Genomic DNA, 60,948 nt, shown 5'->3' with positions numbered 1-60,948 from the left:
GGGAGGGGATAGCTCACATGCTGTGGGGAGGGGTGTACTGTTGTAAATCTGCCCCATCTGCTACTGTTCATTTCAGCTTTGCAGCCTCAGTTGTAAAAGTTTACGGTCCTTGGGCTTTTCCTTCTTGCCTCCTCCCTTTTGTCCCTTAACCTTTCCAGCCCACGTTTCAGCCCTGAGCCTGGGGAGAGAATTGGGAAGCAGACTATAGTCTGCTAACATCAAAGGCTTATTTCAGAGAAGTGTGGTGGGACTGTTGTGAGTAGTATGTGTGCCCCACATGTACTAGTCACCAGCTCAGCAAGAGTGGAAAAGGTTAGATTTCATGGGCTGGGGACCCCAAAGAGCTATATAGCCAGTCTTGTCTTTGTAGCTGTCCATACTGAGCAACCTTTATTGGCACTAGGGCATCAGACCTGTAAGGATCATCTCTTAACGTGTATCTAACTTATTCCATGCAAAGTTCACTCCAGAAACTTGGTTGAGACCTGAAATTGAGGCAAGTCCTGAGATGCACAGTGATCTTGAGGGAGATTGGATTGCCTGCCAGGTGTATGGCATATTTTCTCCTTGGCAGATGCCCTGGCAGGGGCCGGGGTCCATGTTATCGCAGCAGCCTTTCTGCTTGGACTTCTCTTGCTGCTCTGTAGGAAGACCCTATCTGGCCACTTCTGCAAGTCCTGCCCCTTCTCAAGCACTCAGTAATTGGTGGTGTTGGCCCATCAGGAGATAAGGGGATGCCTGAGGCCTAAGCTTCCAGGATATTAGAAACACCCATATGTGCAGTAGGATAAAGCTAAAGGCACTAGAGCAGACTCTTAGAATGACAGGTGAGTTCTAAATGAGCGCAGATCAAACAAGGGACTCAATTCATCAACTTCGCTGCCAGTTGTGACTTTGACACAAGTTGTGTTGCTTTGAGCTTCTAGCAGAGCTAGTCCTGCCTCCTGTGTATTTCTGTCCTTCGTCCTCTACTCCAAGACTTTTGCAAAGCACCGTTTAAATGGGGGGTTGGGTCACAGCCCATCTCTAAGGAACTGATTGCTCTTGAGCCAAGAACACTGGGGCAAGATCCGGGAAAGATGGGGTCTCCTTGTGGAAGAGCAGCTCATCTGAACAAAGCCTAGAGGCCACAGACCGTAGACCAAAGGCCTTTATGGGACAGGCCCAGAGTCATCCTGAGGGAGCAGTACCATTTCGTTTGATGATCTTGCCATCAAAGGGCTTCCTGAGCAGTTCTTGGTGCCACTTGGCACTGGCCCCTTTCCTTCTGAGTTAGGGCTCTGTGAAGGGCATGGCTCCAATAAGCTGAGGTATCTGGTGTGTGGGCAGCAGCCGGAAGTGTGCAGTGATGGCCTCAAATGAGGTTGTTCCTGAGACGCTGCTCCTGCTCCAGGGAGAGCTCTGCATTAGCTCGGTAAGAATCTCCTGTGGACCGAAGAAGAACAGGTAAGTAGCCAACCCTACCGTGCTCTCATCCCCTCCCTAACAGCTTCACTCACTCACTCACTCACTCACTCACACACACACACACACCTTCTGCCCTGCTCACCCTTTACATTAGGTCACTCATGGGCACAAACACCAGTCCATTTTGTAGAAAGAGACCATGACGTGTACTTTCATGGACATAAGAAAGAATAGGCTACTGAGTGGAAAGGGTTGTGCTGGTTATTCTTTTTTGCCCGTCCTCCATCCCCAGATTCCTTCTCTACCCTTTTTGTATTTTTTTGTGCTCTACAGAATTGGCCCCTGGAAACTGCCTCACCCTGGTCCCCTGAGCCTCTGATCTCTGATTTAGGTCAGTGGGGAGCAAGAGCAGGAGATCAGCAGATGGCAGGTGGGAGAGGCTGGGGTATTTCTTCTCTGTTCTGTGGTGATGGCCTCATCAGCTCCCCCTGACCCCAAGCTCGAGCTTTCTCCTGGCTCCTTCTGGTGCCCCTTCAAGCCAAAAGGTGTTAACAGTTTTCCACTGTTGCTATCCTCTCATTTCCTTAGTCCTATTCACATCTAATTCTTTCGTCCTATTCACACACTATATAAATAGTCCTTTCATGAAATACCTTTGTACTCTTACCTGGTTTGCCCTCGCTTTCTACAGGGACCCTCACAGTGGCCAGAACAGCACTATTTTTCTTTCCTCCCTTACCGCCTGGACCCTCAGCAGCCTGCTCTCCACTGTGCAGTCTGAGGTTCCAGTTCCGATGTCTCTCACGTCCCTGTCTCCTTTAATGGCAGCAAAATCGACCCAGTCACACAATTTCAAATACTTGGACTATTTCCTCTTACTGTCTTCCATCTGTTGCTAGACTCACCTTTTGAAAACATAAATCTGATCTTTTTGCTCCCCTTGACTGAAATTTGTCAGTGGTTCCCAGAAGCCCACAGGATAGTCGTTCTCTTAGCAAGAACCATCATAACCCTGCCCGCAAAGAGCTTTAGCGGGTTTGAAGTATATAGCTCCATTTTAAAACAAAGAAAACGTTTTTGTGGTTGAGATTTTCCTTCAGTCTTACAGCTCTACAGAAAGTGGTGGACTTAGACTTAATTTTTTTAATGTTTATTCAGTTTTGAAAGAGACAGAGCACAAGCAGGGGTGGGGGGGGGGCACAGAATTTGAAGCAGGCTCCAGGCTCTGAGCTGTCAGCACAGAGCCCGACGCAGGGCTTGAACTCACAAACCGCGAGATCATGACCTGAGCCAAAGTCGGGCGCTCAACCGACTGAGCCACTCAGGCGCCCCTGGACTTGGATTTAGATCCCAATGAAGCCTTGTCCCCAAATCCAATGAGGCCAAATCCTATGCTCTTTCTCCAGTTCTTCCTTTCTTCCCTGACTTCTGCCCCTCCTTTTGAAACCCAGCTCAAATGTCACTTTCTCTGGGAAAACTTGTTCACCCCCAGGTCGGTGCTTTCTCTCCATGCTTGCTCAGCATTGGTTCATACTGATTTGGAGTACTCCGTATTAGGGTTATCCATTTGCATGCCTGCTTACCCTGTTCACCACTGAGCTCCACGTTTTACTTCTATTTATTTTCCTAGTGCCTGGCATAGTGTTCAACACAGAAGTGGGTCTTAAATGTTTGCTGACTGAATAAACCAGTCTTGCCCCACCTTACCCCATATGTGCAAAGGTGTGAATGCAAACACCCCATAGCAAATATAGGTATTTCATAACTTGAAGATGGATTGCTACTTTCCTTTACAGACCAGGGGAGCAACCACCTCCTCACTCTGTCCCCCACTGAATCATTGCATCTTCCTCTGTCCAATTCTACCAAACCTGCAAGTGTGCTGAGCCCTGTTCCCTGTGGCCTGTGCTGTGCTCACAGCTGGGGACAGCAACCCAGCTGGCGGACTTCCACTTTTGCCCGTGAGGCATTCAGCTTAAGGTGGGGACAGCTAAGAAAGACCATGTGAATGGGGGAGTGAACAATAACGGGCCTGGCAAAGAGAAATCTTGACTTGAAGTAAGAGAAAAGACCTCCGGATAGATGGGGGACGGAGTTTATAATCCACGCCACCTTAAGGACAAAGAGGGACACAGAAGTAGTTACTGGGTGAGGCTGCCGGTGGGACCAGCTGGATCTAGAAATTTACCTGGGAAGACATCAAAGGAAACTCCTCTCTGTTCCATCCCTGACCTTCTGCACGCCCAGTCCAGTCACACACAGACATGCACACAGCCTCCCCCGGCTCCCTGAGCCCACAGATACCGGCCCCACACAGGCTCGCACTTACCTGTGTGGCAGTTGTGCAGCCAGACCCGGTGCCCGTCATACTTGCAGCGGCACCGCATCATGTTGTTAGAGAAATCAGACTCTGCCACCTCGTATTTGGGGTTCACAACCACCTGGAGTGAGAGGGGGACAGTTGAAAGCAGGTGATGTGGCTTCTGAAGTTGGCAGTGGCTGGAATAATCCTTTATATTTCCTGTCATCTCACAAAGGGTATTTCTGTTCTTCACTTCATCCGTCCTTACAGTCACCCAGAAGGCCGGCACTCTTGTTCCTATTTGACATTGTCCATTAAATCAAGACTCAAACCTAGGATCCTCTGGATCCTCATTCAGTGTTCTTTCCCCATAGCAGAGCTCCTTCAAGTGCCAGGCCTGTCGGAGGCCCTATTTGTGAGACTCTCTTCCTTCATTTGACCTCAGGAAACTTCTGGAATACGTGCAGGAAATGGAGCTCCTGTGGGGAGTCCCCAAACCCCCTTACCTGGAAGATATAATTCCCAGGGCCCACATCTGTGATGTCCACCCACTGGCAATCAATGTCATGCCGGTAGGTGTCCCAGCAGCCGACAGTCACTCCCTGCTCCCCAAAGTTGGCACACGCATAGCGCTTCTGCAGTCCTGTGAGGAATGGCGCTGACGGTTAGTGAGGCAGTGGTAGGTGCTCAGGACCAAGCATTCTGCTCAAGTTACTGTTTAATCCTCACGCCATTCGTACCATTCAAGTGGAATCAGATTAGGGACCTGCGATTCCGTTACATAACTTGCATGACTATCAGAGCCAGATTTCCTACTAACCAAGAACCCAGCTCTAGCAAACCTCCATCTATGGCAGATTATTTCTTTGGATGCTCTAGTGGAAATTCCTGTTGGCTGTTGGCCTAGGAAATACGGTTGGAAGGTTCCAGCCCTACATGCTAAGGATACATCGTCCAACCCTTTGAAGAGCCAGGGTTTGCCATGCTGTCCTTAAGGGCTGGGAACTGTGGGTATGCAAGTAGGAATCTGACGATCTGTGCCCTCAAAGAACTTAGCCCAAGTGAAATAGCCCTGCAACTACTATCCAAAATAGTGTTAAGTATTTCGAAGTGGTACGAAGTGCGTTGGGAATGCAGAGGCAGTGGACCTTCCACCTAAGATGTCAGAAGGTAAGAAACCGATCTTTCTGAATTGCCTGGAGTGCTGACTGTTGCCAGGCCAGAGTCTCCAGGTGTCTGAGGTGGCTTCATCTGAGGGCAGAAGGGAGCCTCACCCTGAAGGGGCTGAGGAGTAGAACACAAGGAGGAGATGCTGACAGGAAACCATATACCTGTGGGGCAATTTGTGTCCTCCAGGCAGAAGCTGGCCTTGTGCCCCTCAGCCACCTTGGAGCCATTGAGAGTGAGTAGGTCATAGTGGGTGAAGACCTCAATGCTGTGGTAGTGCCTGCGGAAGGGAAAGAGCTGTGAGCTTGAGAACAAGAGGAGAGGGTCCTCTCTGGAGGAGCTGGCAGGTCAGTGCCCTTCTCCCTTTCCAATCCAAGATTAGTGGGACCCAGGGTCTACTTTCCCGTCATCCCCACCAGGCAGCAAGGCACAGCTGCCCCCACCCTCTAGGGCGTTAACCCAGGTGAGGGGGGTAAGTGCTGCCCTGGTAGCCTCCGGGAGGCTGGTGCCTGGCTACCAGGCCTGATCGGAGGCGGCAGGAAGGGACACTTCGAGGGACCAGCCTAGGAGCCCAGCCGCTGAGGAGCGGGGCTCACTCTCCTCCCTGTGAGCCTGGGACCAAATTGCTACCATTGTTTCCAATCCAGTTCTAATGACAACTGTGTTCATGCTGCAGAGAAAGGTGCTCATTATCTCAGCAAGGCCAAGTCCCAAAGTCGCTGCCCCTTCCACTCAGCTTTCCCCACCCTGCTGTGTCCTGAACAAGAAAATACCATTTTTCCATTCTGCCTTTGTTACAGGCATCGTCTGTCCTGTGTGGGCTGGAGACTCCTGACAGGAAAGAATGCCCATTGTCTCCTTTTAGTACAGTGTTCACACTTTTCTTTGGGGGCCTTGCTCTGCTGTAGCAGAAACCAGCAAACTTTTTCTGCAGAGCTAGCATCCTGGATGGGATGTCTATTTTGGGTCTCCAGGTTCCTAGGAGTCCCCACCTTAATGTGGTTTTCAAAGACAAGGCCCAAAGTCCAACGTAGAGAAATTATCCAATATTCCAACAGAGACCAGCTCAGCCGGCAATGACTGCTCCCCTGGCCGTTCCTGGGGAAACGCACCCTTTGAGCGCCATCAACTGGGGTACATCCAGGACAGGCAAGGGAGTGACCGGCTGGCAGGGCCAGTCGATGCTCCTGGGGCTCCCTAGTGGCTCCTGGAGGCGAAGCCAGTAAGGTGTCTAGGAAGGAAGGCTCTTAACCCAGAGCGCACACCCCTCCGGGAAAGTGAGTGGGGTCAGGGAAAGACCAGACTGGTTTGGTTCCTGGACTCTGCTTTTTGTCCCTCCAGAGCCAAGGCAGGAGCAGGCGCTAACCTGTGGCACTGGTGCCAAATCCAGCTGTGGCGACCTGTCTTGGGACGGAAGTCAGCCCGGCCCAGGTTGTAGATCTGTGAGGAGAAGCGCAAGAGGCGCCGGTGCCCGTAGGGCCAGTCCATGAGGTCGGCAGACTGGGACAGGCAGTTCTCTTCGTGGGCACAGTACAGCTGGCTGAGCGGGCGGTCCTCCAAGTAAGCCGTCTCCTGCACCAGCTGGGCATTCATCACAAGGTCCGGAGCACCTGGGGCCACAGGAGGCACAACGCCGTGCAAAAGGTAGGAAGGCGGCCAATTTGCTCTTGGGCATAGGGAGACAGGCATGCCCCCAAACCAAGCTCTTGGAGGAGCTACCAGAAAAGTGGAGCTCTACCCAGAAGAGTAGGGAGGTTTAGGAGTTAAGACTGGGGAGTTCTAGCAATAGAGGAACGATCTATTGCCTTGGCCTGGGAAGCAGGTACAGTGTCACTGTTAAGCATGATGGCTTTGGAGCCAGGCTGCCTGGGTTCAAATCCTGCTTAATTTCTGACTGCACCATTAAGTAGCTCTGTGACTTGCTTCACCTTTTGTCTCTCATCTTGCTCATCCATGAGAGAGGGATAATAATAACGCCAATCGTGCCAGTACCTGGAATGTGCTTAGGTCATTGTCGGGTAAGCACGCAGTGGATGTAAGCTAGTCTTTCTTTTGTCAGGTGCTTCTCAGCTCCCGGGGGCCTTTGTGTAGCCTGGCTCACAGTCCCTCCTCAGCCCCGCTGCCTCCAGCTTGGCGTCCTCAGCTCAGTCACTCCCTCTGGGTCTCAGTTCCTTCAAGGAACTGGCAGGGAGGGTCAGAAAGGTTCATCTCTGGGCCTGCTCCTGAGCTCTGCCATTCTGGTCCATTCCGCTGAAGTTCTAGGCCTGTGCCTCCTCCAGAGCTCCTGTTCTAACAGGATTGCTATCCTGGCTATTCATACCAGGCCATCCCGTGCTCTCTCCTCGGAGGCATCGTGGACATTTCTGGTGCTTCTCTGTGCATAAAAGTCCCTGTTGCTGGAAAGGCTGCTCAGTGCCTCTCCTGTTCCCTTCCTGTCACAGGGGCTCTTACCTACCCCACCCCCCGCCCTTGGAAACCACATGTTCCCTGTACAGAAATGTGGAGAGCTGCAGCTTTTACCATATAACATCAAGAGAGAAAAGTTGCTCATTCTCAATGCTTGCTCTTGCAAAAGCTGGGTTACAGTTTAGATTTTTGGTAGAGGCTTCCCCTGGCGGAGCCTAGGTGCTGAGGCTGGTGAGACCGGGCTGCTGGTTTATTTCAGTGGGGGGGGGGGGGGGGGGGGACGGAGGGTGACAGCAGGAACTGGCTGGGTTGCCAGATGATGCCTGTACTGTCACTAAATGCTCCTGAAATTCCTGTGGTGTGTTTTGGAGAAAGCCAGGCTATGCCCACTGACAGACCCTCGTGCTCCTGAGGGAAAGAAGGAGAGCTTTCAGAGAGACCGAGAAGGAGAGAGGGTAAAGGGAAAAAAGGAGTGAGAAAAACCACGGAGGAGAGATAGGGATGGTCCCACAGGCAGCAGGCCACCTGTCTGTGCTCAGCTGTTGTGAAGTGTCCAAAGCATTCATCAGGCAGTAGACCAGGGAGGGGGTGCAGGGTTCCCAAGATGGGGAGATACTGGGAAGCAGGCCCCCAACGTGCTGTGAGCCTTAGTGCCGGGATGGCCCACTCTGGTGCCACATGATTGCAGGCGAGGGTGCACTGGACAGAGAGGAAGCCCCAGGGCTCACTGACAAAGGTCAAGGCTGTCTTGGCATGCAAGTTTGGCCGGGAAGAAAGTCAAGTAGTTGCACGTGTTGGTGCCAGCTTGAGCCTTTGGACTGGCCACAGTTATCTTGGCATCGGCCTGGTTGGCAGATGTCAAACAGACGCTGCCGCCCCGAGAATCTGGGTGTGGGGGGTGGACCGATGCCTCAGAACAGGCTTGGGCCTGTTGGGCCAACCCCACTGCTCCGGGGGAGGACACACAGCAGAGCCTTAGGCCGTGCACGCTCCTCACAGTTGCATTCCCCGTACAACAGCTTTCAGACTCTTCTTATTACAAGCTGCACTACGAAATACATTTTACGCCGTGGCCCAGCGCACACGTACATAATCCCAGGATGACTGCCCTTACTAAGTGTGACACATTCTCTCGTTTTCTATCCTGTTTCATTTTTTTTTTAACGGTCACGACAGGAAAATTGAAAATCACTGTTGGGTATCCTGGGGTTTTCTCATATTCTCTGTTTTAATCCTCACAATAACTCCACGAGCTGGGCAGGGCAGGGCTGGATCCTCACGTGACAGGGGACTTGGCCACACACAGCCGGTAATGGCAGAGCCGGTGCTCCAAGTCCCGCCCTCCTACCCCCCACCCTTCCAGGGTTGGGGCTGGGACCAGCTCTCGGGCCCTCCCCGAGAATGGGAGGTGCGGGCTCACCAAACTGTCCCACCGGCGCTGTAGACTTTACTCACTGTCTGTGCAGGAAACTCCGGCCGAGAAGCGCCCCGTGCCGTGGGAGCAGTGCACCGGCCCGTGCCGCGAGCACTGCTGCAGGGCAAGCTCTGTGCCTGAGCAGCGCACACCACTCATCACCACCTCTCCGGCCCCCGGCGTCCCCTGCCAGTACCAGGTGTCCTGAGAAAACAGCCAGCAGCCCCTGGTTCAGGCCGAGGGGTGCTTTGGAAGCCTCTCCTCTGATGCTCGTGCTCTAGAGCCCTGTCGGACCACCCCTGCCCAGCTGTGTCCGGCCTCGGCTCAGAAGTCTTCAGGGATGGGACGCTCCCTGCTACTGTGCGCCCCTCCAAGAGCAGAAGTTTCTTCCGTTGCACTGAGGCAGGAAGATTCTTCCGCCACTGGCCTTGCCCCCACCCTGTTCCACAGGGCTGCCCTTAGCTATTGGAGAGGGGGCCCTGTCCCCTGTCCCACTCAGGTGGCCTGCCCCGTTTCTCCAACTGTGCCTCGTGTCGCCCTGGGCGGACGGCTGTGGGTAGGGTTGGCCCCAGTTCTCTAAGTGAGGAATACCCGGCAGCCCCACCGGCCAGGCGTGCCCAATGGAGGACGAGGTAGCATCGCAGCCGCGCCCCGGCCTCGTGATTTTCTTTCCTTGGTGCCTCTCGAATCTCTCTGAATTTCCCCCAGGACGGCCACTAGCCTGGGCCACACCAGTGTGACTTCTCGGCTGGGCTATTGCCATGTTAGGTTTCCTGTATCCATGCTGATCTCCACCCCAACCGTGTGCCACACAGCACAGAAGAGATTTTCGAGAAACGTGCACTGCAGACTTCACGGTTTGCCTGCCACCTCCCTCACATACCACACCACTGGCCCTTGATAGCCCCACTCCGGCCCTGGTCCCTGATTTCCCCAATGGGGGCAAGCCTCCATGGGCCACAGGGTCTCTGCGTGGGCTGTTTATCCCCACCCCACCTTCTCCCGGTAACTTCCAGTCATCTTTCCTACAGACAACATACAAAAGTATGTGTCTGTTATGTGAATGTTTTCCGGTGACTGCCTTCCTCACTTTACTGACTGTCCCATGAAGCAGGGGCCACGTCTTGTTCTCCACACTGTCCCTGGTGCCCAGCATTCTATCGGCCCCCCAGTTTCACTCAAAAATTCATCACTGAATGAATGCAAGAAGGGTTAGCACTTGTAGCACAGGACGTTGGGAAGCACAACAGGAACCTACCTTGATCGCGTGGCTGGCAAAACCCAGGCCGAGTTGTCGGCAGGCCACCATGGCTTCGCTGAGCCCCCAGTGATCGCTGCACACGGCCCCCCAGCGCTGGACTCCGTTCACCTCTACCTGCACCTCCACCACACCCTCCTCAGGGCTGCGCCCACCGGCCAGGCGCACCTGCAAGGGTCACAGGTGTGTGAGGAGTACAGTGGCCTCGGGAGGAGAGGGCTCAGGACAGCCAGCCTGGATCTGCCCGGCCTAGCTCGCTGTGCAGCCCTGGGCACGACACTCCTCTGGGTTCATCTCCTCTGTTCCTTGGGGACGTTTTGCTAGTGTCTGATGTCCCTGCCCACAAGGGACACCTGACTCCAGGTGCCTCACCTGCTCTGGTTTTTGTGCTCCTCTTACCTGAAATTCTACCATTAATGATGGCTTTGCCAATGGCAAAGGGCTTTCATATCTATTGTCCCATTCACAATAACCCTGTGAGATAATTAACCCCAATTTACAGAAGAAAGCCATGATCAGAGACACGAGTGAGCGACTTGTCCACCATCCACGTCTGCAGGGCCCTTGAACTCTGACCTTCCCACGCAGCCTTGCCAGTGCCTCTCCCAGCACTGATAGTCCTGCGGCCCTCTGTCCTAGCCACCTTCGTTCGCAGCCTCACGGGGGGCCTGAGAGGCTGTGGTGGGACAACGTATCTGCCTCAAGGGTGCCCGCCACCATTGGACATCTCTGAGGGGATGTGGGCCAGGCCAGGGGACTTCAAGGAGAGGGCTTTACAGACTGGCTCTGAGAAAGTGCCCACTGGTTTGATGTATCCTGGGGCTCTCTCTCAGGGCTTCCCAGCCCCCCAGCCTGAGGTCATGCCCAAGTCTGAGCTCACCTGATTCTGGAAGCCCATGTTAGGGATGTTGCACCTGACGGCGGCATCATTCTCATGTTGACAACCATTCTGGGACCCTTCCAGGGAGGGGCAGTCACTGAGGGTCCGCTCATACCCCCTGCAGCGCACCTCACTCAGGTGGATGGGCCCCAGTCCTACGGGGGAGAGGGAGAGGTGCTGTGCAAGGCCCCATCTCTGTAACCCCACACCTTGGTTTCCCCTCCATAGACAGGGAGACCTTCCTGTCCTGGGCCCTGGACACCAAGGGATGGAGCCACGGCACATCCAAATCCTCCTGCCCACCCCAGGCCTCCTCACCTACCTTGGCCCAGCTGCGCCCCAAAGAGGGCCTCCCGAGCAGAGCCAAAGCCAAGCTGACGACACACAATGCTGGCGGAGATGAGGTTCCATCCGTGGTCACAGACGGTACCCCACTGGTGGTTCCTGAGCACCTCCACCCGGCCTTCACCCACCTGGGCCCCAGAGCGGAGGCGCACCTTCGGCTCCTGCTGTGAGAAAACTTGCTTCAGGGCAGGCTGAGGAGGGGGCAGCAGGCAGGGGCTGAGCCATGGCAGGGGGCCTGGGCCAGGCCCCTTCAAGCTGGGTGAGCCCATGACAGGGAGTTCCAGTCCCACCTCTGACAGCTCAGAGATATTACCTCCAATAAGCCAGTTTTCTCAAGTGCTCTTTCTTCATGACAAAGAACCACCACACTGGCGGTAGTAGTAACAAGGCAACCATAGGAGTTGGGGTTCTTGGGCTTCTCAAGCCTTCCTGATCTCTGGGGGGGGGGGGGGGGGGGGCGGGGAGGGTGTTCCTTCCTTTTGTCCAGCCCTGGCTTCTTCCCTGTTCTTTGGGGCTGAACTAGATCGATGCTTGCCAAAGGGGTGTATGAGATGATTTGAGAGCTGCGCAGGGGCATGGCATTAATTAAGCTGACTCACACAGTGGGGAAGTTACTCCTCCGGTCCCTCCTGTTTCATGGAGGAGGCCATCCCACTGTGGGGCCGCCATGTCTGTAACACCTCACCGGCACTTAGGCGTTGCTTTTTATAACAAAGGGCCAGGCTCAGGTTCAATACCTTCGGGCCTCAAATGGGTGTTAGCTACGATGTAATTACTGTTTTTATGGTTGCCTTCTATTCATGACAAGTGATGTCAGCTTTCCATTTATGGTCGGGATATAAATGGTTCCTTTTAAATAAATCCCAAGTTTCTACCATGCTGTGTCCTCCTCCCAGTCTGCACCAATGCCTCCTCGGTGGGGGCGGGCCTCCCCTCCCCTCCCCTCCCCTCCCCTCCCCTCCAGCCTGTCCTGGAGAGCCCCTCCCCACCGGTTCCTGCTCAGACCCAGCCCAACCCACCTCTGCCCAGGATTCCTTGCGCCCAGGCTTTGCCTTCGCAGGGCGGAAGCGGGGCCCTGCCACACAGCTGACCACAGCGTGCATGCCACCCGGGCAGGCTGGCCGCAGCTTGCCCCGTGCCGGAGCCACCTGCACCTGGCAGTTGGCCATGTGGGGCTCTGTCCCCAGGCAGTTGACCTGGTGGATCCAGAAGGAATTCTTCTGTGTCAGGCTCTTCAGCCTGGAAGACAAGGGAGACTGAGGGTGGGGAGGGGTTGAGGGAGCTCAGGAGTCAGGGAGGCCAAGGCACTGCGGAGGAAAGGGACACGCCCTCCCCTTCATGCCACACCCCTCTGCACCCTCCCCTAAGGATGCTGCTCCTCACCTAGACTTGGGGTCCTTCATCTTCAAATTCCAGACTTTCCTAGGTGGGAGAAAACAGGTGGGGATGGAGTGGGTGCAGGAGACCCCCTGGGCCCTGGCTCCTCAGAACTGTTCTTGAGTTTGCACTGGAACTCTGTCTGTAAACTTGGCCGCATTATGTCAATGCTGAGCTTGAGCCCTGGCACGGGGTCTCTGCGCAGACACCGATGATCTCCATTTCCCAGGGAGAAAAGCGGGACCCAGCAAGGTACCTCGACTAGTCCCCAACGGGGGTTTCTTCGGCACTGGACCGCCCCTGAGGTGGGCAGCCCCCAGCTCGCCCTCTCCCCACATGCAGATGAAGGGGAGTCTTGAGGGAGCGCCCTGAGAAAAGGGGAGAGGTCCTGGGGGGCGGGTGCAAGCTGGAGACCTTGGTGGTGGGGGCTGCCCACTCAGAGGCTATAATCAGGGCTGCCCTCCTCCTCATGGGTGCTGGGCCAGTCAGCCAGGCCCAGAGGTGCAATTACCAGGCAGTAGGGAGTCAGGGGCCCTCATCCCAGTCATCCCCAGGGACGGAGCCACGCGCGCCTGGTCTTTGGGAGCGGGCCCAGGTAAGACAGAGACACAGGACAGAGCCACCAAACCAACTGGGGGTGTGCAAGGGGGCGACCACTCGGATGCAGGGTGGGGGCTTTTGCCCTTGACGAGAAACACATCTAGTTTTCACTAGCACAGAGCTGGTACCATTTAGAGGCTGATGCAATCTTGTGACAGTTCTGTCACGTTTTTGACAGAGTATTTTTATGTTTCCTCTCCCAAATGCTGCCCCACCCCATGTCCTGCTCACACGCAAAGCAGTCAAAGCCTGGCTCAGATCAGAGTGGAGGAAATTCCCTGCGGATTGGCTCATCGAGGCCCCGGGGGCCCTACAGAGGGCCCACAGCGTGGAGTTGGCAGAGCGGAGACCAGAGCTCAGGCTGTGTGTACTTGTGGGCACCACCGTAAGTATCTTCAGTCAAGCCCAGTTTTTAAGCAGGGACACAGGTTTGCGTTCAGTTGTTTTCATCTGGGAAGCTTTCTGTACTACGGTCAATTCTTTTCATATGATTAGCAAGTAGAGTGTTTTTCTGTTTCGAGGTTCTTCCCAGGGTCTCCAAGTTCATCCTCACACTCCCTCTCATTATTCTGAGAGGCCCAGAAGTCCAGCTGGGACTGTTTCCCTCCCAGCCCCACACCCACGGCCATGTCCTGCCACAGACGCCACCCTGCCCAACTCCCTGAACTCTGCAAGGTCCCACATGTCACAGTCACGCACACGTACTCATACGTGTCTCACTCATGCACAGACGCACACACATATGCTCACACATGGGTGCACGCACTCGGCCACTGCCCCACAGCCCCCTGAACCCCGCAGCTCTCCGTCCAACTGTCCTCCTACCTGTAGTAGTGACTGTTGACAGGTGCCTCGCTGGGGAAGCCCAGCATCCCACACACCACCTTGCTGTTGTTCCTGGTCCAGCCCTGGTCACACACCTGCCGCCAATGTCCCTCGTACCTCACCTCCACTGCTCCCTCGGTCACCAGGCTATGCCGCTTGGTGCTGGCGAGAATGGGCTTGAGCCGCACCTCCTCCAGCCGCCGGCCCTGCAGGGTACAGAGTCACTGTGGGCCCCAGGATTTCTGCGCCCACTGAGCCTGCTACAAGGTCTTCACATGGGAGAGCCGGGGCTCAGAGCACTTAGAGATCACTCCATCCAGGCTCTCAATGGACAGACCAGGAAACAGAGGCCCAGAGATGAGGTCATCTGTCGAAGCCACATAGCACAAGAGAACCTTGGTTTATCTACGGTCCTCTCCTCAACTCCAGAGAGAACCAGGCAGGTCTGTGCTCCCCCTGGGATCAGGGTCAGGCCCCTTGGAGTTTGGGAGGCTTCCGCTGGGCACAGAGGGGCCTTCTCTGTGTTACCCTGGGGAGAGCTGAGGATGGGCATGGACCAGCTGTTTGAGACTCCCAGCAGGATCTTTGGCCCATGGGACCCCTGCCCTGGCCCTGGGGTGACTCAGACCATGGGGACCACCCCACCCTGGCCTGCTGCATTTGTGGGCCAGGGCCAGCTGTCCTTACACTGGGGCTGCCTGGCAGTTGGAGGGTAGGAGCCAGGACCTGCCCTGCCTGCTCCTGTTGTTTGGCTTGAGCTGTTTTTAGCTCGAGGTTGTTTGTGCCGGGAAGAGGCAGCAATTGTGGCCGGGCCTTGTGTGTGAGGCAGCCCCTCACCCCTGCTGCCTCCCTTGTGGGGAGTAGCTTCAGCGATCCCCAACAGGCCCAGCCTGAACCCCCAGCCTGCCCTGCTGTAAGCTGGGCTCTCTGTCTATGCACCTGTTCTGGGCCGCCAACATGACGTGGGGCTCCAGGGACGCTTGTCAGCCCACTCTGCTGCTTTTCCCTTCCTTCTTCCTCCAGGTTCATCACCCGTCCCGTGACCCAACACTTGGCTCCAGCCAGGGCCTGAACAGCCTCCTCACCTGGGGTCCAAGGGCATTGGAGACCCTCTCAGAAAGATAGCCACGCTGGCGCTGGGGGTGACACACCACCCCAATGTCCTCCGAGTGACTGCAGTCACTGACACCCCAGCCATTGGACATGCACTGGTCCAGGGAGCTCTCTGTGCCCATACAGCGCACATTGTCCAGCCAGATGGGTCCTGTGGGCAGGAGACGGGTGATGCTTAGGGACAGAGAAGCAAGTCACGGGTTGTGCCTCCTTCATAGGACCCCACAGTTATCAACTGTCTTCTTCCAGAGCCTGAGTAGAAGTGGGGGAGGGGAGTTGGTTCTCCTGGGATCTTGGTATCTACAACCCTACTTGCTGCCTCCTTTTGGCAGCAGGTCCTGTAGAATCTGTTTTTGGAAAATGCCAGGTAGGTTTAGTGATTAGATCTGTCCACCCATTCATCCATCCATTTGTTCACTCAACAACATTTGCTGAGCACCTACTGTGTGCCAATCACTCTGTAAGAATGGAGTAGGGTGGTGGTGGTGGTGACCTCACTGTAGGTGAGAGTGGGAGGGTCGGAGCAAGGGTCTCGTGCAGCCAGGCACTCAGGAAATACCTCATGGGCGAGGTCATTTGAGCTGGGTATTAAAGGATGGGCAGGAGTCTGTTGAAGCCTCAGGATGCTCAGCCTTTGAGAGAAACCCACTATCATCTCCTTGTCTTCCTGCTGGGCAGCACCAGGCACTCACCCTCCCCTTGGCCATACTTGGCACTGTGGGCCCAGGTCAAGGCTGTTTCAAAGCCCAGTTGGCGGCAGGCCACCGTGGCCTCCTGGAGAGCGAAGTCATCGTCACACACAGTGCCCCACTGGCCCTGGTACAGCACCTCCAGGCGGCCCTCCTCTGGCCTGCTCCCTGGGCCCACCAGCCGTAGCTTCGGGGTGCCCAGTGACTGTAGCCTGCAAGGAGGGGCCTGGAGCAGGAGCAGGAGCAGCATGAGCAGGGAGAGGGCAGCTGGTAGGGACCACATCGTGGTGACTTCAAGGGCAGCTGGGGCCAAGGCACCTGAGGAATGAGTAAACGTGACAGTGATCACCACCTCTACCCCTGACAGTGATCACCACCTCTACCCCTGACCTAGGCCTCTTCTGCTGGCTGTCAGGGACAAAAGACGGCAGGGCCCCTCCAAGTGTGTGTGCGCATATGTACATGTGTGTGTTGTGGCATCGGTGGAGTCTGGGCTCTGATATTAGGCAACTTGGTCTAAACCCACTGTTCACTGTCCATGTGACCTTGAGGAAGTTTAACCTTACTGAGTCTCAATTTCCTCATCTGTAAAGTGGGGATAATAATCCTTGTCTCAGTGTTGAGAGTGTTAAACACTGTAGGTAAAGTGCTTGGCACAAACCTACCACACAGCACTCAGTAACTAGCTGTTCTCGATACAGTCCTATATGTTGGTAGAAGGGGTGGCCTACCCTTTGAGTCATAGGGGAGTCCCCAGGGTGCCCTCAGGTCCAGAATAGCTACCCCAGGGGCACGACTCTTGCACCCTGGCCACCCTCACCATGGAAGGCACATGGAATGCTAGAGGGGAAACAGTCATGTGAGGGGGATCCAGGCCTCTACCACTCATTTGCTGTATGGCTTGAGCAGGTGTCTCAAATTCTCCAGGTCCTAATTCCTTATTACTAAAGTGACAAAACTAAGCCAAAAATTGTCTAATACTTCCTCTAGCTAAAATAGTCTATGATATCCTCAAGCTCTGGGTCCATCTAGACACGTGATTCACTGATTCAACAAACATTTTTGGAATACTTGCCTCAGGCCAATTATTAGGCCAGATGCCAGGACACAGAAGAGAAGACATCAAACACTTACGCCCTGCTCTCATGAAGCTCAGAGAAGGGGAAGCAGGGAAGGCTCTCAGAGAGGGGATACTTAATCAGGGCCTTGTTGGCTGAATAAGAGTTCTCCCTCTGTGGGGAAAGGGGTATTGCAGGTAGACAGAAGAGGGGGTAAAAGAGGAAAGAGGGCAAGAGCAGAAAGCGTCCTCTCTTTCCCCGGTACTGTAGTATTGGAGGCCTGGAGGGGGCAAGAGTGGAGGCACAGGCTGGGGCCAGATAAGCAAGGGCCTTGGGCACCACGAGAGGGTTCCTCTTCATTCTGTAGGAAGTGAAGGGCCACGGGAGGGTTTGAGGCAGTGAGCACACACCAGAGACAGGGTTCCTGTAGTCACATCAGGTGCTCTTTGGGTCCCTAGAGGGGGCTGAGGTTAAGGGCTGGCCTCCCCCTCATACATTAGCAGCCTGGGTCCCGGGAACAGGGTAGGGGAGGAGCAAAGGGGAAAGCGTAGAGCTGGTTAGGGCTGCCTGAGTGTCCACAGCCACCAGTGCTGAGGCTCCTCCACCGCCAGGCTCTGCAGCTGGTGAGGAGTTGAGGCTGGCCTGGAACAGGGTGGAGAACGTTGGGTCCTTGACTCCCTGTTCAGTGCTTGAGTCTTGAGAGAGCTCGTTCTGGGGAGACCCCCTCTTCCACGGCCACCGCTGCCACTAGGAGACTGCATAGCCGGTCAGTCTCAGCAGGGAGGGCCTCACAGGGCCCGCGCCACTCCTGTCCCTACAGACTGGTAGTCTGGCTGGGAGTCAGCCCTTGCTCCTTCCTGCACACAACCCCTCCCCCTTCAGCCACTGATCCTCCTGCTTTGGTGAGCCCAGAGCTGGGTGGAGGGGGCTCCTAGGAGTGTACTAGATGGGCTCAGGAAGGATGCTCCGTGGGGACGGTGCCCCCAGTGCCCAGATAAGTGCCAGCTATGTATGTAGGTGACACCAGGAAATATCACGGCCGCATGGATGACACTGCACAGCGTGTACACGTACAGACCAGGAGTCAGACCACCTGGGTTCACATTCCACTTCCAACAATTAGTTTCTGGGTCGTCTCGGGCAAGTGATTTAATTTCTCAGTGCCACAGTTTTGCTTCTGTAAAATGGGGATCGTAAATAGCACCTACCTCGTAAATAGCACCTTCTGTAAAATGGGGATCGTAAATAGCACCTACCTTGTACAGATTAAATGAATGATAAATACATGTTAAACCCTCAGAAGAGAAGCTCTCTATTGACAGGTAACTATTATCAACAGTAACTGTAACAGCCACTATAGAACCATTGGTCTGGCTTGGTCGCAGCCCCTCTTGGATAAAGGAATGGAGGCTACACACTAAGTCATCAGCAAGTTCCCGGTACCCTTCTTTGTGACATTCTCCAGATGTGCCCCTTTTCCCTCGGAGCCCAGGTTCTCCTTGCTCCCCTCCCTGAGGCGGGGTATTATCTCCTCTCCATCTTCACCACTAAGTCTCTTCCCACCGGGATCCCTCCTGCACTTCCTTTCCAGACTTAAACACTGTTTTCTTCATGTGACTCCTCACTCTGGGGCCTGTGGGGCTCCCGACCCACTGTCACCATGAGCAGCCTGCTCTCTGCTGCTTGGGGTGTGCCATTGCCTCCTCTGAGCACCCCTAAGGAGGAGGTGGACAGCTAGGGACTGAGCCAAAACCAAGTCACTGTGGGTAGGGACCTTCCACAGGTGGTGAGAGGGTGAGAAGGACTGGGTTCAGGGCCCTCCAGCTGTTAGGACCCACTGGGGTGGACCTGAGAGATGACCCCGCCCCCTGCCCTTGCCCCCATCCCCTGGGAGCCCTCACTCTGCCACCAAATGGCTATGTGACTTGAGTTAGGGGCTTCCCTCTCTCTGGGACTCAGATGCAACACCTATAAAATGAGGGTGTAGCACCAGGGGTCCCACTAGTGATGGGCCAATGGGTGGGCCAGGCAGGTCTGCTGTGTGGCTTGTGGCTGATGTCCCACAGCACCATGGAGAGCTTACTGGAGGCTGAGCATAGTCCAGGGCCGGTAGGCTCCCTCCTCACCAAGGGGCCTGCCTGGAGGCGGGGACAGGTTTCTGCTGCAGGACCCAGGGATGGGGGTGGGGTGAGGCTTGCTGCCAGGAGAGCTCCCAGGGGGGTAGATGGGGCCGAAGCAGGAACTGAGAGTCCCTCCTCCCAGCCTTCCCGCCACTGCAGGGCCCCCTGTAGTTTCTGCTCACCCCAAACTTGCCTTCTCACCATTCTCCAAACATACGCTTCCATTCTCTGCTTCCACATCCCAAGCCTCTGCTCTCACTGCCCCTTCTATTTGGAATACCCTTTCCTCTGTCCCTGATTGTTCAGTTCCAACACCCAGCTCAAATGCTGCCCCTCCATGGAGCCCTCCCGGGCCCTCACCTTCCTAGCACTCTAGGTGTTTGCTCCCTATCTCCACAGCCAGCCTCCACAGTGTCTCCCCGGAACTCTTCCTCCAGTGCCCAGCATAGGGAACACGACCAGGCTGGGAAGCCTCCCTCAGAGAAGGAAACAGCCTCAAAAGTGGCAGTTCTTTTCGCAAGCGAAGGAGAAGGGCACAGGGTAGGAAGGCGGTGGTAGTGGTGGCGCGAGGTTAATAATAATAATTAATTATTAGAGTACATTTAAAACTATCCATGGAATACTTGTCTCTACTTTATAGATGCGAAGCTGAGGCCCAGAGAAGCTAAATAACTTGCTCAGCTGGGATTCAAACCCAGGAAGCCAGGCTCCAGAAGCCAGGCTCTCAGCCACCAGAGAGATGGATGCCGGAGGAGGAGGGGAAGGAGGAAGGGAGGCAGGGAGATGAATGAAATTCCACCCTGGTGCTGGCTGATTGATGGCCCAGCCGTGGTGTGAGGGCACTGGGGTTGGTGCCAGCACTGAGTGCAACCAAGTGACAGATCCAGGACCTTGCCAGCTTGAAGCTTGAAGCGGAAAGGCACCTGCTCCAGGTGCTACCAGGGGACTCTGGCACCTGGCCTGACCTGGCCCCTCTAGGATGGGCTGGAAATGCTCAAGGGTGTTCTGGAGAGAGCATGGGGTGGGTGCTGCCCTCATGGGCACCAGCCTCAGGGTCACTTGAAGCCCTTCTCTCTGGCTTTTGGGGATGGGGTCCCTCCCTGGGATCACTGATTACGGTGACCTGAAGCAGTGCCAGCAAATGGCTCTGAGCTCTACCATCCAGGCCCAGGGCGTGTGGCAGTCAAAGCCCTCTGCCCACCCTCATCCTCTGCCTCCCCACCCCCTAGCATAGCCAGCTCTGGTTTATTTAGTTGAAGAGATTTGCTCCACCCTGCCTCTTTGTCCCCCAAGTCACAGGAATGACATGGGAACCCACCTTGCCCCTTCCCCTGCCTCCTTCCTGGGTGAGAGGGCAGAGAAATGGTTACACTCAGCGTGTTCACAAACAAGACACGCAAGCACCCCAGGCCAGGGCGCACCACCCCGGGCGGGCCTTGGGCCAAGCTCCCTAATTTGGTCACTTCCACTGGAAGCAGGTTGGTGAGCTACCAGGGGACTAGGCCAACTGTCCATGGGACCCCTATCCCTCCCAGACCCCAGCCTTCAGGAACCCTCAGAAGCTTGAAGCCCCACAGAGAGACAGAAGTGGGACAGACAGGACGGCAAGAGACAGACCCGGGGCCAGGGGCCAGGCGCAGGGTGGGGGAACGGGGGGGGGGGGGGCTCACCAGCTGGAGCACGGACGGTCGAGCTGGGGCTGGGGCTGGGGCCGGACTCCGCGGCCGAGCAGCGCTTACGGGCCTCCCTGGGCGCCCTGGGGCCTTTTTATCCGGCTGCTGCCCGCGGGCGCCCCCCACCCGGCCGCCCGCGGAGGAGGCCCCACAGGCCCCGCCCCCGGGCGGCCCTGTCGACGCGGGAGCCCGGCCCTGTCGGCCCCTTGGCCCTGCGCCCCCCGCCCCCCGCCGGGCCGCGAGCCAGCGCGCAGCGGGCGTTCACACGCCTCTGGCCCGGGAAGTCCTGGGGTCATGAAATTGCAGGGGGCAGCGGGGCGGGGGGCCGGGAGGGCTCAACTGTTTCCCCTGGAGGAAGCTGGCGCGCTGCAGCAGGAGAGACTGTGGGAGGATCAGAGTCCCCGCGAGAGACCGGTGGCGCGGCACCAGCGCGCTGCGTTTGCCTGGGGGTGCCTGTGGCCTCGGGAGCCCCTGTCCCAGGCGCAGTTTCCTCCTCTGCAAAGCCGAGTGACATGCCTGCCCCCCAGAATTCCCCCATTTAGTGAGTCGCGGGAGGTGTCAGTGCCCAGAGCACAGTATCCTTCACAAGGGAGTGCCTCACTGTCATAGGGACCACTAGACTCCCTTGGTGGGGCGCGGCCAGCGAGGGAGAGGGGCGCTCAGTTCAAGGGAGCTCCGGATGGTGTGGTGTCTGGAGTAACAGGTCCACTCCTTTGCCCTGGTCCCTTTAGATTTATTGAGTATTTCGTGGACACTAGGTCTCTGTTCTGCCCATTGTACAGTTGTGAACGCTGAGCCCCAAGAGACACGACCTGCTCCCCCCAGTTATAAACAGTAATTGTGAGAACTTAAATCCTCCTCTACAACTCCTTACAGAATTGAATGAGGCAAGTCCTGGCCCTTGACAGGGTAAGTTGTGTGTGTGTGTGTGTGTGTGTGTGTGTGTGCTTGACAGGGTAAGTAGCTGGAGGGTAAGTGGTGTGTGTGTGTGTGTGTGTGTGTGCGCGCGCGCGCGCGCGCGCGCGCGCCCCATGGGGAGCAGGAAACTATAGAATAAGACAAAAGTAAAAAAGGCTGAAAGAGGGGAGTTCCATCACCTTAACTGAGCTCCCAGGCACCTGAATCCCAGCCTCTTTCCTCCAAATTCTTTCCCTTAGTCCTGGTCCCTCCCAGTGCCTCAGTGCCACCATCTATAAAATGGGCAGAGTTCCAGCCTCCTAGCTTCCTCCCTAGGTCCAGATCAGTACAGCCTGGTACCCCCCCTTCCCCCAACCTTGTCTGAGTGTCCTTCCAAAGCCTCATTCAGCAGATCTTTATCGATTTTCTCCTCCTTGCTAGACAGGGTGCTGGGGTGCTAGACACTGCTGGGGTGGGAGGGGGCTTCCCCGTCTGGTAGGGGAGGCAGACCTGTAAACAAACACGACCACAAGGCAGAATGTGATAAGGGCTAGGATAGCAAGGTGGACCTTTCTCATCCCTGGGTGACAGCCAGGTCACACTGACCTGGCTGCTAGAGGACTACTGTCCACCCCTGGCCGCCCACGTCCCAGATGTCCCCCCAGTGCCCCTGCCCCGCCCCAACAGGGCCCAAAGCATTCCCTGCATGAATCAACAGGAAAGAATGCTCCCAGCTTTGGGTCAGTGGCAGCAGCAGCCCAGCCCCACCCCTGGGGACAATGAGGCAGCTGTGGGCTGGGGTGCCAGGTATGCCTCAGCCCCCTCCTCATGCCCAGCCACCTCTCATGCCGAGCCAGGAACAACACAGAGGGATCGGAAAACGTGGGCTCCACCTGCTGCCAATCACCCGCCCAGGCCTGGCTGCCCAGAACTAAAAATACCCTGGAGGCCCCGCGGCTGGCCCGGGCTAGAGCCCAGGGAGTGAATGGATGTGTTGCCCGGAAGTCCGTTGACCTACAAGACTCTGGGCAGAAGCTGAGGCTAGGGAGCAGTAAAAGGAGGAATCTCCCAGGGGGGGTCACTGTGAGGCTCTCTTATTGACAAGTAACAGGTTTGGTCCCAGGCCCAGCCCTATGGCTTACTGGTGGTGGGATTTTCACAGCTGAGTGGCTATCTCCTCTCCCTTAAATTCGATTGCTGTGGGGGTCAAATGGGACAATTCAGTTCATCTCAATAAACTTTGACTTGATGGAGACTGCCTGCTTCCTCCTTCGTGCCTGACTGTACTCACAGCCTCAGCCAGAGCCAAGAACCTCTTGATATACAGGTCTGTGTCTGCCTCAACTCTGGGGGCCCTGGAGTTTCTTATATATCTCTAAACCTAGATTCTGTCACATGGCTCAGTGCATAGCAAGCACTCACTATATGCTGGCAGATTGAGTAAGTGGGCCTGCCTCGTGCTGGTCCTTGAGCTAGACTGGTCAGTGTGTGTGTGGGCGGGGGCACAAACAAGCAGATATGATCCCTGTCCTCACGGAATTTGCAGGGTGGGGGTGGGGGGAGACAATCAATCAACAGATGAGGCATTGTCATCATCAGAACAACTAACAGGTGCAGAGCAGTTACTCTATCATCTCACTGAATCCTCTTAAAATCTCTATGGACAACACTTTCATCACCCTCCTTTACAGATGATGAAACTGGGCACAGAGAGGTTAAGTGATTTGGCCAGAACCACACAGTCCTTATCTGCAGAGGGTAGCAAGTGATAAATTGTAGCAGACATACAGTTAGCTCTGTGCCCTGGGTACCAAGTGGGGAAGTTTGAGGATTGAAGGCTTCATGGAAGAAGTGCCTTGGCTGATTGTGGGTCTGTCTCTATCACTCTGCAAATTCACTAAGTAGAGAGGTAGGAAAGTGGGATAGTCATGAGTAAAGCTTTGGAAGCCATGGAGCACTGGATGTCAGAAGTTACCCCATCTGCCCTCCCCCAGGCCCCCAGAGCCCAGGGCATAAGCATCACCATCTGCCCGCCCCTCCCAGGGTGAGGAGCTGAGAGGCTGAACAGTAGCTAAGAGGAGTCTCTTCCCCACGGGGTATTCCTCAAACCCACCAAAATAAGGCCTGTGCTTTCCTGCCAAATGGGAAGGCCAAAATCTCTTGCAGAGAGCTGTGACCTGGGATGTTCCCAGCAGTCCGGGGGGAACCTGACGAGTGTACCCAGGGCCATGGCTGCTGGACAAGCTTTCCTCCTCGGTGGCCCTCGAGACTCGGTCTGGCCCCACCTCCTTTGACACTCAGTATGGCAGAAACTGTACAGTTTGGGAATGGCGGGACCTGAATTCTTGTTCTGACTGTCTGAACTGTGTGGCCTCAGGCAAGTCCTTTCGCCCAGTCCAGGGTACAGCCTTCTGCATCCATTTGTGCTGCCTTTGTACCCTGGCCCTCTGACATCCAAGGGCCAAACTGCTCTCCTCTCTTCCTGCATCTTGGCTGTCCCTGACTTCAGTGACTCCTGAGCAGACTGATCTTGTCGTGCCTTAGCTCAAGAATCCTCAGTGGCTCACTGTTGCCCACAGGATATGGAGAATCCACTTTTCTTCCTCCTTTTCCCTTTCCTCCTTTCCCCTTTTGACTTCATTTTTTATATTCTACCTGTCTTTAGGCCTCGCTGTATCCCAGCTCCTCTACTAATTTGCCTATGAAAGTTTACATGAATGCTCTCCAAGTATCAGGTGCTGGGAGAGTCTTAGAGCTGAAGCAGATACAGTCTGTGCCCTCGGTTGTGCACTAACCTGGTGGGAGCTGACTCACAGACATGGTGATGATGGACAGTAGACTGGGATGCAGAAGGCAGGGCACATGGAAAGGCACTGACCATTTCGACACAGGACAGACTTTTCCTTTGCTGAGGGCTGTTTAACCAGGTGCAGGGCTTTTGTTCCAAGGGAAGAGGTGAGAGCTGAGATTTTGAGAAGCTTGGGGGTGGGGAAGTGAGGAGGTGGATCTAGCAGGGGTGGGCTGCCAAGAGAGAGGCTGGCCTGGGAGATGGTTCCTGGGGAGAGAGAGTGATGAGCTGGCTGCTATGGGGAGAGGAAATTTGGAGGAAGACAGAGCTGATTAAAGAGATATTTTATGAAGTTTTGCTTTGTGATATGCAATGTCACCTTCCCCCACACTGTTCCTCTGAAAGCTTCAGAAAAATTGTTACTACTTGATAACATTTGGAGTTGGGCAGGCCCACCTCAGCATTTGCAGGGCCTGGGCATGAGTCAAAGGGGGCCTCCTATCACATGTCTCGGAGTTAAAAATCAAACTAACTCCTCATTAAATAAAACATGGTCTATCTTCCTGCTTTGACAAATAACACTTTTGGAAAGATCTTGAATCCAGATCTTTCTAAACCCTAGAGTTTGGTGTGGAACATATTATTATGGGAAGCATCTACCCCTGTCCCTGAGCCCCGATGTGGCCCACCCCCTTCCTCTCCCACCTCTGCTCCATCCCACACAGCATAGGACCCTCTGCTGTGACGGGAACACGCACACACCAGGCTCTGTCCAGACCTCCACAGCCGTTGCCCTTTGGCCGCCCTGAGCCACAGTACACAGCCTAGAGGTTTGGTCTGCACTCTGGAGGAAGGGCTGGAAGCAGCCTTGGCCTCTTGGACAGGGAATTTCTGGAGCATGGGTTAGGAAATGGGGTGGGGGCTCCAGTGGGCACATCCCCTTGGCCCTGGAAACTCTGTGTCCTGTCTGGAGGTGTGTGATTCGACAAGAGCCACACAGATGCCCTCTGATATGTGGAGGACCAGAGCAGGGAGTGCTTGCCCAGGTCTGAGGACAGCTGTGTGTATGGGTGGGGACCAGGAGGTGCCACATGGAAATGGGAATGTGGCTTAGAGGTGGGCCTCAGGGTGGATGTGGGATGTCTAGTCACTCTTGTGGTGTTTAGAGAGCTGTGGGTCATGCAGCCCCAGAGCCAGGTGGGGCCTCACCTCGGCAGGGGGGGGGCACTGAGGCCTTCTGAGCAGGGGCAGGGGTGGGGGGCACTGATTAGAGCCAGGCTGTAGGAATCTTGATCTTTGCTGGTGCCCTCTCGAGCTGGTATTTAACACTTCACAGATTCATACCTTTGCTGGGGGCGGGGGTGGTGGTGGAGGGTCTGGGAAGGGGTATTCTGGGGGCGGACAGGGAGGATCTTAAACAATCTGTAAGCTGTGGAAAGAAAGAGAACCTGACTTAGACTCTCCACTTTCTGCCTTTGTCTCTGGGATCCCTAGCTCAAATTTGCTACCAACAGTTTACCACTCCCCTCTGCCCCCTAGCCTGTTTCGACTCCTGCCTCTGTCTCTCACTATATTAGCCCTCTTCGTATAGCGAAGCCCTCACCTGAGAAGGGTCACCTCCAGTGTTCTCCCCATCATCAGGTCCCTCCCCCCTCCAGGACCTCCCGCACCCTGTTCACCCTTCTCCCTTTCTCTCCCCACATCCCGCTCTCAGCCACGTGTGCCTGTCCAAACTACCCCCACCGCCCCCCACCCCCCGCCAGCCCTTCCCCGGTCCCCTCTCATTGCCCCTCTTCCCTGCATACCCTCACTTGGCCTGTTCCAGCAGCTAACACGGGCACAGCGCCTGGACGTGTTTCTGTTCAGGTAAATTAAAGTCATAAGTTCTGGGGGAAATGAGACGGAATGAAGACTCAGAGCTGCGGCCCTGAAGCCTCCCAGGCCCCTTCAGAATCTCACCGAAGCTGGGCTGCCCTTCTCACCCGCCTGTAATTGAACCCCTTTTTTTCCTCAGGCAACACCAGACAAGTTAAATTAAAAAACATTTCTTATTCCATGCTGTTTTCCTGGATCTTTAGAAACAATGAATACAGTCACTGCATTACTTCCCCCAGTGTCTTGTGGCAGATGAGGGCAACAGGGCCTCAGTGGGGTGGCCTGGAAACCTCGAGGCCTGCACAGCATCTCTGCTAGCCCAGGGTCTCGCCTCTCCTTAGCTTCTTTAGGAAGATCATTGACCATTTGGGGGCAGAGCCAAAACGAAGGCTAGGAGCCACTTCTAGCCCCGGATCAACCATTCGTGAATTACTTTGGAATTAACTGAGGCAGTCAGTGGGAAATATGAGTTCAGGAACAGAGCTATTGATTAAAGAGAGGTACACATGACCTGAACAGTTTTGTATTCTCTTGCATCCGGTTTGTTGATTTAGAACTTTACAAATATTTTCAAGGTTCTTTGTGAGGAATGGTCCTCTCCCTCTGGCTAGAATGTAAGATCCTTCAAGGCTGGGACTGACAGACTCCAAAGGGTTAATTTTCATGTAACCGATGTTCATCTTCCAGGAATGAGGGGAGGCAGCAAGGAGCTGTCTGGGTGGAGAATTCCCTTGACCTGGCCTGCCAGGGGAGGTGACGGTGGGAACCTGCCAGGACAGAGGTCAAGGGAAATCCCTGGATGAAGCAGGAGCTGAGCCGAGACCAGGGCCAGAGGCCTGGAGGTGAGATGGGGAGACATTGGCATCAAAGACCGCACCAGAAGTGAGGATTGGGGCTGCAGGGGAGAAGGACAAGCCCCATCGGAAGACAGGGCTTATTGATGGGCCTATTCAGACAACAGTAGACAGAGCAAGAGGCTGGTCTGGCAATCTCACACTTTAGCCCAGCAGTTCTTTGTGGTCCTAGACCAGCAGCACCAGCATCTCCTGGGAACCTGTTAGAAATGCCAGTTTTCAGGCCCCACCTCAGACCGGAAACTCTGGGGATGAGGCCCCAGCATCTGTGTCTCAACCTGTCTTCCAGATAATTCTAATGCCTGTTAATATTCAAGAACCGCCTCTCTAGACTATATGCTTGGGAAATGTTTGCACTGACAGAGTCTAGAGCCCTGTGGTGGATGCCTTTTTCCTTAGAGTCCCTGATGTGCCTGGTGTGCTCAACCCTCTTGGGGTCCTCTCGTATTATGAGGACACTCCTCCACATATGATGGGCTGAGCCCTGGGGGGGTCACAGTCTTCTACATCCTTTCACGGTAGGGTGGGAGGGCCATATCTTCTGTCCTATGCAGAGTTCTACAAGGACCTCTGCATCCCCAAGGAGAACATCACTGGGGTGGTGGTGGAGGGATTCCTCATTATTGTCCTCAGGGGCCCTACCCATGTGGGCCAGGAATAGGTGGTCAGGCCAACCTCTAGATTCTGGTAGGATCTTCCTGGATGACAGGAATTTCACTGTCATTCCCATACCACAAACATCTACGCCATTGTGACCATCAGCCTGAAATCTGAGATCTTCCGGGAGACCAGTTGGCCAACACGTGTCATTGATGCCCATCAGTTCCGGGCAGGCGGAAGGGACCTAGAGCTTGTGCCAGAGGCCCCCTCCTTCCTCCTGGAGCTGGTCCTGGCTTTCACAATTCATAGTATATCTTGAGTTAGGAACAATTCTTCCTCCTAGACCAGTCTGGACACGCCAGTGGCTAAAAAAAAGTTAAGAAGCTGCAAGGTTGTTAATTTGTTCACAAGGGAAACTGCCCAGAAAGGACAAGAAAAGCCTCATTTCCTAACCATTAACTGAAAATCACTTTTCTTAGGACAGCTTGACCTCTAAAGTGTGACTGAACTACCCAGGAAAAAAATGTAGATAAGCTATGTCTCCTTTTAGCATTGAGTGCCAGTAAACAAAGTGGGAGAGAAGGAATATTCCACCAAGATATCAGCAGAAACTTAACTTCTTAGGGGAAATAATTTCCTCTCCTAATTACCAATTAATGAGCATAAGCTTCTGCCCACCAGCACTCTGAATTACTGTCGCTGTGGTGAGGTGGTGTGATGGGAACTTGGTGTAACGCCTCGTGCCTTTGGCAGGGATTAGTGAACCAGAGCTAATACGTGAATACGTCTCATTCAAGTTGGGGTGTTATCTTGTACTAAATATCGGGCACGGGTCCATCATATTTGTACAGAGAACACTTTGCTAGGCTTGTTGAGGACACAGAGAGTTAAAAACCCAGTTCCTACCCTCAATGTAAGTCACATAAGTTATGAATTATATTTATATCATTATATGAATTACATCAGCCAGTGGAATCTGTTTGTATAGACAAGATCATTCATTTATTTGTTTGTTCCACAAGTGTTTATTGAGTGCCTATTATTTATGTAGCCACTTTGGGAAACCTAGAAAAGTAAACATAACCCAAATTTCCCAGGCTCTGCATGCTACTGGGGTCATACCAACGGTAAAAGTCACATTTTCTAGATTCTTGTCTCTATTATTTAGGTAGCACTTCCAGCATTTGTTCTTATTTACAGGCAGTTCTTGTCCCTGCCCCCAACCAAATTCTCACCCAGTCTGCAACTAGAAATTTCCAGCAGGTGGTCAACATATGCTCATAATAAACCAGGCTATAAACTAGGGTTAGACTGCAGCATCTTCCTTAATCTCCCACTCCAGCTTTGCACTCTCCCCACCCCGCCATTGATGTCCATTACCTGAGAACTTCTTTGAAAACTTTTCAGGTATTTATGGCTAGTTCTCACTGGGATAAATGCTGAGCTCCAAGCCAGAGGGGCTAGCCCTTGATGCTTCTAAAGTTGACACCTTTCAAGGCCCAGAATGGTGCTACCTTCCCTCAAGAGTGAGGAGAATGCCTCCCACCCCCCGCACCCCCCACCCACTCCCCGCCACCCCTCTCCCATGTTTCTGTGCTGTGTCACCTGAACTCTGGTATGTTTCACTGGCCTATGGCCTACCTTTTCACCAGTTAACACACTGTGCTGATTATTACAGCTTTATAATAAGTCTTATATCAGAGAGTATGAGTCCTCCAACTTTGTTCTTTTTCAAAATTGCTTTGGTTTATTCTAGTTCCTTTGCCTTTCTATGTACATTTTAGAATCAGCTTGCCAATTTCTGCAAAAAAGCCTGCCAGAATTTTAATTGGAATTGCACTGAATTTATACATCAGTTTGAGAAGTGATATTTTAAGATTGCCTTCTAATACATGACCACAATATAGTTCTCTACTTTTCTTTGATTTCTTTAATTAATAATTTGTAGTTTTTGGCCTACAGATCTCGCATATGACATATGGTTGTTGGATTTATGCCTAAGTATTCCACATTTTGGTGATATTACAAATGGCACATAAACATTTTAAATTTTCAACTGATCATCACTACTATATAAAAATTAATATCATTTTTAAATTAGACCATTTTTAACACATTGACCTTGTATCCTGTGAAATTGCTAACCTCAATTCTAATACCTTATATATTCCTTGGCATTTTCTACATAGAAAAATACGTCATCTGTGAATAGAGACAGTTTTATTTCATCCTTTACAATCTGTATGCCTTTTCTTTCTTTTTCTGGTCCTATTGCATTTTGTTGGAACTCCAGTATAAAGATGAAGAGAAGGGTAAGTATGAATATTTTTGTCTTATTTCCAATCTTACGGGAAAAGCATTCAGTTTTTTACCCTTTAACCATTAAATATGATGTTACCTGTAGGTCCAATTCATCTGTGTTGTCAGAGTTACGTGTGTAGTGTTGTTCACAGTATTCTCTTATCCTTTTGATGTGTGCAGGGTGTTATAATCCTGCCTTATTCCTGCTATTGGTAATTTGTGTATTCTCTCTCTTTCTCTTTGTCTTTTTCTTGCTAGAAGATTGTCAATTTTATTGATCTTTTGAAAGAATCAACTTTTTGTTTCATTGATTTTCTTTATAGTTTTTCTGTTTTCATTTTCTGCTCTTATCCATATTATTTCCTTCCTCTGATTTGTGTTTATTTTGTTCTTTTCCTAGGTTCTTGAGGTATATTATTGATTTGAGACTTTTCCTCTTTTCTAATGTAAGCATTAGTGTTATAAATTTTCCTCTTAGCACTGCTTGATTTCTGTCTCATGAGTTTTGTTATATTTTCATTTTTATTTAGTTCAAGGTATTTTTTTCACTTGAGAAAGTGACCCATGAATCCATGAGTTTTTAAGAAGTGTGTTGTTTAATTTCCAAGTATTTGGTGATTTTCCAGTTATATTTCTGTTATTGATTTCTATTTGTTTCTATTATGGTCAGATAACACTCTGTATGATTTAATTTTTAAAAAATTTGTTGAGGTCTGTTTTGTGGCCCAGGATATGATATATCTTGGTATGTGTTCCAAGGACACTTGAAAAGAATGTGTATCCTGCTGTTACTAGGTAGAGTGTTCTATAAATGTCAATTAGATTCTGTTGGCTGATGGTGGTGTTGAATTCTATATCCTACTGATTTTCTGTCTGGTTGTTCTATCAATTGTCAAAAAAGGAATGTGGAAGTCACCAACTATAATTGTAGATTTATCTGTTTTTTTTCTTTTAGGTTTTCCTTAACATATATGCAGCTCTGTTGTTTGTACATACATACTTAGGACTGGTCTTTTTGGTGAATTGGCCCTTTTATTATTATATAATGTCCCTCTCTGTTTCTGGTCATTATCTTTGCTCTACACTGTACCTTATCTGTTATTAATATAGCTAACCCTGCTTTCTTTTGATTAATTCTTGAGTGATATCTTTTTTCCTACCCTTTCCTTCCAACTACCTGTATCATTATATTTGAAATGAGTTTCTTGTAGACAAAATAAGTTGAGTCATATTTTTAAAGCCATTCTGTCAATCTCTGCCTTTTAATTGGTGTATTTATACCATTTACATTTAATGCAATTATTGATATATCAGTGCATAAGTCTGTTGTTCTGTTCTGTTTTTTGGGGGTTTTGTTTTTGTTTTTGTTTTTTTTTTGTTTTATGTTTGGTCTGGGGTTTTTTGTTTGTTTTTCCCTTTTCTGTTCCCTGCTTTCCTGTTGCTACCTGAACATTTTTTTAGAACTCCATTTTGATTAATCTGTAGTGTTTTTGAAAGTATCTCTTTGTGTAGCATTTTTTAGTGTTGCTTGAGATATTACATTAAACATATCTAATTTTTAAGTCTACTGGTATTGTCATTTTCCCAGTTAGAGTGAACTGTAGAAACCTTATCTCCCTTTATGTCTCTTTCCCCTTTTCCACTTACAATACAGTTGTCTTAAATATTTCCTTTATATAAATTTACAACCATAGCAGACAGTGTTATAACTTTTGCTTCAACTGTCAAACATAATTTAGGAAACTCAAGAACAGAAGAAAATAGGTATTTACCCATCTTTTTATTTTTGTTTTTCCTTCTTCCCTCCTGATGTTTCAAATGCTTTCTTTTTTATCATTTCCCTGTTTAGAAAATTGTTAGCTGTTCTTTTAGGATAGACCTCCTGGGGCGCCTGGGTGGCGCAGTCGGTTAAGCGTCCGACTTCAGCCAGGTCACGATCTCGCGGTCCGTGAGTTCGAGCCCCGCGTCAGGCTCTGGGCTGATGGCTCGGAGCCTGGAGCCTGTTTCCGATTCTGTGTCTCCCTCTCTCTCTGCCTCTTCCCCATTCATGCTCTGTCTCTCTCTGTCCCAAAAATAAATAAAACGTTGAAAAAAAAAATTAAAAAAATAATAATAATAATAAATAAAAAAAAGGATAGACCTCCTGACAACAGATTCTTAGTTTTTCTTCATCTGAGAAGGCCTTGACTAACCCCTTCATTCATGAAGAATTTTTCTTGCTGGATATAAAATTCTATCTTGACAGTTCTTTTCTTTCATTTCTTTTCTTTCTTGAAAATACGCCATTTATTTCTGGCCTCCTTAGTTTCTGATGATAAATCTACTGTCATTCAAACTATTTTTCCCTTATAAGTAAAGTCATTTTTCTTTCACTGCTTTCAAGATTTTTCTGTTTTAGTTTTCAGAAGTTTGACTATGATGTGCCTCAGCATAAGTTTGTTTGGGTTTATCCCATTTGGAGTTTGTTCATGTTCTTGAATTTATAGGTTTACGCATTCTGCTAAGTTTGGAACATTACTTCTTCAAGTACTTTTTCAGTCCTGCCCTCATTTTCCTCCTCTTCTAAGATTCCAGTGACATGAATGATGTATATTAGATCTTATGTTATAGTCCTGCAGTTCCCTGAGGCTTTGTTCACTCCTCTTCTTTCTTTAATTCTATTTTCTTTATTGTTTTTCAGATTAGGTCATTTCTATTTTTCTATCCTTGAATACACTGATTCTTTCCTCTGTCCTCTCCATTTTGTTCTTGAGTTAACCCATTGAGATTTTAAATTTTGTTTATTGTATTTTTCTGTTCTAAAATTTTCTTTTGGCTTTCTTTATATTTTCTTTCTTTCTTCTTTTCTTTTTTCTGAAACTTTTTAAACATACACATACTCAGTATAGATGCAAGTCCCAGATCCCTATTCAACCTTCTATTATTCCACCCTACATGCGGGTGGGGATTAGATGTCTTGTTACAACCAGGTAAGGGTGGAAATCTAGACTCTCTACTTGGCTTTTGCTAGTGTGTGTGTGTTTCTCAGGTTGTGGGGAATGATGATGCCACAGTTCTTTTTTTTTCTATGGTACTTGCTGCAGTAGAGCAGTCATTGTCTAAAAGTTTTCTGTCTAGGTAGGCTTCCTGATCCTTTGGCTAGAGAGAGTAGGCTTTTGCTGGGGCCTTTGTGGTCTGTGTCTGTTGGTGCTGCCAGGTTGCTGACTTCTTCAGTAACAAGTCTGGGATGTTTGAGGCAAAAAACAAAACAAAACAATAACAACAACAACAACAACAAAACCTCAGGGAACTCACCATCATGTTGTTCCTTGGGTCCCAAGGTCCTTAGCTAGTTTGCCTTCTTCTCTCCACCTTTCACAGTCTTTTTATGTGTAGGGCATTTATTTACCACCTCTTTCTCTGATTTCTATATCGTGGAGGTTGCCTATGGGGATGTGGAATGGTGCAGAAAACGCATCTGCTATATTCTCTTGCAGTGAGTATGGAAATCTTTGATCTATAGTATATTTTACTCTGTGACATACCCCTGACTATTGTGCCAAAGTTGCTCCTAACCTGATTCTAACTTTACTGGCCTCTTAGTCAACCAGACTTCTTCTAGTGTTGACTCTCCCATGGCATACAACCTGCTTTTTGATGCAAGGTGGGGGTAGGCATGGACTGGATTCCATTCCCAGATACCAGCTGTGGCAGGTTGAATAGTGGCCCCAAATGCAATATGTCCAAGTCCTAACTCCCAGAATCTATGAGGGTGAACTTATTTGGAAAAAGGGTCTTTGCAGATGCAATTAAGGACATAGAAATGAGAGCATCTTAGATTTAGGGTAGCCCCGAATCCAATGACTAATATCTTTATAAGAGAATGGAGAGGGAGATTTGAGACACATGAACACAGGAAAGAAGTCCAGGTAAAAATGAAATTGGAGACTGAAATTATATGGCTACAAGTCAGGAAACTTCTGGAACTAACAGAATCTGAAAGAAGCAAGGAATGACTCTCCCCTGGAGCCTTCAGAGGGATCATGGCCTTACCAACACCTTGATGTCAGACCACTTTTGAGAGAATGTATTTCTGTTTTAAGTCACATAGTTTGTAGCAATTTGTTATGGCAACTTCAGGAAACCATAACACCAGCCACAGGTGGAAACTTTTGCTGTAAGAGGACCAAACACTGCAAAGATGGAGCAGCTGCCCCATTGCTGAGTCAATGGCTGAACTTGGCCATACCTACAGGATTTGTACCCACTCACTATGGCCTTGACCTGCATGGTGCCTACACTCAGGCTAGCTCTGGGGTGGCTTGCTTGCCCCCACCCTGCCCTGGTAGAAGACACAGGATACAGCCTCTTAACTCTCACCCCTTGGACCTTTCCTAGTAGGACCCTTTTGGGTCACATGGTTAGCTTGTGTCGCTTAGAAACAATAGACACAAACTTTGGCTAATTTAAAAAAAATAACGGAATTTATTGCAAGGATACAGGAAAAGCTGAACAATCCGGGCTGGTACTGGCTAATAGTGCAGGGGACCTGGTTATTAGCCAGAACTAAAGGGCAGTTGATTACAATTGCTGCCAGTGAAACGGTCTCAGCTCATGTCGCTCCAGTAGAAATTCAAACAGAGAAGGTCTGACTGGAGCAGATAATGCTAAGGGGCAAAAGGGTGGAGATGGAAAGGGGGAAGTTTGGCAGTGCAACCAAGATATCAAGGAATGTGGGGGCCTAGGTCCTCTAAGGGAACATGAGGTGCTGGTACCACAAAGGGGAAATGATGCTGGGTAAACAGAAACCCCAGCTGCCTAGGCAAGGGACAAGAGCTGGTTCACTGTTCCTCCTCTCCCCCGATTCCCCACCCCCAACCTCTACCTCTTCCTTCTTAGTTCCTCAGAAGGAGTAGGGAGAAACCACAGATGGTGCTTTACAACTTTAGAGTATACCTCGAGTCAGCCATGAGTGATAATTAGACTGTGATTGTTCTTTTTAAGCACTTCATTTAATCAATTTACAATCGCCTATGCTGTCTCCAGGTATTGATTATGGAGTGCTGCGTCTTGGAAGTCTTAAAGTACCCTCCTGGGATGTTACCCCTGACATTGTGATTCTCATAGGCGTGTGAACACCCTGTGCTCAAGTCGACCTTTCCATGTGGTTGCTTGAGACACTTTTTCATCTTAATTGTTTCTGAAGACAGGACAGAATAGCAGCTCCTTCTATCGCTGATCTGAATCTAAGTGGGAAGGAGATGCCCAGTTAATGGGGCATACAGCTATTCCCAGGTGGGAAGGATGGGGTTGACTGCGTCAGATGCCCTCTCAGAGAAGACACAGCTACAGCCTAGAGATTGACCGTGAACCCTTGTGAGGATGATAATTGAAGAGAGATGACCCTGGACAGACACCAAGCCATCCCATCCACCCATATTCATCAAGGCAAGCAATAGGGGCTAAGGACTGGCCTGGGACCTCACTAAGCAGAAGGGCCTTGAGAAGGGTCTAGGCAGTGTGGAAAAGGGAAGAGGGGCTGGTCAAAAGGAAGGAGGCAGGTTGCATTGGTTTCAATTTGGCCGCATGTTAAAAAAGACTCAAGCCTCCATACTACCCCAGACCTATTGCATCAAAATCTCTGAGGTGGTGGTGGTTATGGGTATTTCTGGGCATCTGTATTTTTAGATTCCCAGGTGACCTTGCACGGTGAAGGTTGAGGATCACTGAGTTAGAGCAGGGCCCTCAATCTGAGATCCTTGGTGGGCTCTGGGGGCATCTGTGATGTTCCCCCAACTTGCATGCAAAATTGTCTGTATATATGTTTTTCTAGGGACAGGAACCCCTTGCTTTCATCAGATTTGCAAAGTGGACGGTGACCCTCCAAAGGACACAAAGCACTGAAATAAAGGGGATAGGTAGCCTGTGCCAGGGACGAGAGGGGATTCAAGCTATGGTGACTCCGATGCCGGTGGCCCCTTGAAGCAAATCCAGTCACAACTCTGCAAAGCCTCCCTCCCACCCTTAGCTCAGCAGCCAGGTGACCAGCCACCAGCCCTGCTGGGAACCTTCCCTGTCAGCTGCATAAAACCAGCTGCAAAAAGAAAGGAGTAAGACTTGGCAGTGGACGTGAAGTAACTAGGGACTTCCCTCAGGCTCATCTCACCCAAGACTAGGGCAGCAGGAACCAGTTCCAAACCCTGGGAGGCAGCGGTTCTCAAAGTGTGTTCCCCAGACCAGCAGCTTCAACATCACCTGGGAACTTACTAGAAATGTCAGTTATCAGGCTCCACCCCAGACCTTCTGAATCAGGAATTCCGGCTGGCCCACCATTCAGTCTCAACAAACGCCCTGCTGAATGACTTCCATGCACCCGAAGGCGAGAATACTGCCATCAGGGAGTGAGCGCCTCGTCATTTGATGATGGTTGTGTTGTGGGTTAGCCCAGCGCCTGGGTGAAGCTGACCCGGCAGGGTGAAAGCCGTCAGAACCCACAGCTGAGCACCCTCAGCAGCTGCTGAAAGGTGGAAGGCTTCAGGGGCCTGTGGCTGGGTCAGAGGAAGGGCTAGGCTGTCATTTGCTGAATTAGAGAACATGGAGGCTGGGACCGGGACAGGTTTTCTGTCCTGTTTCAGACATTCGGAGGCCTCTGCACAGCTAGTTCTAGCCATCAGCTACGAGGTGTCCTCTTGACTTGTGGAGAAGATGCAGCAAGCTTTACATCACGCAGGGAACTTGTGAAGAAAAGAGGGGAGAAGGCACCCGAGTCCTTCAGAATCCCCTTGCTGGTCACAGTAGCGGTACCGAAGTGGCCCCGGATTAGGACATGTGCGGGCTGCTGGCTGTAGCACTACTGGAGCAAGGGACCCGACAGGAGGGGGATGTACGAGTGTTTGGGGAGCATGAAGGCCGGAGGGGAGGCTGGCAGCAGGTGTCATCTGAGGGGGTCTCACAGAGGAGCAAGCTGTGGTGGGGTTTGAGGAGCAGGTAGTTATCCAGAGGGATACAAACTGGGCGGGAAGGCGTCTCCAACAGCCTCCTGCGTGGCACTTAGCGGAGACTCCCAGCTGGTTCAAGCAGCTTGGCCACCAGCCTTGCAGGGTGACCGGGCAGGGCAGCTTCTCTTTCGGGGGGCGGGGTGAGGCTGCAGGCATGTAGTGTGGGGTAGCCCTTTGGCTCTTCTGTGGGATTAACACCATTCTTTTACTTTATTTATTTATTTATTTATTTTAATTATTTATTTATTTTGAAGGGGGGGGCAGGGAGGGACAGAGAGAGAGGGAGAGAGAATCCCAAGCAGGATCAGAGCTATCAGCGCAGAGCCCTATGCAGGGCTTGATCTCGTGAACCATGAGATCATGACCTGAGCCGAAATCAAGAGTGGGACGCTTAACCAACTGAGCCACCCAGGTGCCCCAACGCCCTTCTTAACAACCACCTCTCTGTCTCACGCACTCACTCACTCACACTTAATGCCGCTGCTTCCTCTAGGACCTTCACATGTCGAGGGACTCAGACTTCCCTGGGCAGTTTTCAAAAGTGATCTGAGCTGCCCAAATCATCCTTCTCAAATTCATTTGGAATTCAAAGCAAGTGGGGAAAACTGGCATTAATTAAATATGTAATTGATGTCCGTTAAGTCTGGAATATTGGTTTTAGTTCAAATTTATGACATGGTTGTATTTTTTATAGCTGCACATATATTGCATATAGGCCATTGGTTCCCTTCATGTAATAAAGTGTTCAGTACATTTATGCCCATTTTATAGGACTTGGAGCATAGCTGGAATATCGTAAGTGATTATGGAGACATACAGTATTTGCTTTTATGACATTGTTGGGGGTATAAATTTGCTGTTAAGTCACCACTGATCAGACCAGTAGCCACCAATTACAACCCTGGGCCTCTGGGAAAATGTGGGCTGCTTTACAACGATACATTTTATTATGCAGTTTTCAGGTACCTGTGAGGCAAAATGGAGTCTGTTTGTACATTTACGAGTTGAGGGAGGGTTGAATGTCCCCTCCCTGCGTGTGGCCAAGTCCAGAAAAAAACCTCCATGACTTAAAACACGAGTTTGGAGATTGTGAGCCCAAGGGGGCGTGAGTGACAGATGTCTGCAGGTGAGATCGGGACCCCAGGCTTCCTCTGGCTCGTTGGTCAGCCTCCAAGAGCCCTTGACCTGACTCCTTCCACCAGCGATGAGGAGTTCGAGAATTTCCGGTCCACAATCAATACCGATGTTGAAGTCAGTCTGGATTCAGTGGTGAAAACTAGGCTAGACCTGGCCCTTCTTCCAGGGTAGCCCTCATATCCCAGAAATCAGTTCTGCATAACTTTAGATTTCCAGAAAGATGAAGCAGGGCTCACTCTGTTTTAATCAACACCAGAGCTGGGAGAGAGTTTAGGGAACTGGGGCCCAGCATCCTTCCTTGAAGTTTAAAAAAACGATAACAACAACCGAGCAACAAACAAACTGACTTTCCCGAAAACATGCCATGTGCCAGGCCCTCACTAAGGGTTGTACAGGTGTCGCCTCATTGGACACTCAGGACAGTCCCACAACGGAGGCGCTGTTACCACCCCACTTACAGATGAGGAAAGTGAGGCCAGCAAAGTCGAGGGGCTTGTCCGTGGCCAGCCAGCCAAAAAGTGGCTCAGCCTTGAAGTAGGCCTCCTGGTTCAAAGCCTAATCTCCAGACCATCTGCTCTGGAGATCTCCCTGCCATTGAGCTGGGGGGTAGAGGGTTAGATTCTGGAGGTCCAAATTTAGGGAAGTGAGGAAGAACAGAGGTACAGGGGCGGTCCAGAGAGAAAGTTCAAATTTACTCACCACTTTCACCAGAGGGGAGTTCTCTCCTGTGGATCAGATCTGTTCCCTGGCCCTTATGTCCAAGAACTGTTCTCCCGCCATCACCCGCCACCAGACCCTGCTTAGCTGGGCAGCACAGATTTTGCACGGCTACAAAGTAACTTTTCTACCATATTTCAAGAGAGGTTCTCTCTTCCAGCATGGCTGGGAGGTAGGCACACTCGGGGCCTAAGCCTTGATTTAGACCTGACCACCTCACAATTGAAACACCCTTGTCAAACCTGCAAGCATCAATCCCAGTAAATTGAGGTTCAGAGAAGTTAAGAAGCCTGCCGACAGGCACACAGCTAAGTCCAGGCTAAGACTCAGTTCTCCTGTGATGAAGGCCAGTCTTTCCTTGCTGATGCTTTTGTTCCCCTGCGTCCACCTGAAGCCCCCGCCTGAGGTGCTCTTGACCTTATGCACACCTCGTGTTTTGGGGAATGACCCACCATAGAATTCATCGCAGGACTTCGTTTCTGTTTCGGCTCATTGGGTTTCCCTCTCTACCTCGGCAGGAGGTCAGTGGTTGCCGGGGGTTATGGTGGGGGGAGAGTAAATCTACAAAGGGGCAGCATGAGTTTTGGGGGCGATGGAACCGTCCTGCGTCCTGACTGTGGTGGACGTGAATCTATCCACGTGTTACTGTGCACCCTTCTGTGCTGGAACACATCTAGCTCTGACTGTACCAGAAAGAGGGACTTCACGGGGAAGAAGGGGGTTCTGGGGTCCATTCTGCGGGACCCCACCTTTAGCTCTCCAAACCAGCAGGACAGCCCTGCTCCAGACCCTGGTCTGTCAGCGGGTCTGTCTATTGGTGGCACTTCCCTTGACTCTCTAAGGAGTGTCCACACCAATTGTCTGCCTCCTTCCCCCGTGGGGTTGGGCTGGTGGGACCGACAGGCTCCAGGGCTCTCTCTGGGCTCCTCTGGGACTGGCCAAGAGGCTCCAAAGCCCTTTTCCCTCTGGATGTTGGGAGCAGCAGATGGCTGTGGGGGACAGAGATGTGACCTCCATGTGGTTATTCCTTTGAGTTATACTCCCTCCCTAGGGTCCCAGAGAAAGAAAGGCCACCCTCGGCTCCCATGCCCCAAATCACACACATACTCAGAGAGAAAAACGTGCAGTCACTCCACCTGCCACTGGGAAAAGTCCCCCCGAAATGGAATTAGCCTGAATTGGCCAACTGAGCCAGGAGCCCAGGGCACGTGGGCATGGATGCAGGGAAGAGACCCAGGGCGGTGGTGCAAATGTTGGCACTGTCTGGGCCGGGTCGCGATTCTGAGCTGGAGTTCTGTGGATAGTCCGAGCACCAGAGGGTCATATCGGGAGACACGGGGAGAAAGGGCCAGGGTGGTGACTTTAACCAGTTGTGGTTCCCAGAGGGGAGTTCTCTGAGCAGCAGCTCGTGGCATGAGCAGCTGGCAAGCCCTTGGCACTGAGCCGGGCCATCTCAGGCAGGACTGGGCTGCCAGCCTCAGCTGCCAGTACTTTTCCTCGCTTACTCATCAGACTCAAAAACAACTCCACCCGCTTGCGGTGAGCGCTGCCCTGCATTTTTCACCTTCGGGCTATCATTCTGAGGAAGGAATATCAGCCCGGGAGGAAAGTTTTGGCCAGGTTCAAAGGGAAGGGCTTGGGGAATGGAAAGTCCTTTGAAACCTTGCTCGGATGGTGACTGTCTGACCCAGATGTTCCCTTTTCAAAAGTATGCTCGGAGCTCAAAGCCCAGGGTGTCTTGTAGATATGGGTGTGACGGAGTCTCGGGGTAAACAGACCAACCGAAGCCCAGCCACAGCCTCACTCAGAGAAACCTCAAGCCTGAGTGTCAGGCCAGACTCCAAAGGGAGGCCTGGCTGTGGGCACTTCCTGCGGGGGCTTCTGGGGCCACCTGCAGAGGGCAAGGCCGGAGCCCATGCATCGCCCCTGGCTGGTCCTCTAGTGGGGCCAGCTCCTCTCTGAGCACGAGGCCGTCTCCTTTTCACCTTTTGCTGGGTGTCTTAGTCCCCCAGATGTGGATGATGAGGCCCAGGAGGTGACCTCAGGCAACACTGCTGTCGGGGTGGGACAGGGAGGCACGGGAGGCAGGAGGGGGTCTAATTCTGCCGGACACAGTGGGGGCAGGCACCTCAGTGTCAGCGCACCTGGGAGCAAGGGAACTGGGAGCTCACACCCCAGCAGGCATTGCGAGGCCGCCAATTCCTTCCCTGCTGGTACTTGGGGGGAGCAAGCTGGTGGTGCTGGCGGTGGGAGGTCCGGCCACCACACCGGAGTGAGTGGTAAAGGCTGAGGGACACAGTGTGGCCGCTCCTCTGGGCTACATTTCTGCACCTACTCTACACAAGCAGGTCTTCCCAGACTCGACACTCCTATGGTCAAAAAGGGCCAACGCAAAGTTTTACCCGTGCCTCGCACACACTGCCACCTCTCTAGGACCTCACCTTCCAGAGATGAGTGGGTTTGACTCGGCAAGGGCAGTATCTGGTGGAGGCGGAAGCCTTGCCCCCCCCCCCCCCCCCCCCCCTCCTGCCCCAGGGGCGTTTCCCAGGACATGATTTTCCCTGGGGTGAGGGACGCTCCTTTCTCACCCACATCTGCAGGGAGGAGTTAGTTCCTCCGGGTCTGTTCCCGCTTCCCCCAGAGGAACAAGTGTGGAGACTGAAGGGGATGAGGCTGCAAGCCAGCCCTTTCCGGTTCCTATCTCTAGGATGGGGTTGTCCAGCCCTGAGTTACTGAGGCACCACTGCCATCCGAGGCTTGGGTCTCGCCCCAAACCCAGCCACCAGGGCCCCAGCAGTTCCCTGGGCCCCTAAGCATCACATCAAAGCAAACCTTAGCTGAATTTTCACACTGCCCCCCTGGCCTCCTGAATTCTGGCCCTCGTGCCGTGGACCCACGGCTGCCACAAAGACGGCTCCACATGGTTGCTCAGCCCAGTGCCATTCTTGGACATTCAGCTTTGTGGTGCCCCAGCTGTGCCTCTGCAAACCACATGTTCCCTTTGCCAGCCAGTCACCGGTAGGTTCTTCGAGACAAGAAGGCAAGAGGAGGAGGGAACTGGGACTTGCTCCTTCCGGATTTGCTTCTGGTTCCTGTGAACCTCTCCCAAACGAAAGTTCTGCATCCTGGCAGCAGAAGTTAGTTCCAGTTTCTAGACTTTCTGGCACACTTCTAGAATGAACCTCCCTGTGCCTGCTCAGACAAATCAGTCGGGCAACAGATATCTGGCCCCCAGCTCGTCCTGACCCAGCCCCCTTTCCAGGCTCCCACATTCTGGTGACCTTGGCTGTCCCTTCGCTCCTGCCCTGGGGGCGATGGCTGCATCCGTAGTTAGTCACTCTCAGTCTGTTTCCTCATCCAATACGGCTTTAACCAATTCTCTAGATTCAATCCTCTCTGCTAAAATAACTTCTGTGGTTTCTGTTTTCCCCACCAGACACTGACTGATGCAGACCCCACAGCTGCCAAACAGACTGCACGAGGAACTTGTAATTCTATATCTGTTTTTTATCCACCAAAGGCGTGGGTGGTTGTCAGTGTAGCCAGTTACCACACTGTGATGGGGCTGTTCCAGCCCAAAGCAAAAACCCTGATGCCTGGGTTGGCCTGCATAGCCCGATCCTGAGCAGAGTTAGGGTTTCCCTTCTTCTTCTTCTTCTTCTTCTTCTTCTTTTTTTAATGTTTATTTATTTCTGAGAGAGACAGAGAGAGAGAGAGAGCGGGGGAGGGGCAGAGAGAGCGAGGAAGACACAGAATCTGAAGCAGGGTCCAGGCTCCAAGCTGTCAGCACAGAACCCAATGCGGGGCTTGAACCCACAAACCGTGAGATCATGTCCTGAGCCGAAGTCAGACACTCAACCGAGACTCAAGTCTCCTTATGCTTGAGACTCCTCTGCTCCCCAAATGTCTGTGACACCCCTTGGGGCTCCCGACGTCCATGGCTCCCTCACAGGATGCCACCCTCCCTTGGTGCCCACTGTTGGTCATTAGGGGCGGTACCCTCAGTGTGGTGGCATCCCCACAGGGCCCAGCCTGGGGTGAGGGGGACATGCCAGCTCACAGCACAGCTTGGGTTGAGTCTTCCCCCACTCAGTGACAACGTCACCCAGTCTCAGAGCTAGAATAGGACCTGGCGTTCCACTACTCCCACTCTGTCATTTTACTGATGGAAAAACCAAGACCTGGAGAGGCTCAGCAGCTTGTCCTAGGTCTCACAGCTTATTAGAGGCAAATTTTGGTTAAGGCCAAGTTCTCTGCCTCTGGAGAGCTCCCAGCTCTTCTGAAATTTCCCCCCCAAATTACTCAGTCTACAAGTCTCTGTAGGCAGCTGTGGTCAGCTTGTTTCTGCCCAATACCCTTCTCTCTTAGACTTCCCGAGAAGTTAGTGTTTTCTGTCTTGTTCTCTGTTTCCTCTGATTTAGCCCTGAGTTTTCTCCAAGCTTCCCTGTCCCCTTAAGCTCTCCCATATTCTCTACTTGTGGTCTAGCTGCTCTGATTCTCTGCTGATCCTAACTGCCCTCTCTTATCCAACCTCAAAGCCTTTCTGTCCTTCTTCGCTGGGCTGGGGGCTCTCACTTTCCCATTACCAACTGACCCTTAGTTATTACTCCTGGCTGTTGGATTATGTAAGCAGTGGCTCAGTGTGGAGTATGTCCCTGTCATCACAGGCCAGTCCCTGCCCCACAGGCATTCATGTAGCTGTTTTTCACTAAAGCACTGTTCTCCAATTGCAGGGTTTTGGGGACTTTGAGGCATCACCTTTCACGATAGAGAAGCAATCATTCTGTTGATCAACCTGGGGTGCTCCCCAAGGCATTGCACTCTGGCGAGCTTGCTAGTGTAGCACGAAGGAAAACCATCATTTCCCTTTGAGGATTGAAGCAAACGAAGTTCTTAGAAATCATATCTAAAGCCTTTACCCCCCGGGCATAGCATAATAGAGCCTCAACTTACGTTTGTGCTAAGAGACTTGTTTACCCTAGTTCAGGGCTCTCAAGTCTGATTTAAATCCAAATCACGGTGGAAGCTGTTTAAAAATAAGTTCCTCCTCATTCCCCCCCCCCCCCAACAACCCTAATCCCAGCTTTCAAAACAGTCCCTGGAAAGGGAGGGGGTGGTCTAAGGATCTCCACATTTTAAACACTCTCTACATGATTCTAATAGTCAGCTAAATTGAGAAGCACTGCCTAGATAGAGAGAACAGAGGCTGCTGCAAGGTTGTTAATAGATACTGGTAGGAAAAAAGGGTGCAGAGAAGGGTCTGAAGAGCATGGAGAATGAGGTTATGCAGTTCAGCGTTTTGAGGCTGAACATTTATCCTAGAACAGGCTGTACGGACACAGATTCTAGGTTCAGTTTTATGTATGGCAGTTCTTCTTGGTCAGGAGTATCTCTTTCGGGGTCATGTGGCCTCTGGTACACAGACAGAGAAATCAAGAGGCCTGGTCACTCTGACATCTTCCCCTGCCAGGGACCAGGATGGCATGCCTTTGGGGGCTTCTAGGCAAAGCTTATATCTTCAATATTTCCCACCATGGCCCCACATAGTGAAAGTTATTGAATAGCATTGGTAAGTTTCCCTCTGGAAAAACCTTTAGGTTTTTATTCTTTGTGAGTCTGATGAAAAGAAAAACACATTTTAAAAATATGAGACTGACATCCCTTTGCCTCTATTATTTCCAAAACCCTATCTATCTATATCTATACCTATACCTATATCTGTGTCTGTGTCTATATCTATATCTATATCATCTATATCATCTATATCATCTATCTGTATCTAATCTATCATCTATCATAAAACAATTTAGCAGCTTTATAAACTAACCAATAACTGAAGGTGGTTTGTATTGGAAACCCAAGTGACAACATTGGATGTGCGTTCACTCTGTCTCTCCTGGGAAGGGCCCTCCCAGACCAGTAGCCATGCTCCTGCTGGGTGACCTCCCCCTAGTCTGACTTGTTTGAATCAAGGGTCATTCCAAATAGGCCCAATCTTGTTTTCTATTCCAACAAACAGGAATCAGAACTGAGAAAATGGAACCAGTGTATGAAGTGAATACTCATGAACACTCGAGTGCATTTTCTGCCAAGTGGATGGGAGAACAGAGACAATTGCCTATAGAAGAAATAAGGAGATGCCAGAGGGGAGCAGAGATGGGAGATGGTGAGGGCCCTAGTGACCTCCCAGTTTACAACCACTCCCAGTTTACAACCCTATGGAGGTGTGGTGCACTCAGGCTCTTGGCTGCCATTAGATACTACCATGTTCTTGTAATGCACTCCCCCCCCCCTTTCTTTTTTTGTACATAAGCCCATGCCTATTTTCTGTTGCTTGCACCACTGGGTCCTAACTCATGAACAGGTAATAGGGTCACCAATCCAGGGATTGATAGGTTGCTAAAGCAGCATATGAACACCGTTGGAGGTAATATGCATAGTAATGGAATGCATTTGTTATTGAGACCTGCTTTATGTCAGACACAAGGTAAGTATTTTCTACTCACCAACTTTTAAAAATTTTACAACCCTAGAAGGCAAGTGTTATTATCTAATTTTACAGAAAGGAGAGTTGAAGTTCAAGGAGAAGAGTTAACTTTTTCAACTCACATAATGAGTGGTAGAACTGAGATTCAAAACCATGTCTGACTAGAAAATCTAGCTTCTTTCAACTCACCATCCTGCTTTTTCATGTCATGTAAGACTGACGAGAATGCGGACACTGGCCAGCTGTTCATATTAGGTGTAGCTGGTATCTGGAGGGCAAAAGCCAGGAAGTCAGAGGCTACAGCCCAACTCATGGCCTGAGGGTCCAGTGGGTCAGTCAGTTTCAGGCAGAGGTTGTCCAGGACCCTGGAGAGCTCCTAAGGAGCAAGGAAAACTAAACCCTCCTGCTTGGCAGCCAAACCCCTACCCTGAACCTCTGGATGCTGAAGGCTGTTCACTGGCATGCAGGGAGGGTTTCCTCCCTGGGATCCCAGGGATTATCTTCGACCATCCTCTGTACCCTCCTTGCCCACCATAAATTTTTCTCTGCATCAGCTTTTGGGCAAGAATGCTGACTTAGGGTGCCCGTCTCCATGTCCAAAGAGTTGAAAATAACTTCAAACATCTCTTTCAAGCCAGCCCACCTTTTCATAGATGAAGTGATTGACAAATGTGATCTGTTAATCATGCCAAGCTTCCTTTGGCAATGTAAGACCAAACTGGCTGCTTTGCATAATAAAAGGTTAAAATTATGAGCCATCCAGAGAACAAATAAAGCTTGATCATTCAGGCTCGAAATTTGTGACTGAACATCCTTGCACTTGCCTTTCACATTCACTCCATCGTCACATGTCTGCCCTCAACTACGGCTGTTTATTTTTAATCCACGTTTCCCAAAAATAGATATTAATAATTTTCTTGCAGCTTCTCTGGCAGCACCCTTTGCATCGACCAAAGCAACAATATTTCTTCAACCATATGCATTTGGGGTTTTCTTTGACACTGTAAATGGATCTTTTGCTTGGTTTTTAACTTGGTTTTTTGTGGGAAGCATTGGCTGGTTCCAACTTCCTTAATACGTTCTTCATGACTGCATTTGTGATGACGTTAATGAAATCGTTCTGAATATCAGTGGGCAGATAATGAGCCCAGAGGCAGTGACAAGGGTGAAGGCTCAGATGGAGGGTGGGATGGGGTGAGTGAGGGGAAGTGGGAGCCAAGCCTTCTTTCTGGTTTTGAAAGGAAGGTAGAGATAAATTTAACACCCCCCCCCCACGCTCCCAGGGTCTGACTTATCTCTTCTCCTCCTGATTAGAGAAATTTTGGTGGGGAGTATTTCGGAGTATAGTTCTGCCCTCAGTGTGTGCGGGAGAATCATACCCAGGAATCTACTCTCCCCTCTCATGTTCTCCATCTGGAAAAATGAGGATATTCCTTTCCCTACTTACAGAAAGGCCCTGGGGGTAGAGTCTCAATGCTGTTGGATGCATTTAGCTTTGGACCCCATTTATTGCTCTCCTTACATTCCCCTGTGCTGGTCTGGCACTCTATACCCTACCACCCCTTCAACACCAGAAGAGCTCCCGGCCTCCTGACCCACTCTTCCTGTTCCAAGCAGATGTTGGCCTGAGCTCCTACCTCTGCCTTGGGGCCTCTGGCCATTTCCTTGTGTGGGGAGGGTGGAGGAGGCACTTAGGGTCTAGCATAGGACCCCCTCAATCTGTTCACTGAGTTTACGGGTCACCACAAGCTGTCCATCCCAGGCTGAGCCAGCTGTTTAGGGAATGGAAAAAGAGAATCAAAGGCCTCAAAGGGGCCATTTTGGAAGGGTCTGAGGTAAGAGGCAGTGCTGAGCCATTGCCCCAGGCCACTGCGCACCGCCATGCAGGTGATGCATCACGCAACTGTAGTGGCTCCCTTCGTGACGTGTACATTGCAGGTTTGTAAATGAATTATGACCATTTCCTGGCAATCAGGTATCTTGTGATAACAAAATCAATATATCACAACAGTTGTTTTTTTTTAACAACTGGAAGCAAAATGAGTTGTGCAGGAGAACTTTTGTCTGCTTTGCACAAAGATGCTGTGTAGACTGGAGTGGACCTCTCTTTGGAAACCCCACAGATTTTGAGGTACTTTCTGCATCTCACATAGAGTAAATCTCATTCTGTCGGTTGTGCCTGGCCTGGAAACATGAAACTAAAGTGGTTTCCAAACCTTCCATTCAAGATGGGAAGAGTGAGAGCCAGAGACCAGGCTGCTCCGTTAACTGGTTGATTCTCAAACTGATCATTATAGACTGGGGTGGCTGTAAAGTCCATTGATCTTAACCTCTCAGGGGCATTGGGAGGGTGTGAAAATGACGCACACGTGCTTTGAAATCTTGGATGTGGTATTAAGAACTCTGACCTCATAATATACACAGGGCTGAAGCCAGGTCCAGTTCACTCCCCATCTTTGCAAATAGCAGTTAGTTCCATTTCATCCTTCTAGACATTCCAGAGCTGCTGGAATAACAGTCTGCTCTTCAGAAAGGCTGTTTAATAGCTGTGGCCCTGCCTGGCCCCTCTGGCTCTTCCCATAAGAAAACAAACAGGAAGGCGATGCTGGCAGTAAACAGGGTGGACCAGGGGCCAACCAGATGGCTGGAGAGGGGCGCTGGTGCAGCCAGATGTGGCTGTTACTCTAGGCAACAGATGACCTGGCTGAGCAGCCTCGTCAGTGAGTCCCCCAGGGAGGTCACTGTGAGGCCAGGAGCCGTGGCTTTGCCTCACGGAGGGCTCAGAGAGCACCTTCCTTCTCCGGCCTTAGCTCCCCAGCTGTTCGATGGAGAGGCCTCAAGAGAGGGTTTCTGCGGCCCTTGCCAACTCTAATAGGTGCGGTTCTGGGCAGCTCACTTCCTGACGTGGCCCATAGGTGCCAGGAGAGGAGATGGTCCACATGTGGGTTTGTGTCCACCTTGGCCTGGTCCCTGGAGCCTGGAGCTCTCAGGCCACCCCAGACAGTTGTGTTGGAAGAAAACGCATTCCTGTCCCATCCGGGGGCTGCATGCCTCAGCCCAGCTCCTCAGCCCCAGCATCCAGACAGCTGGTCTCCCAGCTGGAGCACACAAAGGTACCAGAGCAGAACCACTCTTGCAATTGATTTTAGAGAGAGGCTTAGAGGTTATGTGAGTTTTTTTTTTTTTCCCCTGGAGAAGCTGTTCCCTGCAGCCAAATAGCTCAAGGGAGTACAAAGCTGATAAAAATAGATTTTAGCCAGGGCAGCAGAAATGGGAAGAGGGGACAAGGGCTCAAACCGCCTTCATCCTAAAAATTCAGCACAGGCCATGTGCTCCCCCCTGGGGGAAGGGACAACTGGTTCCTGGGAGGGAATCACTTCCTGCCATTTCCTATCTCCTGAAACACCGTGTGACGGCACCCGGGCCAGTGTCCTCACTCAGGGAGGGACAGCAGGGAGAAGAAGCTATGTCAGGAGGGAGACTTCTATCATCATTTAAAAGAATGGTAACTTGGTTGTTAAGCAAATCACACCTAGCCAGGAATAATAATAGTAAGCATGGTAATAATAGCAACAGTAGCTAACATTTATTGAGTGCTGGCTATATCCTGGGGACTGCTAAATGTATTATTTCATTCACTTTTCATAGCAAAAGGATAAGATAGTCACTGTTAGCTTCATTTCCCAGTCGAGAGACTGAAACTGAAAGAGAGAAACTCGCCTAAAGCCACCCAGCTGGTCCTTAGCAATGCCAGGATTCAAACTCGGGCCTGTCCAACCATAAAGCCCATGTGTTTAGCCATGAGCCAGTGTGGGAGATAGATCTGCCTATGGGGCTTGTGGATCCCAAGCAGCAAGGGATGAAAAGTTGACCAACCAGGGGCCCTGGGGAGGAGGACTCAGTGACAGGTGTTGGTGGTTCAGACAGATGTCCAGCATTCAGGACGACGTCCCACAAGAAATAACTTGGGGTATGGGCCTGGCAGATGGGCCTTGGCTACCCAGAGTCTGGGAAGCTGGGGGAACCTTGGGCAGGTGGTCTATGTTTGGGTGCCCAGAAAGAAGGCGAAGCAGGAGAACCAGCAAGCAGAGTCAGTCCTGGGGAGGCATGCCAGGAGAAAGAGACCCCACCACATACTAGGATATTCTTCTAAAGCCTTCAGAAGCTTCTACAAACGAGGTATGCTCAATCAGCCTCTCTTGGGAGTTGGTTTTGCACAAGTTCCTTGGGAGATTCTGATTCAGATGCTCTAGGATGATACTTTGAGATACTCTAGCTCAGGAGAAGTGATGCGAACAGAGAGGCCCCAGTCTCAGAGAAAATGGTCTGCAGGGCAAGTAATCAAGTCTGGAGCTTACACACCAGGACAATGGGGGCTGTTCACCAGGATAGACACGGGGCTTCCAGGAGGAGCTTGGAGGAAATAGGTGAGTGAGGTCCTCAGATCCTTCCACGTGGGGCTGATGGGGCAAAAGTTAGGATTTGGGCTTGAAGTGATGGGGATGGGAGAGATCTTGTCATCCCTCAGCTTGAAACTTTGTAGGCATTTTCTACACCTATAAAATAAGCCCCAATTCTTTCCATGGCTGTCAAGACCATGAGACTGAGTCCTTGGCCGTCTCACTGGCTTCATCCCCTCCAGCCTCCTTGTCCTTATCACGCCATATCCACATTGCTCTTCTTCCAATTCTCCTAACATTCTACTCCTTCCACCTCTGAGCCTCTGAACACACTGGTCCCTTTGCTGGATGAGCTTCCTTTCATTTGTGACTGTCTCCTTTTCTTTTTTCTTTTTTTAAAAAAATGTTTTATTATTTATATTTGAAAGAGAGACACACACACAACATGAGTGGGGGGAAGGGCAGAGAGAGAGAGGGAGACACAGAATCCGAAGCAGGCTCCAGGCTCCGAGCTGTCAGCACAGAGCCCCACATGGGGCTCGAACTCACAGACCATGAGATCATGACCCGAGCCAAAGTCGGACATTTAACCGACTGAGCCACTCAGGTGCCCCTACTGTCTCCTTTTCTGAAGGAAAATGAGGGGCTTTCCTTAGAAAGGCTTTGGATATCTTATGTAAGATGGATGCCGCACCCTCTATCCCCATTATTTCTCACCCCCCCTTGCTGAGCTGTCTCATGGCTCTCACCAACATTTGTGATGTCTTGCCTCTTGTCCCTCACCCTCTCCCAGTGGACGATCAGCTGTATGAGGTTGGGAGGTGTGTCAACCTTGTTTACCTGTATATCCTCAGTACCTGTTTCTTTGCTGGTACCTGATTAGTATTCGGGGTAGTGGGAGATGTGAAGAAACTGCAGAGCTTAAGAAAAATCTCTCTGGAAACTTTCTACATGTTTTCCTTAACACTAATTTCATCTTTGATCACAGGAAAGTAGGGAGAATTCACATCATCTTCTAGATTTATTGTCCAGGTATGAAAGAGATGAGGTGGGGGAGAGAATGTATGTTCTCAGTGTTTAAAAAGGTAAAATAAATAAATACAACACCCATTGACAGGTGACCCTTCTTGGAGGTTTTCCTTGAAATGCTACCTCCCTCAGGAAGCCCTTCCTGATCATCACCTGCTTCAGCCAGTTAGACTCGACTGCTCTCTTCCCTGTGTTTTTGCTCACCTCTGGTATGTTTTCTGTGTTGCTTATTACATTCTGCTTGGATTGTGCTATGGTTGTGTGTGTACATCTTACGTGTTATGAGTGCATGTCTCAACTCATCAAGATGCTTTGGATTGCAAACAGCAGAAACTCAACACAAATTAGCTTAACCCATGAGGAATTTATTGACTCATATAACCAGGAATAAAGAGGTATTTGCTAGCATCAGACAAGGCTGATGGATCCAGGGCACAACTATGATAAGAACTCATCTCTCTCTGTCTCTCTCTCTCCACCCCCCCTTCTCCGTCCTTCCCTCCTTTCCTATCTCTCTTTTTTTCTCCCTCCTCCCCCTTCCCCCCAATCATTGCCTCTCTTGGCTCTTCTCTCTACACAGGGACCTCATTCTCTTTCATTGAAGAATTTTATCCTTGCAGTAGGAAATAATATTGCTGTCAACTCCAGGCTTATGACATCATTGGTCACTCTCTATGGAGGATGAAACCTTTCTCTCACCATCCTTATTGCAAATCCCATGGAAGAGTCCTGATTGGCCCTGCTTGGGTCACATGCCCAGGCAAATGGGTGGCCCTTTGACCCATCACTGTGAATGGAGAAGAAGATTGATGAGGACTTGGTTGCATGCTTGTCCTCTCAGCCAGGACACAAGCCACTGTGATTGGTGGTCTCATTGGAATCACATGATTAGAGAGGGAGAGAAGTAGTTTGCTACAGGAAAGGGGCACAGACAAGAGATGCTGGGAAGATAAAAGAAGTTTACTGACGTATCTATAAAGGCTTCTATTTCTGAAGTGTCTATATATTAGACTTGGTGCAAGACCTTTTCTATATGTTATTTCTAATCTTTTTATTTTTATTTTTTTTTATTTTTTATTTTTTTTTCAACGTTTATTTATTTTTGGGACAGAGAGAGACAGAGCATGAACGGGGGAGGGGCAGAGAGAGAGGGAGACACAGAATCGGAAGCAGGCTCCAGGCTCTGTACCATCAGCCCAGAGCCTGACGCGGGGCTCGAACTCACGGACCGCGAGATCGTGACCTGAGCCGAAGTCGGACGCTTAACCGACTGCGCCACCCAGGCGCCCCATTTCTAATCTTTTTAATAGCCAGTTGAGGTAGGTATTATGCAGAAATTTAAAGATGAGGAAACTAAGTTCAGAGAAGTAAAGTAACTTGCCCAAGCCACAGGATTCAGACACAGGTATGTTTTTCCCCAAGGCCCAAGCTTGACTCATGGTACTATTATTCCTAGTGATATTATCTAGGAATGAAGTGATAGATGATCTCACATATTCCCACATGTGAATTATATCAGTCAAGATAGGCTTGGGTAAGATACAATAACAAACAGGCTCCAAATCTCAGTGGTTTAAAACAGTTTTATTTCTTACTCAGTCAACGTGTCCATTATGGGACAATAAGAGTGCTGTGCTCATCATCGTGGCCTGGGGAGCCCAAATGATGGAATACCCACCATCTCAAATGTTGCCAGTCACTGAGCCAGAGGGAAAAGGAACTTTGGAGGGTCTAGGAACTTCTACTCCTAACTCATTGACCAGAAGGAGGCATACAACCTTATCTAACTACAGGGGGCCTGCAAATGCAAATCTATCATGGAACCCAGAAAGAAAAAAGCTGGAAAGATTTAGAGGACAACATTAATGAATTTTTAAAAATAATTCTGGGGGCGCCTGGGTGGCTCAGTCGGTTAAGCGTCCGACTTCAGCTCAGGTCACGATTTCGCAGTCCGTGGGTTCGAGCCCCGTGTCAGGCTCTGGGCTGATGGCTCAGAGCCTGGAGCCTGCTTCTGATTCTGTGTCTCCCTCTCTCTCTGCCCCTCCCCCATTCAAGCTCTGTCTCTCTCTGTCTCAAAAATAAATAAACGTTAAAAAAAAATTAAAAAAAAATTCTGTAATTTTTCTGTGGTATGTAAAAGAGTGATTTTTTAAAAATGTAATAATATAGTTTTAGATCGGGGTATTATTAAAGGTTGTATTATAAAGTTTATTTTAATGACTCTTTAATTATATCCATAATGTTTAAAAATGAATTTGTGCATTTTCCCTTTGAGTAAGTGATAAATAATGTTTAATTTGCTTTAAGTTAATTATGCAAAAAGGTGATTTGTTGACAAAACTGTAATTTCATGTTTCATTTAGAGACCAAATATATTTTAAAATGCAAGTTGTAATTATAAGTTGCAGCATAAAAAGCTGTAAGCTTTTGTTACTGAAATTTTTGTGTTTTGAAAAATCACCTTGCTGTTTTTAAATGTAAAGGGTTCACTTCCATTGCATATTGAGACTCAAGAGAAAGCTCGAAACTGCTGTCTGTAAGCGCTTTTCAAAAACACATTACAGGAGTGGATCATCATTATTCTTAATAAATAAAAAAAGCCAAATTGGCTATAATTGCCACGGTGTGTTTGCCCTTTTTAACAATGGTTTATGGAGTACTGGGAAATTTTTGAGAATTATTCTGTTTTTTATGTTCCTCATTAACTTGATATCATATTTCCATCTCAGTGTTCCTTATGCTTCTTGTCTTAAACCAATGGTCCATACTGGGTGTCAATTAAGCCGATTATGACTAAACATAGAAAGAATTTAATACTGCATGATGGTGAAAACCACCAGGATGGTTCTCGGTGGTCATCTATGTGATGAGCCAACGAGCTGGGGATTGAGTCATGGGCAAGCTTCCCTGATCTCAGCTGAGTCAGGGGTGCACTCTCCTGGCAAGCCTTCAGAGCACTCGTGCCATCCCATTTAAAAAAGCAAATATTTTATTTTTGACTTGGTCAAGAAATGGGAACATAATATCATTGCCTTTAAGCTCCTAGATCCCTTACACTATCTTCATGAGTCCTTGGGCTCACAATCAACCCTTGGGAAATGCTTCACTCCAGCTTCCACCAGACCATAGGGCTTGGGGGCCCATCCCAGAACTCAATCAGCTTTGCATGCAGCAGTCTTGAGGGGCCAGCCCGGTGTATTGCCCACAGCATAGACGCTTGATATTTGTAGATCAGAAGGAGCAAAGAGAGAAAGGAGGAAAAGGTCAGTGTTCCCTTCTTAAGTATCTTCTGCATATCTCCTGCTTCCCATTTTACAAAGGGGTGGACAGCATTGCCCAGGTCTGTAGCACATCCACGTGGCCAGGGACCGAGAAGGGCTGCTGGACAGAAGGACGCAGCTGGGGCTGGAAAGAGAGGCAGACATCCCCCAGTAACCCATGTGTGAACTCCCGGGCCATGCCGTCCCCCCGCCATAAAGAGCCGAGATAATGAAGATAGAACAAGTTCAGAGAAGGGCGGCAGAAGCCATCCAGGAGACATGACTTACGGGAGGAGAGTTTAATTGGTTTAGCCTAAAAAGCCCATTACGCTCTCTGGTGGACACGGTGATGCTATAAATATCTGCAAGGTGACAACAGGAGACAGGATGGAGTCTGTCTCGCCGGCACTAATGTGAAGACCGAGGCTTGGAGGGAGTGCAGAGCCTGCTGACGGTTTGATCCCACTTTGGACTTGAAGGCTTTCTCTCACTCAGAAAGAACCCTTTGTTCAAACGAAAGCATACATGGAATTCTGTAACATGAAACAGATTGACAGCTGGACCTTTCGAGTAGCAGTGGAGAAGGGGGCCCAGAGCCCCTCTCTGTCCCCCATCCTGGAGGCACCTCCCCAGGAACCCCACATCCCCACCCCCAGGGCTTGGTTGGGAAACCTCTACGCTGGGTATTCTGAAGCCTTCTAGCTCAAGGAAAGGGCACACGAAGAAGGGGGGATGGGATGCAACTCGAAACAGGGCTTGTGGTGGGGTGGCGGGGGGAGGTTTGAGATGAGATCCCAGCAGCTGAAACAGTCCCAGTCAAGTCCCTGGAGAACTGGGTTCATTCCATGGTGAGCCTTCCTTGCTGACAGCGGCAGCCTCAGGGGCAAGAGCTGGAGGGAGCGGGGGGCCTCGTGTGCATGCCTGTGGGGTCTCGCAGGCTTGGTACAGGAGCTCAGCTATCAGGGAGAACCTCAGGGTATAAGGCAGTAGGGAGTTAGGGGTGAGGCAAAGGGTGGCATCCTCTGGGCTTAGGGAGGCCCAGAGAAGGCAGAATGACAGGGGTGAGGAGCTGGGCCCAGAGGGGAGGTCTGAGCTGCAATCCCAGATCCCTACGAATCTGCTGCGTGACCTAGGGGTGGTTGGGTAAGACCAGTCAGTGGAGGGGAGGGATAAGTCATGGGCTGTCAGGTCAGACAGCCAGGATGTGAGAGCCAGCTGGGAGGGCCTGGGAAAACCCCTGAACTTCTCCATGCCTTGGCATCCTAGTCTGTGAATTGGGACAGTAGTTCATACGCCTGCTGTTGAGGATTCCATCAAGTGTCCCCATGTAAAGAGCTTAGCAGAGTGCCTGGGGCATTCAAATGTTAGCTTGCTTATTTTTATTTTGTCAATCACTTGGCTTCCAAGGTTTTTCGCAGCTCAGTGCTGAGATCAGGGTTTTCTATAGGAAAAGGAATGGGTCATGCAGAGGAGAGCAGAGAAGAGGGCAAAAACAGTGCAGTTTTGAGCATTTCAGGGTGGGCCATGGCTTCTATTCCTGTATAAACCATCCATGTGCCCATTCAACACACTTTTCTGGAGCATCTATCTACCACAGGCCAGGTACTGCTAAGGGTTGGGGCTCCCATGGCTCTGGCTTGGTCCCTGTCCTTGTGGAGCTGGTGACTGAGTGGGGCAATGAGTGACTAAAACCCAAAGTGGTCTGTGCTTTGACAGGGGGACGGAGGAAGCAGAGGGGCACCGGGCAGGGGCTCCTGACCTGGCCCTGGCGAGAGGGGACAGGAAGGCTCAACAGAACATGTGAGGTTCAGGTGGAGAGGTGATGGGCACCTGGGAGCTGGAGAAGGGCAGGGAGGAGATGGGGAAGAGAAGGCAGGGCTGGGGGTGAGGATCTAGGAAGATCAGTACACATCCAGGAGCCCCACGCCCTTGGAGAGTATGAGAGGTAAGCGGAGGGGTGGGCTAGACCTTGTGGGTCATGTTAAGCTGTGCAGTTTTTATCCTGGAGGCCATGGGAGCCACGGAGGAGGATAAGCAGGGGAGTGACACGATCATTTTGGTGTTTTAGGAAGAACCTGATACTTTTTTGAGAAGGGATTGGAGGGGCAAGGCTGTGGACAGGGGGCTGTTGGAATCATCCAGATGAAAGAGTGAGCGAGAGCAGGACAGAATTGAGAGATGTCTAAGGGGTGATGGAGTGGCTGCAGGGGGGTGGGGAGAGGGAGAAGCCCAAGGTTCTAGCCTGGGGGGCCCGTGGCATTCTTGGAGACAGAGCTTGAGGGATGAGAGAATTGGGGTGGAGGATACAGTCCTTCCTTTTATGTCCTAGATAAGATGCCTGGGCCTCTAGCATTAGCTCTGGAAGGGTCGAGGTTACGCACCCCCTCAGGGCCTAGAAGGGAGGCTGTCCCCAAAAGAATTAACCACTGTGCTTCTGACCTGCACCCTAGCACATGTGGGTCTTAAACAACTTGATAAGGTGGGCAGAGCTATTATCATCGCTGCCACTTTACAGATGGGAAAACAGAGGCCCACAGAAGCAAGCTCATTTGCTTAAGTTCGCAGTCTGTTCTGGTCCTCAAAGTCCTTTCCAGTCCTGATCTGCTGATTCTCAGGGTGAGCAGCTCTCCCGGGAGCTGGGGCAGGGGGTCTTGCCCAGAAGGGCCCATGAGTGGTCCTTGGTTGGGGGATCCATAAGTTCTCTAAAAACGTGTGCAGAAAAGAATGGGCAGATGGCTTTTTCTGGGGAAAAGGGTCTATGGCTTTTTTTTTAAGTATCGTTCATGTTCAATGTTATGTTAGTTTCAGGTGAAGGGTCTTTTGCTTTTGACTGATTCTCAAAAGGGCCCATGACCCCCTAATTGCAAAGACCTAGAGATTACTGGGGAGGCAACCTGGGACCAGCTGCTTCTGTTTGCATGATCTGGGGTGAGGGCAAGGAAGCCAGCGGTCCCCAGTTGTCACCAGGTAGTAGGAACATAATCTGATGACCCGTGCTCCGCAAATACTTATTAAGGTAAACTGACAGGCCCCTGTCGGAGGCTGGGAACCCAAAGGAGAGTGACCTTTGCCTCCATTCCCCAATGTCGCTCTGTGTGCATTCCTCGGGGCAGTCGGTGACAGGGGACCTGGCACCCTCCTCCCTAGCTTTGCAGCTTGGGGAGCAAAATCCTAAAGGGACAAAAGTGGGGACATGTAGGAGACAGAAAAGGAATGAGATTAGAGCCCTGACTGATCCAGGCAGCTCCCCAGAGAAGCCTTTTTCTGTGGGGTCTGTGCTCTGAGACTCTGTGTGTACATGTGTCTCATAGACTCTGGACTCAGTCTACTCTGGGGAAGTGGCCCATGCAGGGTTCTTAGGTCACATCTGGGGCCCTAAAGCTGGAAGGAATTCCTGGAAGGGACCCTCACACTTGGAGGCACATTCTGGCAGGTCCCAGCAGTCAGGGGTTGGGGTGGGGGCAAGTTTGCTTGGGTTGCTTGGGAAAGTAACAGGGGTGAGGGAAGGGAAGAGGGTAAGGAGTGTGGTCCAGCAGCAGAGAGAGGCCCTTGCGGGGGGGGGGGGGGCTGCAGGCAAGTGACCCCAGTGGACTTTCTTCCAGTAAAGGTGAGAGAAGCCCCCACCCCGGACCACCTTCAAACCTCCGTCTATGCACCTGTATGTAAGACAGGCATTGGCCAGTGCCTTAGGATCAATGCAGGACTGTCTCCCCACCCCCCTGCTTCTTCTTTTTCTAAATGTTTATTTATTTTGAGGGAGACAGAGAGAGTGCAAGCGGGGGAAGGGCAGAGAGAGAGGGAGAGAGAGAATCCCAAGCAGGCTCCACACTGTCAGAGCCTAAAGTGGGGCTCGATCTCTCAAACCTTGAGATCATGACCTGAGCCAAGATCAGGAATTGGACGGTTAACCAACTGGGCCACCCTGACGCCGCCCTTTCCCCGCACCTTCTTCCTCACTGACTTCCCTATTAACGTTTCCTAATTTGCCAAAGAGGAAATGAGGCACAGAGAGGTCAATTAACACATCCAGGCTCATACAGCCAGGAAGTGGTTCAGCTGGGAATCCGACCCAAGTCTCTCTGACATAGTCCAGACTTCATCATGGCGTTTGCCTCCTGGAGCAGTGTTAGCCCTACCCCCCTCCTTTCTCCCCCTCTTTCCCATTCCCCACCCCACTCCACCCCTGACTCTTTGCCAGCCTGCAGGGCTCCTAGGGCCTCCTACTGTAAGTCAGGCCTGCACGCCACAGAGGCTGCTGCACGGCACACGGCCCATTACCAGCACTCTCCTGCCCTCTTATGGCCGCCCCTGAACCAGCTTCTGCTACCAGGCTCCCTCGGGCCTCGGAGTCCAGCACAGAAAAGCTGGGCCTTGGGTAGCTAACCTCCGCGGAGCTTGCCAGTGACCCTGGTAAGGATATCCCGGGTCTTGACTCCTAGTGAGAGACAGAGGGTTCAAATCCACCCTCAGAGAGGGGAGCTGGCAGAGTTCTTTCTTCAAGAGACCCCCCTGGGGGTAACCCTTGGACCCTCTTTACACCGGGGAAGAGAGACAGCTCCGTGTGTCATACTATGCTCAGAAACACGGCTCTCTGCTGCCTGGAAAGCAAAGCAAACACCCAGGGATGGGGAAGCACGTCTATGCTCTGGTGTCTCTGCTCAATCCTCCCAATTTCCTTCCTCGTGCTCTGTGCTCCATTTAACCCTCTGGACCCGGCCAACCCCAGATCTCTGCTCAGTCAGTCCCTTCACCTGGAAATGCTGGTTCCTGCCACCAGCACCTCCAGTCCCACCTGGGAAATCTTAACTTTCACTGTGCTCCCCAGACGTGGACACCTGTGCCCTCTGCTCCCTACTTACAAGACGCGATTAATTCATGTTGAAATCAACCTAAAAGCCCACTACTCATACCTAGGAGTATAACTCCTCAGCTGGAGCCATAGTGTGCCTGGGATTTTGCTCTTGGGTTTTTTTTTTTTTTTTTTATCATTACACAATCACTTTCTTTTGTTGCTACCTAATGCTTATAATAGTTATTTAGTGGCTGATGATTCATCATTTCCATTCATTGACCAGGTAGTAACTGACACCCGCCTTGAAAACAGATCATTTCTCTTTCTTTGCCTCTTTCCCTCTCCCCAGTGTGGTCTCCGAGTCTTTGTCTCCCTAATTGTGATGTGAAGATACTCTTTCACAAATCACTGGGCTGTGCGAAGACCCGATGATGTACAGCACCCGGTGCCACCTTCAGCTTGTAGTATGTGCTCAGTAAAGGTCACTTTTATTTAAAGAAGGAAGGGAACACATCCAGGTTGTAGGAGTGCTGGGCTGAAAGTCAGCAAAATCTCCAGGGATGAGGTCACCGGCGACCTGTCCCCCAAGGGTGGCACTGGCTTTGCTGCAGGATGCAGAGAGAAGAGCCTCCTCGCCTGGGGCAGCCCCTGTGACACATGGGATGCCCTGGGCATGTCATGGGACTTTTCCCAAGAAATAGCATCAAAACAGCTTCTCTTTGAAAGGCAGGACACTACGCGGTTTATAAAGTCTTTTCATTTTGCTCTAGCTCATTTTATCTGTATAATAACATTCTTAGGAGATGGCACTCATGATTCCCACTTCATAGGCAAGGAAAATGAGGCTCAAAGACCTTAGCGTGTCCCAGATCACACAGCTACTAAGCGGCCAAGTGGGGACCCTGGGGCAGATGTGTCTGTCCCTCTTTGCCCGCCCCAAGCTGATGACTGCACAGCGTACGTTTAAGTGCTCTGAGGGGGAAGCCGGTTTGGTGATGAGGGTTATGAATTATTTGCTAAAACCTCAGGCCAAGTACCAGGCATTCTGCGGTTTTGAGTCAGTGTAAATGCCTTTCTTCCAGCAAAGGACCTCTGTGAGCCGGGCTACCTCAGCCGGGAACTCACAGCTGGGGCCCTGGGGTATGTCCACCTTCGTCATTTGTGGAGTTCACATTGTCAAGCCCTTTCTTGGCTTTCGTACTAATTGTCAGTTAAAGGTCTGTGTTTCCCTCTGCAAGGATCTTGCCCAACCTCTTAGGCTGCCCCTGTCTCTGTAACTTACTCAGACTTTGGGAAGCCCTCATATAGAGATAGGAGGGCCCACCGTGTGCCGGGTACGTCCCTTCCATTCTCTCGGTAAATCCTCAAGGTGAGCCTAGGAAGTGATCACGTTTACATTTTCAGATGAGAAGCGGAATGTGTGCCCTGCTCGAGGCTACATGCGAGGAAAAGGAGGAGCTGGCTTGGGAACTCGTGTGGCCGATTGCTTTTCTCCAGGTATACCAGGGAAGAGTTCTCGGAAGCCAGTAACATTCTGGGCAGGAATTTAAGCTGCATTTAATTGGGGCTAAAGTAGACCCTGCTCCGAGTGTTCAGGGACACTTGGGAGCATTAAAATCCGTTGCTAGAATTCCAAGGACAAAGACCTTGCAAAGCCGCTGACAAACAGCTTTAGAATTAAAGGGGCTTTAGAATTCAATTAAACTCAACCAACTTTTATTGCTATCGCTGCAGGACAGGTGTGGTGCCAGGTGCTTTAGGGAAGCAACGATGAAGAAGGCGGGCTTTGCCTTTATGGAGTCTCGGGATGGGGCCCCGGGCATTTCTGGAACCACCGCATTGTGTGGCTCCATGCCACAGGGGTGGGAGATGGTGATGCTTGTCAAACATGTTTGGGAAGCATTGCGTTCTGGATCCTTCTCTTACAGCTCACCCCCATTAGCATTTTCAGAGACTTGAGAAGGAAGGACACCAGTTTAACTTTCTTTAGTCCACAGTGTCTCAAACTTATTTGACAATGGCATCCCCTCTTTCAATGCTTTATTGCCCCCCGTGGGTTGTTTATTCACATCCTTGGAATATTCCATGGAGCTCACGTTGGGACACGGTGGCCTGGGGCAACTCCATGGTGGGGCTGGGAGGCTAATGAACACATTCTCTTCTTTTAGAACAAACTAGAAGGATCTCTGTTTGGGGCTAC

General features: G+C 51.0%; 1 protein-coding gene across 2 annotated transcripts; it reads right to left on the bottom strand.

Annotated features, from left to right (window-relative positions):
* Positions 1-358: 358 nt before the first annotated feature.
* On the bottom strand, positions 359-20,712 carry LOXL4 (lysyl oxidase like 4). Of its 2 annotated transcripts, none has more exons than XM_030334005.1 (15): positions 20,632-20,712; positions 15,787-16,101; positions 15,067-15,245; positions 13,982-14,187; positions 12,563-12,601; positions 12,199-12,418; positions 11,157-11,343; positions 10,835-10,989; positions 9,955-10,122; positions 8,738-8,900; positions 6,243-6,486; positions 5,041-5,156; positions 4,216-4,352; positions 3,737-3,848; positions 359-1,425 (listed from the first exon to the last, which is right to left on the bottom strand). In XM_030334005.1, exons 2-15 carry the CDS (start codon positions 16,064-16,066, stop codon positions 1,355-1,357), a joined length of 2,277 nt encoding a protein of 758 aa, XP_030189865.1. In that variant the 5' UTR covers positions 16,067-16,101; positions 20,632-20,712; the 3' UTR covers positions 359-1,354. The 2 variants fall into 2 exon arrangements, with proteins under 2 accessions (XP_030189865.1, XP_030189866.1); XM_030334006.1 differs by having other exon boundaries at positions 11,157-11,340.
* Between the last annotated feature and the right edge of the window lie 40,236 nt (positions 20,713-60,948).

Source organism: Lynx canadensis, chromosome D2 (assembly GCF_007474595.2).
Source record: "Lynx canadensis isolate LIC74 chromosome D2, mLynCan4.pri.v2, whole genome shotgun sequence".
Taxonomy (NCBI): domain Eukaryota; kingdom Metazoa; phylum Chordata; class Mammalia; order Carnivora; family Felidae; genus Lynx; species Lynx canadensis.
The sequence above is the reverse complement of the archived record's forward strand: the minus strand, read 5'-3'. Positions and strand labels throughout refer to the sequence as shown.

Bases quoted from the DNA above. Each gene is read 5' to 3' on its own strand.
- LOXL4 (XM_030334005.1), bottom strand. From the start codon at position 16,066: ATGTGGTCCCTACCAGCTGCCCTCTCCCTGCTCATGCTGCTCCTGCTC. The intron at 14,188-15,066 runs GTGAGGAGGCTG...TGTACCCTGCAG, and splicing joins CCAATGCCCTTGGACCCCAG to GGCCGGCGGCTGGAGGAGGT. The intron at 3,849-4,215 runs GTAAGGGGGTTT...CTCTCACTCCAG, and splicing joins CTGGGAATTATATCTTCCAG to GTGGTTGTGAACCCCAAATA.